This window comes from Callospermophilus lateralis, chromosome 7 (assembly GCF_048772815.1).
Source record: "Callospermophilus lateralis isolate mCalLat2 chromosome 7, mCalLat2.hap1, whole genome shotgun sequence".
Lineage (NCBI taxonomy): Eukaryota > Metazoa > Chordata > Mammalia > Rodentia > Sciuridae > Callospermophilus > Callospermophilus lateralis.
Genome location: NC_135311.1, coordinates 9,527,260 through 9,599,348, shown reverse-complemented (window position 1 = coordinate 9,599,348; position 72,089 = coordinate 9,527,260). Strand labels below are relative to the sequence as shown.

The window sequence follows — 72,089 nt, the reverse complement described above, 5'->3', positions numbered from 1 at the left end:
TTGATATTGGGAGCTTTAAAGATAGAAATTTATTTGGGGACATGATGGCAGGTCCCAGGAGTGGGACACTAGGAAAGGTACAACAGGAAAGGATGTAAAGCCACAACAGTGAAGTTATCAGCCACCAAAAACTAGGGTCTGACCTACCTGAGAGCTCCCCATCCTGCATACTGATTGTGCTCCTGAATTACCTCCCTGAGAGTTGAGAGAGCACGTATTCCTAACCTCCATCCATTAATAGTCAAGGATTGCCCTGTGAGGTATTACCTCCCTGACACTTGCAGTTCTGAAAACTCACAAATGCTATGTGGCTTCTCTCAGGTGTCCCAGTCACATTGCAAGAAAAGTCTTGTGGCAAAGGTGCAGAGGATATACAGTGCAGTGGAAGTTAGCATCTGTCACAATTGCTTCAGTAAGGATAGTACAGAGGTATCTGCTACTATCATGTTATATTGACAAATTATATATGTGTGTGTGTGTGTGTGTGTGTGTGTGTAATACATACAAAAATAAAATTAAAAATAAAAATAAAAGATAAGAAAATCAATCATTTTTTTTCCCTAAACCTCAAAATATTCCCCAGCCTTAGGTGAACTGTTTAGCTCTCTGCGCCACCTAGTGGTGAAATGTAAACATCCACAAGTGTCAGTAATCATTTAATGAGAAAGCTTGCTGTTTCACTCTGTTCTAAATTGAAATTCTGTTGCCTGCTGTAGAATGCTCACCTGCAGTGACAGCTGTTTATCTGTTAGGACCATTTTCTTAACCCACTACTCTAAGTTGAACAGGGAAACTCAATTTGGTACTTTTAAATAAACTATATTCCTGTGGGATGCTTTGAAGGTGAGACTGTGCTATAAATGGAGGATTTTATCTGCCTCTGGGCTATTTCCCACATATTTTGTTCTATGGTTGTGTTCAGCCTTATATAAGATTTGCAAACTACATTTGTAATCTAAACAAGCCTAATTTCTCCAGTCTTCTGGAGATCACAAACTCCAGACTAAAGTATCCATGACAAAATATACCAAACTAATTTCAATAAGCAAACTAATTCCATTATTTTAAAACCATGATTAAATAATTGCCATCTTTTCAAATTTTATGTATGCCTTATTAAAAGTATATCTAGTATCATAAATTATTTTACATAAAATACTTATACTTTTTATATAAATTATTTTTTATAAAAATTACACAGAAAAAACTGATTCATCAAATATTGAATAAAGGTTTTGTATGTTTTCTCTTGTAGCCTTTATTTCTATGAAACATAATTATAGTAGACTGAATTTTTTCTATATGTCATTATGTCCATCATAAAGTATATTCTGTGTTGAGATTTGCTGGTATTTGTATTTATTTAAATTTTTTGATAAAGCAAAAATGGTTTAACTCTTTGTTGCACTTCTGATCAGATACTCACTAATTGCACTTTATGTATTATAATATCACGAATTTGGCTCTCCAACAGACTTTGCAAACTGTGTACTAACTATGCAATCCGAACTGAGAAAGGGCACAGAACACAATTTAATGTTCTGTTTTGTACACTACTGAGCCACTTACAAATATATGTGTTATGTGGGAGAACAGCAATTTCCTGGCCTGTGTCTTGGGAATTTAAATACAAAAAAAAAAAAAAAAAAAAAAAAAAAACCCTCAGGGAGTTTTCCCAGCATCATACAAGCAAGCAAGTTACAGAGCTAAAAAAAAAAAAAAAAAAAAAAGAGCAGTCAGCCTAATTGCATCTCAGGTCTGAACAAGTGTTAGACATCCTGAGTTTCAGCTGAGCAGGGGTAATAGTCTATTTTAAAGTCATGTAGACCCATAAATGTACTCAAACTCAGGGTGTAGATCATCATGGCCACCACCATATCCTGAGTTGGGTACATTTTGTGGGGTAAAAAGTACAGAAAAACAATTTTTTTAAAGAAGACAGCTTTCTTTTCTGTTTCTCAGAAATGGGTCATGCAGATCCCTCTTCACAGGAGCAGTATCAGGAAAACTAGGATGGAGTCTAGAACAGCTAAGATGGAGTCCATACTTTTTGTTCACATAGCCACAGTGACTCCACTCCCACTATCCCAGGACTAGTAACTTATTTGATGCTTGCAGTTATCTCATTTCCTCATCATTTTACTACTGTATCTTTAAGCCTTGTGTCTACATGATCAAGCTAATACAATTGTTCACAACTCTATTGATTTAACCTTGTCTATATCTATATTAACCTATAGGAATAAATTTATCTAAACTATACTCGCATACTGACTTATCACCTTTCACTGTTGCATATCTTTTTCCTGTGGCTTAAATACTATGTCTTACACTTACATGATTTCATTACTATTACTTAGGCTTATTTCTGATGAACTTATCTATGAACTTATGTCTTACGGTATCTTATCTATGCTATCTTACCTTATTCCTATAATCTATAAACCATGTCTATGAATTATTGATTATATATAAGTTCACATTGCAACAATATGTACACTTATTACATTTCAGGCTTTAACTCTTTTTTGTCTTATTAATTATTAGTGATATCAGAACATTTAGTACACTGCTGAAAAGAAATGACAAACACAGATGCTCTTGCTTTGTTCCCAATCTTGGAAGCATAAAATGTCAACTTTCATATCACATTGGTTATAACTTTTTTGTTGTCCTTTCTCAAACTTGGGGACATTCTCTTTATTTCCTTATTTACTAAAAGTTCTTCTCATGAACAGATATTGAACATTTCAAATCTTTTATTTTTCTCGGTTGAGACAAACATAGGACTTGTGTCCTGTGGGTTTTTAATGTGACTAATTACACTTGTGACTTTTAGACATTAAGTCAATGTCCCTTCTCTGGGATAAACATCACATGCCAATGTAAAATACTTTTTTTACATTACTAGGTTATATTAAGTTTTGTTAAGGATTTCTGAATCTAAGCTCATTAGGAATTTAGTCTATAATTTTTGGGGTTATAATTTCAGTGGAAGGTATCCATGTTAGGAATAGCCTGACCTCATAAAGCAAATTGGGGACTGCTGCAATCTCAATATTTTTAAAAGATTTTATGTAAAATTGTTTATTTGTTTGGTTGGTTTGTTGGTTGGCTTTTGTCTCCTTTAAATTTTTGATAGATTTCACTAAGCTTTCTGAGCCAGGACATCACTTTAATGGGAGGGTTCTTAAAATATATGTAGTAGTGTTATCTTGACTTCATTTTATTTACTATGTAGTTAAAATATATTACTTTAGCAAATTACCAAGAAGCTATTCAGTTTCTTGTCTGTTTCAGTAAAGTTGTGTTCTGTAAGAAATTTTTCATTTAATCTGTGTTTTCAAATATATTGCCATGAAGATTTTCTCAGCTTTTTAATAATAGAATCTATGATAATATTTTTGCTTTTATTATTAATACTGGTTATTTGATGACTTTTTCCTGACCATTTTTGGGGGGTGGGGGGGTAGGGAGGTATTGGGAATTCAACCCAGGGTTGTTTCACCACTGAGCTACACACCCAGTCTTATTTATGTATTTGAGAGAGGGCCCCAGTGACTTGCCCAGTGTAATCCTTCTTGCTCAGGCTCCCCAGTAGCTGTGAATACAGTTGTGTGCCACTATGCCCAGCTTCTTGAATATTTTTGCTAGGGACATATCAATTTTATTAATCTTTTCAAGGGGATGTTTAATTTTCAAATATTCTGAGTATTTTCTAGACTTTTGTTATTGATTCCAAATTCATTTGCACTGTGATCAAAAACACACTCAGTGATCTTGGTTCTTCCATATTAAGTAAAACTTCTTTTATGGCCCAACATGTGGCCTGCCACAAAGAACGCTCTATGTGTGTTGAAAGAAAACAAATATACAGAATTTGACCAGTTATAACATTTAATAGGTGAATATTTGGTCATCTTAGTTGATATTATTGTTCAAATCCCCAACCTCACTGAATTTGTTTACTTATTCTGTCAATTGCTGAGAGAGGGTATGCTAAAAAACAAACAACAAAAAAAAAACAGTCTTCCAGGATGCTGGGGTTATGGCTCAGCGGTAGAGCGCTCTCCTCGCACGTGCAAGGTCCTGGGTTCGATCCTCAGACTACATAAAAATAAATTAGTAAATAAAATAAAGTTAAAAAAAGAAGTCTCTCAACCAAGATTTTGATTTAATTATTTCTCTCTTTGTTTCTACCAATTTTTTATTATGAATTTTTAAATTTTTTAACAAGCTCATTAACATTCAGGATTTTTATGTCTTCTGTATTATTTTATCACTACAAAATATTCCACTCATTTAATATTGCCATTCTTTCCAGTCTTTCAACTGAGTTTACAACTTGTATTCTCTTTTCCCCAAGGGACTTGCTTTAACATTTCATCATTTCTTTATGTACGGGGGATTGAACCCAGGACCTCACACATGTTACACTGGAATAATACCACTGAAGCTGTACTCCCAGACATTTTTTTTTGACAGGGTCTTGGTAAGTTGCTTAAGCTGCTCTTAAACTTACAAATCATCCTGCATAAACCTCCCAAGTAACTAGGTTTTATGGGCATCCTTTAGCTAGTAGTTCTACTGGCAACAAATCCCCTCGGCTTTCAGTCATCATAAAATATCTCTATTTCACTTTATTTTTAAAAGATATTTTGATGGGAGGAACAAAGATGGTGGGCCAGAAGGAGGCAAATCCAGATCTCACCTAGTCTGAATACTGCATCTCCTAGAGTGTTAGAGGTCTCCTATATAGCTGCTCTCTGCAGAGATCATCAGGGCTGTAACCCCATGCAGGGCTCTGGGCCTCAGCATTTGAGAAGGGCTCCAGACCCCTGGCTCCTGAAACCAAAAGCCCAAAGTTGTAGCCAACACAGGGCTAGGGAGAGCCTTAGCAGAATCCCCTATCAGCACCTCTGCAGAGCTCCCAGACTTTGCTCCACTCCTACACAGGTCACTCAGCTGCTACTTACCCCCAGCACCATGCCACCGACTCGCTCCCCCTACTTCACCAGTCACCCTGGTGCAGGAAGCAGCCGCTTCCATCTTGGATCCTTCTTCACCATAATTGGTAGAGGCAGCTCCCAGATCGGATCTTCATCTGGCAGGTACCACGTTTCCAACTATCCTCTCCCCAGTGGTGGTAGCCCAACACAGTAGCTGCCCAGCACAAAGAAGCTCTCAGTTGGACAGGTGTGCAGTGTGACCAGGCACCACCCATGGGAGTCCTGGTATGAGAGGTCTCTCAATTGAGAACCCCTAAGAAAGAGGGAGATGGGGCTCAAGTGTGGAGCCTAACAGGGAGACACTGGGAACTGGGAAATCTCCAGGAAAGATAGGGAGAGAGTAACCAGTGCTCAAGTAATACAAACAGTTCCAGAAAGAGACCCATGAGGAGCAGTCTCCCTGCAGGGACTGGCGGGTGCCACTCCCCATTTCCAGGTGCCCTGAACCAGGAACAGCCTTCCCTCCCTGGTTACCTCCACCATCCTGAGGGAAGAGACACCAGCTTACAACAGTCAACCTCACCTATTGGATGAGAAGAGAAGCAGGAAAGATACGAATCTCTAAAACTAACAAAAATCTTGGTTTCTCCCTTGGAGTATTTTTTGTTCTCTTTTTGTTCTACCTCTCTATCTTCCCACCCTCACATCTCCAACTTATATAAAACCAAGAACTTTGCATGAAATAGAATTTTGAGGGCTGAGTCATCTGAATAATATAATATAGAGGTGTTGTATATGCCCTTCTGTTTTCTTCTCTTTTTTTCTTCTTTTATTTTTCCTCCTTCAAATTTTACTATTTTAACATTCTGTATTTTTCTAAATACATATGTGTGCTGGAGAGTTAGGAGACGGGTATTTACCTTGGGTTGAATTAGAGGGGTTACAACTGTGAGTAAAGGGAGGGACTGTCACAGCAGCTACTGAAGCTCCTTTTGCTTTTGGAAACTCCTGCCTTCTCTCAGAGAGTGGTCACTCCATTGTGGTCCACTTTGAGAATAATGAAACTGAACTCAGTAAATCATGACAAGCTTGGCCATCTGTTAAGCTCCTGGGTGTGTGCACCAAGACCCTTGAATCCACACAAGTGGTTCTGCTTTTTGAGAACAACTTGTCCCTCTTTGTGGGGACATCTGTGGTGCCACTGGTGTAGAAGTCATGGTTATGTAGGAAACAAGAATCTAAGGATATTTGTTCTCTTCTGGTCTGTTATGGGCTCTCATCTGTTTTTTGGCCTTGGTTTCTGGAATTCCCTCTGGATGTTTGTCTCCTTTTTTGTTTGTTTGTATTTTTGTTACTTCTCTTGTTAAGACATGGGTAATACTGTGTTGATCCCCTTGGTCATCTCTTGGGAAAGACTTTCATGTCTATCTGCTTTAAAGTTTTCCATCTCTCAGCCATGATTTTGGAGATCTTCTCTGGTTTGTCTCTCTGTTTCATTCTTGTACAATTTTCCAGTTGGAGTCGTTCTGTCACATGGAAAGTAAGTTGAAGACAAAGGCCACTTATAAGTGTAAGTCTTTCTAAAATAATATTTTACATTAACCATCTGGCTTTGGAATACCTTTCTGAACTATCATACAATATTGCTGAGAGAGTTTGTCTGTCAAGGGTAAATTAAGTGGAAGAAATTAGTATGGGCAGGCCTGTCTGCTTTAAGTGTTCCCATTGTCAACCATGATTTCACTTATCCTCTCTTGTCTCTGTTTCTCTTATGTTACTTTCCATTTAAGACATGGGCCCTATTGCCTTGATCTGACATGTAGTTGCATGAGAAGAAAGATCTTGGCTGAATGGGCCACCAATGGTTATAAATCTGTCTAAGAGAAAGATGATTTACTGTAACACAATCTGAACTTTGAATGGTTTTTCTGTATTATCATACAATTTTTCAGGTGAAGTTGATCTGTCAGGGGTAAAGCCTAGGTAAGAGATTCCCTAGGTTACAGGCACTCATGCAGTTGCATGATAAGGAGTGTGTGAACAGCCAGAAACTAAGTTGAAAGTGAAAACAAGCACTGCCTATGGTGTGAAAGGATAGTAGGTCAGAAGAAGAAAGTTTTTAAAAAGATTTGAATATGGAGTTGAGCAGACAAAAGAGCAGGAAAATATCAGCAAGTGAAAGCCTAACCCAACACTTCTCACAGCCTCCACAGAAGCCTGGGCAGAGATGGAATTGCTGACCACAATTCATGGTGGTGGAATGAGAGCTCAGAACCAGGCAAGAAGGAGGTCTCTGTCTTGGATATCAGAGGAGGTTGGCATGGATGATTTGTAACTGCAGTCAGTGAGAGCTTAGATATATGTGGGATGGCTGTCTCTGTCCTAGGCACATCTAGGGAGGGGTCTATAATTAAAGAGTGATGAACATCTTTTACAGATCTAAATCCTGATAAAATATGACTGAGACTGAATAATATTTTCTTCCTTTTGATGTGGCTTACTGAAAATAATTGCAATGTGAACTTTGATCATATATATAACACCCTCATTTGAATTTTATATTTGTTATGCTATTATTTGACATTGTGTTCTCAGCTCATTTGACTGTATTTCTTCTACTGGTTGAAAGCACTACAAGCAATCATTCTATCTTTCTTTTGCTAGCTCCTCTTACCACCTCTTGCCTATTTATATTACCTGCTACTGCCTCAAATACCACCTGAATGTACTTTTTTCCTCCTTTACTTATGGTGTGTATTATTTTTTCTTTCTTTCTTCATTTCTCTCATTCTTTTTCTTTCTCTCTTCTTTTGCCCAATTTTTCTCACCTTGCCTTTTCAGACAATATAAAATCTTACAGCAATTTTACTATATTTAACAACTACATTTTCATCCTATTCCATAACTTTACTACAAGTTTATGCCAGCATTAGAAAAACTCTGGAGAATAGTATCAATCTCCCCCCTCATGTTAAATAGTATGTGGCACTGCTCTGAAGTGACTGAAGTAAGTAAGGCTCAGTGTCTTCTCTCCAAGTGAGCCAATACTGGGAATAGTGTTGAACCTTGATGCAAAGAAAAGATCACCAACTCCAATTGTAGATCAAATTAAAGCAAGATTGTATTTGTGTACACAAAGGGAGCTAATCAGCAGCTGTCTCTTCTAACACAGGGTAGAGACCAGCCCCCTAGCGCTGCAGGAACAAGGTTTTATAGCACAAAAAGTTGCAAAGGGGGGTGTCTTGAAAACTCACAGATAACAGGATTTTGACAAGCATAATACAAAGGCAGATAGTAGGTTAATGATCTACATGGCATCATATTTCAAGGTAGGCAGCAAATTCAGATGAAAACATCAGAGCTTATGAGGGGCCACTGAAGATTCAGAGAGGGTTGTTATCTGGTCAGGGAAAGCCAGGCATGGGTGAGTTCAAGGCACAGGCAATCATTCCAAACAAGTTTAGAAATCACAGTAATTTATTAAAACAGAAATTATCTTTTCATGACTTTGTGATAAGATGGCTCTGAATCCCCAGATGGAACTAGGCTGGGTTCCATAGTTTAAATATAAGGTGCCCCCTAAGAGCTTATGCAATTTAAGAAAGTTTATAGGGAAAATGATTGAGTTAAGAGAGTATTAATCTAGTCAGTATATTAATTAATTTGATCCCCAACTCAGGAAATTATGATTTTCTTTATTATTTGGATGCAGTTTAAACACTAACAATTTCCTGAATGGAATAGGCAGGGGAACTGAAAACACTTCACTGAAGAAGAAATATAATCGTCTTCAAATATATGAAAATATGTCCAATATCACTAGCAACTAAAGAAATGCAAATTAAAACTGCCCTGAGTTTATCTCACTCCAGTCAGAAAGGCGTTCATCAAGAACATAAGTAACAAATGTTGGCGAGGGTGTGGGGGGAAGGTACACTCATAAGTTGCTGGTGGGACTGCAAATTGCTGCAACCAATCTGTACAGCAGTATGAAGATTCCTCAGAAAACTGGAATGGAACCACCATTTGACCCAGTTTTCCTACCCCTCAGCACATACCCAAAGGACTTAAATCAGCATATGGCCACATTGATATTTATAGCAGCTCAATTCACAATGGTTAAATGATGGAATCAACCGGGTGCCCTTCAACGGATGAACGGATAAAAAAAATGTGGTATATACACACAAGGGAGTATTATTCAGCCATAAGAAGAATGAAACTATGACTTTTGCCAGTAAATGGACAAAACTGGAGACTCTCATGCTCAGAGAAATAAGCCAATGCCAAAACTCCAAAGGCTGAATGTTCTTTCTGATATGCTGATGTGGACTCACAATAGGCTGAGGGGGGCCAGGGTCTGCTGGGAGAGAGGTTCCCTGGATTGGATAGGGCAGAGTGGGGGAAGGGGTCAAGGAATGGGAAAGACAGTAAGATGAATTGGACATAGCTTTCCTATGTTCATATATGAATACACAACCAAGGAAACTGCACAACATTTACAAGCACAAAAATGAGAAGCTAACTCCATATGTGTGTATACTATGTTAAAATTCATTCTGCTATCATGTATAAGTAAAAAACAATAATGTAAACAAAGTAAACCAGTGACTTATTTATTCAAATGACAAGATGGAAATACAATTAAAAACTTGGTTCTGGGCTGGGGATGTGGCTCAAGCGGTAGCGCACTCATCTGGCATGCGTGCAGCCCAGGTTCCTCACCACCACATACAAACAAAGATGTTGTGTCCACCGAAAACTGAAAAATAAATATTAAAATATTCTCTCTCTCTCTCTCTCTCAAGAAAAAAATTTAAAAACTTCGTTCTAATAAATTTGACAACATAGATTAAATTTAAAAATTCTTAAGGAACATAATTCATGGAAAGTGATAGAATAAGCAAATGAACCTTGGATTGGCTGAATGATTGTTATCAAAATAATAAACTAGGAATAAATACTAAAATAAAGCAAAAGTAAATAAATACGATTTTTTAATCTCCCAGTAAAGAAAAATACTACCCTAGTAGATTTACTAAAGTCTGTCAAACATTTAAAGAAGAAAAATGCTAATTATACATAAAATATTTGAGGAAACAGAAGGCAGCTGCTCCCAATGTATTTTATGTCTCTATGACAGCATAGTCCTAATACTGAAAGCTTACAAGGAAATTATAAGAAAAAAACTACAGACACAATAATTATAGGTAAGAGAAACTGGAGGAAATTAGGATTGTTTAGATCACAAATGCATTGTGTAGATCTTATTTGCAGGCTGACAATAACTATGAGACAAAATATGGGAAGTAGCCCAGAGGCAGATAAAATAGTCCGTTTAGAGGACAGTCCTACACCGCTATAGTTTACTTAAAAGTACCAAATTGAGTTTGTCTGTTCTTCTTTAAGTGGGGGGTTAAGATAAGGATTACAACAGATGTATGGCTGTAACTGCAGGTGAGTGCTCTACATCAGGCACTAAAATTTCAATTTGGAACTGAGTTTAACAGCAAATTTTCCCTTTAAACACCTGTTGATTATTGTGACTCATATGATTCACCACTAGGTGGCAAGGGGAGATAAACAGTTAAACTAAGGCTGTGGAGTACTGAGGCTTTTAGGGAAAAAGAAAATATTAAATTTTTCTTTTTTATGTGGATATATATATGTATATGTATATATATGTGTGTGTATGTACATTTTCTATATATATAGTCAGTATAACACATATATTGTGTATATATGTACACTATTATATATTACATTGTCAATATAACATGATGGTAGCGGACACCTCTTGTACCATCACTCCTGAAGCTGCACTTCAGAGGCTCACGCAGCTACATTGCACATCCTCTGCACTTTAGCCCCAAGACTTCTCCAGATATGCTTGGAACACCTGAGCGAAGATACTTAGGATCTCTGAGTGCTCACCAATGCAAGTTTGGGGGAGGTAACAACCCAGGTGATAATCCTTGACCATTAATGGATGGGAAATCCTGTATAAGTGCTCCTGCAATGTCCCTTAGGTGAATAATTCAGAGGCACAATCAGAAGCTCCCACAAGATCAGATGACAAGGCTGTTAACACCAGGGATTGGCTTTCTCTTCTTTAGGGGGCTTTACCTTTCCTAGTACATGGTATCATGCCCCCAATAAAGTTCTACCTATGAAACTCCTTATGTCACTACAGATTATTTTGATTTTGTCTTCCTCCTGTTTTATGGTCTGGTGTATGTAAGAAACACAAGCATAATCTATGACCCTTATAAAGAATATTTTCAGCCCTCAAAAGTCTCCCTCTTGGCTGCCCTTTCCAGTCAATACACTTTTAAAGGCAACCCATATTCTGATCTCTACCATATTAGATTAATCTGGATTCTATTTTTGAACTTCACATTACTGGAGTCTTCATGGCAAGTACTATTTTCTGTCTTCCTTTTTTCATTGAACATTATTTCTGTGATTTTTTTAAATCCATTTTTCAGTATTGCAATAGTTTGATATTTGCCATTCCTGTGTAGCATTTCATTGTGTGACTGTACAATGTATCCATTCTACTGTAGATGGACATTTGAATTGTCATCAGATTTTAGTTATTTTAAATAGTGCTTGTTTGGACATTTTTAGACAAGTCTTTTTTTTTTTTTTTTCGGTCAGTGTTGGGTTTGAACCCAGAGTCTCGTGCCTCACTAAGTTGCCCAGGCTGGCCGTTCACTTGTGATCCTGCTGCTTCAGAACCAACCCACCTGGTTTGTACATGTCTTTATGAATATAAATACTCATAGCTCTTGGGATACACACAGAAATGAGATTTCTGGGTCAGAAGTTACACTTATTTTCTGATTTATTAATTTATGAGTTTTTACATTTTATTTTTATTGTTTATTAACACATATGAATTGTACATATTAATGGGGTTTAGTGTGATATTTCCACAGTGCACAAGCCTGTGAAGATTCCCTATCCACCCTCCCCTACACATACACATCCTTCCCAACTTCTTTTAATCACTCTTCTATATTAAACTTGAATTTTTTATGCTTTCACTTACGAGAGGGAATATACAATTTTGGGTTTTCAGTGTCTGGGTTTATTTCACTTAACATAATGTCACCCAGTTTCATCCATTTTGCTACAGATCACAAGATTTTCTTTAAGGCTCAATATTCCAATATGCATATAGTTCACATTTTTTAAATCCAATCATCTGTTGATGGGCACAAAGGCCAGTTCCACATCTTAAATATTTCCAATAGTGCTGCATAAAATGGACATGTGGGTATCTCTTTGGTGTGCTGATGTGATTGCCTTAGGGCGGACACACAGATGTGGGACAGCTGTTTTGTGATACAGCTATTTTTAGGTTTTGAGGAACTTCCATAGAGACTATTCTCAATAACATATGTAGTAATTTCATTTCCTATCAACAGTGTAAGAATGTTCCTTTTTCTTTATAACTTTCCTGCATTAGTTGTTTTTTGTTTTGCTATTAGATATTCTATGAATAATGAAATGGCATCTCATTGTAGTTTTGATTTTGCATTTACCTGATGGCTAGTGATGTTGAGTATTTTTTTATATTTGTCAGCCATTTGTATCTCTTGTTTTGCTTTTTGATAACTGTTTTTCAATTAATTTACCCATCTTAGTACTTCTTTAATTTTTTGAGTTCTTATATAATTTAGATATTGACCTTCTGTGAGATAAATACTTGGCAAACACCTTCTTCCATTCTGTTGACTGTTTCCTTTGATGTGAGGAAGGTTTCGGTTTCCGTTGACATTCTCATTTGTCAACTTTTGTTTTTGTTTCTTGTGCTTTGGGGGTTTTTGCTAGAAAAAACATTAGTGGTCCAATGTCTTCAAGTGTTTCTCTTCTGTTTCCTTCTGTTTGTTCGAGATTTTTACATCTTACATTTAAGTCCTTGATCCATTTTGAGTTGTCTTATATAGGGTGAGAGGTAAGGGTCAAGCTGTGTCCTCTGCATGAGGATATCCAGCTTTCTAACTATTTTTATTTATGCTGGTGTCCTTTCTCAAATATATTCTTCTGAGGCCTTTGTTGAGAATCTGTGGGGTGTGTACCTGAGTTGGTTCATTGGTTCATTTATGGGATATATATTCTGTTACACTGGACTGGGTGTCTGCTTTATGTCGATTCTATGCTATTTTGATAGTTTGTCCTGAAATTAGGTATTATGATGCTAACAGATTTGTTCTTTTTGTTCAAGACTGCATTTGTTCAAGACTACATTGGTCTTTTGTGCTTCCATATGAACATAAGAACTTTTTTTATACTTTTGTAGAAAAAAATTAGAATTTTAAAGGGGAACGAATTGAATCCATACTTTGCCTACCATGGGAATTTTAATGATATAAACTTTTCTTTTTCATATTCATTTTTTAGTCTTAGGTGGACACAATATCTTTATTTTATTTCTATGTGGTGCTGAGGATCGAACTCGGTGCCTCATGCATTCTAGGTGAGCTCTCTACTACTAAGCCACAACTCCAACCCTGATATTAACTTTTCTAATCCATGATCATTCTGTCTGTGAATGTGTGTGTGTGTGTGTGTGTGTGTGTGTGTGTGTGTGTAATTTCTTTCAAAAGTGCCTTGCAATGTTCGTTGTAGAGGTCTTTCACTTCTTTGGTTTAGTTTATCCTTTGGGATTTCGCTTTGTTCATGATGTGGGATTTGTTGTTGTTGTTTGGTAGCTAGAATGAATAGAATTGATTTCCTGATTTCTTTTTCAGCCAGTTTATTATAGGAGTTTATGAAAGCTATCAGGTTTTGCATGTTATTTTTTTCTGCTATTTACTGAACTTGTTATCATTTCTAATAATCTTTAGACTTTTCCATAGAGAATCATATCATCTAATAGTAAGGATAATTTGACTTCTTGTTTTCCTATTTGTATGCCTTTTATATCTTTTTTCTCTTGTATAGTTACTCTGGCAGAAAATTTTAATATTATGCTGAATAATGACAGTGATAACAGCCAGTCCTGACATTTTTCTGATTAAAAAGCAAATGCTTTTAGCATTTCCCATCCAGTGTGATGTTAGCTGTGGGGTTGACATATATGTATATATACATATATATGTATGTATACATATATGTATATATACAAAATTTTTTATGTTGAGGTTTGATCATTTTATTCTATAGCTAATTTGTTCAGGGCTTTTATAATAAAGAAATGTTGAATTTTTATCAAATTCTTTCTCTGCAGCTATTGAGAATACCATATTGTTTTTGCCTTTAATTCTATTGATGTGATCTGTTTTCTTGAGAATTTTTACATTTAAAAATAAATAAATAAAATAATTTTTACTCCTATGCCTACTATAGCTGTTTTCTGTTTTTGTTCTTGTTATGTTCTTGGCTGGTATTTGTAGCAGGGCAATGTTGGCTCTGTAGAATGAGTTTGGAAGAGTACCCTCTCTCTTAGTTTTTGGAATATCTTGAGAAAAACTGGTGTTTAGATCTTCAAAAGTTGGGCAAAATGCACCAATAGAGCCATTTTTTCCTGTGCTTTTATTTTTTGAAAGACATTTATTACTACTCAACTTTACTACTAGTTATGGGTAAATTCAATTTTTTTATGACCTCAAGTTTTAATTTTGGTAGTTCACACCTGTGCAGAAAAAATGTCCATTTCCTCTGTGGTTTCCAATTTGTTAGCCTACCGGATCTCATAATGAACCGAAGGATTCTTTGTATTTCTTTGGCATAAACTATAACATTTTCTGTTTCATTTCTAATTTTATTTATGTGTGTCTTATTTCTTTTTCTTGGTTAGTCTACCTAACTATTCACTTTTGTTTGTGTTTTCAAAAAAAACACACTCTGACTTTTCTTATTGGTTTTCAATCTCTGTTTCATTTATTTTGAAATGCTCTTTGAGATTTCTTTCCTTCCGATTTGGGGCTTAGTTTGTTCTTGCCTTTCTAGATCCTTGAGATACATTGTTAGGTTGGTTATTTTCAATTTCTCTTGTGTTTTGATGTAAACACTGCTTGACAGCTGACTGCATAACAGACTCCCTGAAGGATGAGACCAGTGTCTGGCCTGATTTCATGCTGGACGCAGGTGCATTTGGGCCTGTTGGTCTGCTGGCTGTGTTTTGGCACCTCTGTACAAGGCTACCTGATCCCTAGGTTAGATGGTGCCAAATGAGTTAGGAAGCCTAGGACTTCGACTTCTGCTTAGCTTAGATTCCACATAGCCAGGATTATATTGTTATACTCACCTTTATAAACTTATGATGAAATGATGAGAAAATTAAAATAAAAATAAAAAAAATAAAACTAAGTTTCCTAGCCCGTAGGTAAGGACACAAACTATAGCAGTGAGTACAGTTTCAAAGTGTTGCCGGATGAGAGAAGCTTAGATCATAGGGCAGAGGGGATGTGTAATGGGGCTGTCCAGATTGTTGGAGGTCTGTGAGTTCTGAGGGAATAGCCTACAGAGTCATCTTTAATGGCAATGAGGACCAGTGGAAATCTCCAACTACTTCTTTTTCTAAGAAGTCTGCTGTGGCCCATCCAGATGGGAAAGATTTCCATAGAACTTACAGACCCCAGCTTACATTTATGTGTAGATAGATACATCTATAGATGATAGATTAGATAGATAGATGGATAGATAGATTAGACTCGTTATTTTCTTCATGCATTCTATAGACCTATGCTTATGCCAATGCAACTGATCTTGCTCACTTTAGATTTATAATGAATCTTGATAACAATCAGAGTTCCCTTTCCATATTGTATTTTTCAAGTATCTTGGGTATTGCTGGTCCTTTCCTGGCTCATAATTATTTTTAGAATTAGCTTGTCAATTTCCATGGGAATGCCTGCTGGATTTGATTTAATATTTCACGGTTCGGTCTTTGAATTTGATAGGACTGGCATATTGAGTTTCATATTTACTTTCTTTTCAGTAACCCGTGTGGTTTTCTTGTGACATCACTAAAAGAAAACAGAAATATTTTAGAAGCTCAAGGGAGAGTCCTGGCATTCATATCCTTTCTTGTGGGCAAACATTTTTTTTATCTTGGACACTAGGCATGAAACCATTCTAGGCACAAAAAACCTATAGGGGGTTACAGGAAAACAAGTGACAATGAAGGTCAGAAATTTCCCAAGTACATATGGAGGCAAGCAAAACCTTCTCAGCAATATCAATATATGTAACAGCTTGAATAAGTACATAGGAAATGCCGAGGACTCTCTGTATGTCATCCTAAAAGTCCAGGAATAGGACAAAACATGACCAGTTAGACCTGTTTCAGATAAGAACAGAAAATAGAAGTACAAGAGAGACCCAAACTGAAACTTTTCTTTCTTCCAGTGGTGTTGTTTCTGCTACTTTTCAAATTATTTTTATCATAAAATATAAAAAAGATAAGGTATAAAACAAATACATAAAATTAATAGAACAAATATACTTAACAAAGTTGGTTGGTGTCTTGAAATCAAGTCAAGAACAGGACACTGTAGTGCTGTGTTTGCTATGGTTTGTCCTCTAAAGTTTCAGTGCTGGATTCTTGGTCCCCAATGTAAAGGTCCTGAGAGGTAGTGGAACTGCAAGGGGTGAGGCTAGGTGAGAGGTGATTAGATCCTTGGGACACACTGTAGTTTGGATGTTGAATGTCCCCAGAGGCTCATGTGTTAAATGTTTCATTCCCAGGATAGAGTTATGGGGAGGTGGTGGGACCTCTAGGAGGTAAAGTCCTCAGGTGACTGAGAGCTTGCCCTTGAAGAGGATTGTAGGACCTGTGCCTGTTTCTCATTTTTTTTCTTCCCTCCTCTTTACTCCCTGGGTTGTGATGCAAGGAGTTTTGCATTTCTTTGTTCTCCCACCATGATGTGCAGCTTTGCCATAGATCCAAAGTGATAGGGTCACCTGATGGTGAACTGGAACCTCTAAGACTGTGAGTCAAATAAACTTTTTTTTTTCTGTAAAAGTTAATTATCTCAGATATTTCATGATAGTGATGGAAAACTGGCTAACAGAGGACACAACCCTCTATGAGTCATTTTCCTACTGAGGACTTAGAAGATGGTAGTACCTGAACTCTGAAGCTACTGCATGTGGTTTTCAGTATGTATAATCAATCACAAACCTGTCTGATATTTTCATAAATTTCTGAATTAAAACCACTTGATCACTAGGGCTGTAGATCAGTGGTAGAGCACTTGCATATCATGTATAAGGCACTGTGTTTGATTTTCTGCACCACATATAAATAAAATAAATATCCATCTGAAATTAAAATATTTAAAAAAACACTTAAGATATTCTCATGGGTATGTGTTCTCCCTGCTTTTGCCATACCTGAATATTTTAGCCAAAACTCTATTGCTCACAGTGAACAGAGACATGAAAAGAGTGCAAATTAAATAAAAATATATTTTATTAAACTCATTCATTTCTCTGTACTTTCTCTCATGTTTTAAAACTGGCCTTATGTGCTCTTTGGAGTACGAATTTCTATTGATTAAATGTATGTTGAAGAAATAACAAATATATAAAAAGTAGCTTTGTTTTAAATTTTTTGCTTACATTCTGAATTTCCTATACCTCTTGAGTTTGCTTCTTCACTGTGAAAAATGAAGAATATTTTTCATAAGCATTAATTTTACTTTGCTACTTTTGGCTTTCCTAAATCCAAAGATCCATGTTCTGGAGGCAAACAAAACCTCCAGAATATTCTCTATCACAATTCCTCTTCCCATTACATGTTCTGTCTCCTTATTGAACTCCTGTTGCAGTTATATTGGATTCATACTAATCTTCACATCTTTCAACTTCTTTGTCATTTTCAAAGCTCTTTTTCTCTGTGTTGTTCTGGAGAAACCTCAAACTTCCAATTTAAAATATTTTACAATCAAATTCTCTTGACGATGTTTAATCCATCTTTGGATTTTAAATTATAGTGTTATAGACAGCATATCTGTTGCTCTGACCAAAGGACATGACAAGAACAGGGTAGAGAAAAAAGTTTTGTTTGAGGCTCACAGTTTCAGAGGCCTCAATCCACAGATGGCCAACCCCATTGCTCTGTGCCTGAGAGGGGGAAGGACATCAAGACAGAAGGTGGGAAAGAGAAAACCAGCTCATCAGGTGGCCCCCATGGAGCAGAGAGAAATTTTTACTCACCAGAGACAAAATATATGCCCCAAAGGCTTGCCCCCCAATTACCCACCTACCCAACAGGTGACACCCACTTAATCCCAATCATGGATTGATTAATGCACTGATCAAGTTAAGGGTTTTATAAGTCAATCATATAACCCCTTGCATCTTGCATTGGCTCACAGGTGAACTTTTGGGGGACACCTCATATCTAAATCATAACATACAGCAATAAAATTATAACTAAGGTTGAGTTTGCTTTAAACACATGCCTGGTATTTTTTTTAAATGATGTCCCTTTCTTTACTTGTATTATTTCTCTTTATATCTTTAAGCTTTTCAAATATAATGCCCCCTGTGTGACTTTTTAAGGGAAATAAACTACTTGTTTGCCTGACAGCTTCCATGTAGTAGATTATTTCAGTTTCTCTCCTCCAAATGTGGACTGTGGCCTGGTGTAAGAAAGGTTTTCTGTGTGGGTATTCTTCCCAACTTGTTTGAGGGGCTCCCATTGATCAACTTTGTTTTAAATTCTCTCTGCTATCATGGAGGTGTTACCAATTTGGAGTCACATTTTATTTTAATTTATTATACATTTTATTCCAGGATCATGCAAGTAGACATTTGTGAACTTTAAACTCAGATCAGTGATTCATAATATTCAGAATGAGAAAAGCAAAACAAAGTCAGCAAACATTTAATAGAAAAGCTTTCTTCCTTATATAATTAGGTTGATCTTTTTCTATTTTATTCTGTCACAGAAGTTAGGGTTTAGAAGAATCTCCAATTTTTTTCTTTTTTATTGTTTTGTTGTTGTTGTTATATATAACAACACAATTCAGTTTGGCATAATTATAAAAGCATGGAAAATAATTTTATATAATTCAACCCCCAGTACTTCTTCTTTACCTCCCTCCCTCTCTTACTCTTTTCCTTACTGATACTCTACTGATCTTTCTGCTAATTTGTTATAGTTTTTTTTTTAGAATTAATGCCTTCTGGATACACATAAAGGTAAAATTCACTGTGGTATATTCATATATGTATATAGGAAATTAGGTCAGATGGCTTCCACTATTCTGCCCTTGTCTTGTTCCTCATCTCTCCCATTCAATGCCCTTCCTCGATGCCACTAATCTTTTTTTCTGTTTTGGTAGACCTTCCTTTTTTTTGCTAGCTTGCACATTTGAGAGAAAACATTTGACCTTTCACTTACTTTCTGGGGCTGACTTATTTCATTTAGCATTATGATCTTCATCTATTCACTGACAAAGGCCATAGTTTTATTCTGATTTATGTCTGAGTAATATTGCATTGTGTGTGTGTGTATATACCACATTTTCTTTACCCATTCATCTGTTGACAGGCACCTAATTTGGTTTCATAACTTAGCTATTGTGAGTTGTGCTGCTATAAACATTGATGTGGCTGCATCACTATAGGATGTTGATTATTGATCTTTTGGATATATACCAAAAGTAGAATAGCAGAGTCATATGGTGTTTCCATTACTAGTTTTTGAAGAAACTATATACTGCATTTCAAAGTGGGTTAAGCTAATTTGCAGTCCCCATAACCAGGCCTACATTTACTATTATTTGCATTTTTTATGATTGCCATTCTGACTGGAATGAGATGAAATTTTAGTGTAGTTTTGATTTACATTCCCTTTATTGATAAAGATGCTGAGCATTTTTTTTCTGTATTTATTGGCATTTGTATTCCAAGGAAACTCCATTCTAACTCTTATCTTATTGACGCAGTCCTGACCCCTTATCTTTGGAAACAAGGGACCACAGAAGCCAAACCCCTGGGAACCAAGGCACAGCAATATCTTGTTTGCACAGGTATTAGATCCTATGTCTAGTTTAATGTTTCTTCATTGCTGTACTCCCAAGGGGGCTTCGTTAACTTTATTGTAAATGTAGCTCTGTATTTAAGAAGAGTTTAAAATGTTATTTTACATTTCTGGGTATTTTTAACAATATATCTTTTTAAGGTATGCAGGGTGCAATCTTGGCAAAAACAGAATACATAACTGTGTCTTCTATATGTACACAGAGAATTCCAGCGATTGGTAATAAATTAATGTTCTAGGTTTGGAAAATGGGTCAGGAAGGAAGGACTGAGGTTAGACAGAATGGAAAGACGGGAGGATCAGAACAGAGAGGAGACTCTTGGGGCTGAGATAAAAGTTAAGTGAAGAATGATAACAAGACATGGGAGACTGAGAAAGTAGGGAGAAGCCTCGTGGTGAGAAAGAACATGAATGGGAAAATATGGGAACACAGCAATTGGCAAAGATGTCAGAGCCATAAGGTGAACTAGGTAATACTCAGTTCTTTCTAGTCTTTGCACATAAAGGACACTGGAGTCTGAGTGACAACATGCTCTTTGCCATCCCATGCAGGTGTTCCATGAAAGAGATCAGCATGGCTCTCATCTGAAGCTCCTTTACTACAAGAAATTTTCTGTTAGAGGCAAAAAACAAACAGACCATATACAGGGGAGTCAGAAAGGCAAGAGAAGAACTAAAATTATTTCCTCTAACATTAGGAACAAGATACGTCTGTCCAATCTAACAATAGCTATTCCATATAGTCCTCAAAACACTACCTAGAGCCATCAGGCAAATTAAAGAAATTTTAAAAATACAAATAGGCCAATTATTGATTTGGTTATTTAGGGTTTTGTTATTGTTGTTGTTAATTTTTTTTTTTTTTAGTTCATCATCTATCCTTGAGATTAATCCTCTGTCCATGGTGCTGGTGGTAAAGGTTTTGTCACATCCTGTAGGTTCTCTGTTCATGTTCTTCATTGTTTCCTTTGTTGTGAAGAAATTTTTTAGTTTAATACCATCCCATTTATTGATTCTAGATTTTACTTCTTCTGCTTTAGAAATCTTATTGAGAAAGTCGGTTCCTGAGCTGACTTGGTGAAGAGTTGGGCCTACTTTTCTTCTACTAGGCACAGAGTTCCTGATCTAATGACTAAGTCCTTGATCTACTTTGAGTTGAGATGTTTTGCAGGGTGAGAGATAGGCATCTAATTTCATTTTGGTACATATACATTTCCAATTTAATAAATGGCCTAAGGAAGTGAACAGTCACTTTATAGAAGAAGAAATATGAGTGGTCAACAAATATATGAAAAAGTGTTTAACATCTCTAGCAATTGGAGAAATACAAATCAAAACTACACTGAGATTTCATCTCACCCCAGTCAAAATGGCAATTATCAAGAATACAAGCAATGTTAAGTGTTGTTGAGGATGTGGGGAAAGACATTCATTCATACATTGATGATGGGACTGCAAATTGTTGCAACCACTCTGGAAAGCAATATAGAAATTCCTCAGAAAACTTGGAATGGCACCACCATTTGACCCCGCTATTCCACCTCTTGATTTATACCTAAAGGATTTAAAATCAGCCTACTACATTGGTCTAGCCACATCAATGTTTATAGCAGCTCAATTCACAATAGCTAAACTATGGAACTAACCTGGAATATTGCTTGGCCCTAAAAATGGATGAAATTAAGGCATTTGCTGGTAAAGGGATGGAACCAGAGAATATCATACTAAATGAAATAAGCCAGTCCCCAAAGACCAAAGGCAGAATGTTCTCTCTGATATGTGGATGCTAACACACAAAAAGGGAGGGGAAGATAAGAAGTTCATTAGACTAGGAAAAAAGAGGTATGAAGGGAGGGGCATGGGGATGAAAGTAATTAAATTATGGAATCAACTCAGATGACTATCAATAGATGAATCTATTAAGAAATTGTTGGGGGCTGGGGATGTGGCTCAAGCGGTAACACACTCACCTAGCATGCGCGGGGCGCTGGGTTTGATCCTCAGCACCACATAAAAATAAAATAAAGATGTTGTGTCCACCAAAAACTACAAAACAAACATTTTAAAATCTTTCTTTCTTTCTTTCTCTCTCTCTCTCTCTCTCTCTCTCTCTCTCTCTCTCTCTCTTTAAAAAAAAATTGTGATATGCAGTGGTATACCACGGTATACAGTTGAGTTCTCATCAGCCATAAAGAAGATGAAATTATGGCATTTGCTGGTAAATGAATGGAAATGCTAAGTAACACAGACCAGACTCAGAATCTCAGAGATATCAAATGGTTTATATCACATGTGTAGGCTAGGAAAAAATAAAAGAAGGAGGAGTGAAGGATATATTATCATAAAAATAAAAGGAAGATCAGTATTGTAGAAGAAGGAGAGTGAGGCAGAGTGGAGGGATGAAAAGGGGAGGCAATATTGAATGAATTTTTAAACATTATGTACATATATAAATGCCACAGAAAATTTCACTTTTATGTATAAGTAAAAAAGAGCCAATCAAAAGTAAATAAATAGATGAGTGAGAGGACGTTTAGCAGAGGAATGATAATAGAGGGATGGGGGAAGAAATATGAGTGGAAATTTTCCCAATTAGTAGATGACACTACTTTATACAATAACAGGAATGATAATAGAGGGAGGGAAGACAGGGTGAATAAAGGGGCATTGTGAGTTGATATTGAATTCCATGCATGTCAGGATGAACCCAACTACTGTGCATAACTATAATGTTCTAATAAAAATAGAGGGGAGACACATTTTCACTATGTGCATTCATAAATTCATCACAATTCATTGCAGTTTACATATGCATTTAATTCCTCAATTAAAAAGTAAATAATTAAATATAAAGAAAACCAGTAGAGGAAGGAGGAGAGGACCGAAGCAGGAAAAATAGTACTGGGGAATGAAATGAGGAAAAACATGTAATGTGCACTTAGGAATACATCAAAATGAACTTCACTACATGTACAACTACAATGCATGAAGATAAAAAAGAAATGAGTTTCTTATAGGCAGGATATAGTTGGGTCTTCATGTCCAATCCATTTTTCCTTCTATGTCTTTATTGAAATATTTAATCCATGAGTATTCAAGGTGATTAGTGATATGTCAGCATTTGCCCAGGAGAGACAACTCTTGTTACCTGATGTCCATTGCCCTCCTTGGGAGAAGAAGTAAGGACACTATAATTTGTAATTTGTTCTGGTTAAGTCTTATTCTTAAGCAAGTGACTTGCTCTGAGATTTGGGGGGTTGGATCATGTAAGGGTTCTTGCCTTTCTCCAAGCTGCCTGGGACTTCTTTTAGATGAGGAGCAGGATGTGGCCCTTGGTTTTAACCCTAAGGGCCACAGGAATTTCTGCCCTTTCGCCACCAAGCTGAGGAATTTTGTGTGTGGAAAATAAGGGAGAAGGATCTTACTGAGACTTAACAACCTTTCCACGTTGCAGTTGCTGCCATACCTCATGACTGCCTCATAAGAGAGTATTTGATGAAATCCCAGACTCCCATCTCTCAGGGGACCCTGCTCAGGTGTATGTACAAGAACCTAAAGACTGATTTGATTTCTCCCTGTATCAGTCAGTGCCAGACTTTCTATATGCTCAAACAAGGTTTTAGGGATGAGTTACCAGTTATAGCAGAATTCATCTTACTTGCTTGGAGAGCGTTTGGTGCTAGGAACTGTTTGCTGAATTAAGTTATGAATTTTAAAGTAATTGAAGTTAGTCATAAATATCTTGATTCACACGGCTATTAGGGGTCATTAGTCAATCCCCCTTAGTCAAGATTTCTGTATTTGCTAATTTGTCTGCTTCCTGAAATTCATTGGCCAACCCCAAATGATGTGTAACTGCTATTTCAGTCAATCACAGATATGTGCAGAGTGGTGCAAAACTTGAGTGACATGAAGGACATATCCCCAGGAAAACCAAAAGAGCTGATGTTCTGCCTTCTTATTTCACCCATCACTATGGGACAAGGATCCCTTTTGCCATCTATTTGGTAACACATTTTCTCTACTTTTTTGTGGTTTGTTACCATTTTTGTCAATTAAAATGACACCAAAATATTGCTGAAGAGCCCCCTAATGTTCTTAAACTTCAGAAGATATGATGTGCCTTACAGTGGAAATACGTGTGTTACATAAGCTTTGTGTAGTGCTGTTGACTATGAGTTCAATGCTAATGAACAACAATAAAAAGGGGAAATTTTCCCAATTAATGGATGACACTACTTTGTACAATAACAGCTATAATGCTATGATAAAGTTGTGAAAAATCAGTAAAATTTACAGTCTGTTGAGAAGACAACATATTGTTTAAAGTATGATATTCACCATTTTAGCAAGGTTGAAAGTCAAAGAAATTTATGATCACACATTCAGGTACAGGAATTATTAAATTCTTCTCAGGTGTTGTTTTAGTATAAAGAAATACTGCACATAATGAATTATTTATAAATATATGCTAAATAATATTTTTCAATAAAATAAAGTATTGTATTCAATGGTTAACAAAAATGTTGCAAACAGAAGATCGCATGAAACCTACTTCCCCAGAAAGCATGGTTGATTTTTTTACTAATGCAGTATTTGTGGCAACTCATAAAACATAACTGTGCTAAATAAATGAAAATTTAACTTTATATATGTTACTAATAGACCCTACATCAATCCTGCAGAATAACATTCTAACTCTCCTTTTATTATCCCTTTCATCTCAGTGACACATGTACAATATTTCAGGTACCAGCTTCATCGGTGCCTCTCAAGTTTTTAAGGCACCAGTTAATTTCCTTCTGATTTTCCTAAAACACAAATTATAATTCAGTAAGTCTGAGATTAGACCTCAGAGTGTACATTTCTACCAAGCTCCATTGTGACAATCCTGCTGCTTGACCCTAACCACATCAAATGTCACCTGCACCCTGCCCCATTTTTTAGTTTAGAATCTTTGGAACAACAATTTCACTCTAATAGTTCTCTATATTTGAATTACAAAAGAAGTAAGGGACAAAATTGTGTTTTTTCTCAGAGGCTCAGAGAAGAAACTGTAGAACCAGGAAAGCATGAAGTCTTTTGAACAACTGATAAGACTTTTAAGAAGAACATTAAAATTTTCAACTACAACAGACATATCTTTTAAAAGGCTATACATTTGGCATCAAATCAACACAGATTTTTTTTACTGATAACACGTTATATTCTGGACAGACTCTTCGTCATAGATGCAATATTAAAAAGACAAGTACTTTGCTTTCAAGTCTCTAAAATTTAAAGGAGGAAGGAACATCATAGAGGCCAAGTACTGAGGACTACAGTTAGTAAAGTACAATTGAAATATGGGGGATCTCAACTGTTAAGGTCTGTAAACAAGTCAGATTGGCACCTGTTATTTTGCCAGAGAAATGTTAGAGTCTGTAAACAAGTCTGGATGGCACCTGGCCAAATGCCAGAGGGAGTGGTTTGTAAAGTAACAAAAGCAAGACATTAAGTGTGGAGATTCCTTATTGGTTGACTGCTGTATCTATTTTATGCTAATTAGATAAGTTGTGTAAAATGTATAAATATCACTCAGATCCTACAATAAAGGGCTTCCACTCCTGCTGTATCAACGTACACAAGTCATTCGTCACCCCCCCACCCCCCACTCCCACCCCGGTTATTCTGCTGCAGCCGGCCTGCGGCACTCAGCTGCTTCCCACTGTGAATCACGAAAGCACTCTTGGAGGAAGTGACACCTGAAACGAGCCTGATGATCTATTAATATCTAACCAGGTGTAGCTTGCTAGGACCATATTTGTTCTGAAAATTTAAATTTTAAAGTCCCAGAACCGATCGGCTTTTCAAGATGGCTGCGAAAGGAGTGCAGCACCCCCGAGTACTGCGTCACTGAGCAGGAAAAAGACAAGGTAGAATGGATAAAAGCTAGCTTGTTAGGAATTTCCAGCAAAATTGGGGCGCTCCGAAACCTAGAGGAAGGATTTCCATTGCATAAGGACCTGCTACTGGAGCTCAAACGCGAGAGATTTGTCCGCATGGAGGGTCACACTGCGTATGCAACAAATCGCCCCGCGGCCAGAGTCTGCGGCGCTCGCTGGGAAACGACGGTAAGATAACAATGCAAAGATACAGCGCTACGGATTCTGCAGGCTCCCGCCAGCTGTGCAAACACTGTACTCAGAGCTGAATTCTGGGCCTGAGACGGGGAAGGAAGCCATCCAATTCGGTTCTCCACATCGGTCAGACCACAGAGGAAGCCAGCGGCCACCATCTTGGAGAGCTGACGTCATCATCTCTGTTTTGTTTTTTTTTTGACTGATAACAGCTCTTTCAGCTATAGATCAGCGGGGAAAACTTAAGGGCCCCTCCCAGCTCTCCTGTGAGCGCAATAGCCAGACCGAGGGCGGCACGGGAGCCGGCGGGAGCCGCGGCTGCGGCGAGGGAGCCGGCAGCAGCCCGGGCAGCGGCACGGGAGCCGGTGGGAGCTGCGGCGGCGCTGGCGCAGGAGCCGGCGGGAACCGCGCAACGCAGGACTCCCAGCTACCGCTCCCACCAGTGCTGACAACTGAGGTCTCTTGCACCGACTCGCCTCGGCGTGGGACTCACGGCTACCGCTCCCACCAGTGCTGACAACTGAGGTCTCTTGCATCAGATACGGGGGCGTGGCTACCAGAAGGTAAGCAAATTTGCTGGGGGTTCTCAGCCCCAAGCTCTACAAACTTAGGGCCTGAGGGAGGCAAACAAGGAGAGTGTGCCCAGGCACTAATGAAACAGCTGCTCCACGCGTGTGCAAGGTAGGCGGAACTGTGACCACCGACAAAACAGGCCCAGTGGACTGCCAGACACATCGCTCCGGTTGGGGGAGGGGCAGAGCCGCTGGGCGCCTGCAAGTTACGCAGACCTGCGAATCACCAGCAGATCAGGCCCAGCAACCACGGAGCAGCAGAGCCACCCCTGGGCCTGCAAGCTAGGTCCACTTGCCAGCCACCGGCAGGTCAGGCCCAACAAACTGCGGAGGGGCACAGCTGCCCCACGAGCCTGCTAGGTAGGCAGAACCCTCACCACCGACAGAACAGGCCCAGAGGCCGGCCAGACACATCGCCCCGCCCCGGTTGGGGGAGGGGCAGAGCTGCCGGGCGCCTGCAAGTTAGGCAGACCTGCGAATCACCAGCTGATCAGACCCAGCAACCGCGGAGCGGCAGAGCCACCCCCGGGCCTGCAAGGTAGGGGCACTTGCCACCCACCAGCAGGTCAGGCCCAACAGACTGTGGAGGGGCACAGCTGCCCCACGAGCCTGCTAGGTAGGCAGAACCCTGACCACCGACAGAACAGGCCCAGAGGCCGGCCAGACACATCGCCCCGCCCCGGTTGGGGGAGGGGCAGAGCCGCCGGGCGCCTGCAAGTTAGGCAGACCTGCGAATCACCAGCTGATCAGACCCAGCAACCGCGGAGCGGCAGAGCCACCCCTGGGCCTGCAAGGTAGACGCACTTGCCACACACCGGCAGGTCAGGCCCAACAAACTGCGGAGGGGCACAGCTGCCCCACGAGCCTGCTAGGTAGGCAGAACCCTGACCACCGACAGAACAGGCCCAGAGGCCGGCCAGACACATCGCCCCGCCCCGGTTGGGGGAGGGGCAGAGCCACCAGGCGCCTGCAAGGTAGGCAAACCTGCGTCTCACCAGCATATCAGGACCAGCAACCCGCGGAGCGGCAGAGCCACCCCCGGGCCTGCAAGGTAGGTACACTTGCCACCCACCGGCAGGTTAGGCCCAGCAACTCTCGGAGGGACACAGCTGCTCCACGCACGTGCAAGGTAGGCGGAACCGTGACCACCAACAAAACAGGCCCAGGGGACCGCCAGACACATCGCTCCGGTTGGGGAAGGGGCAGAGCCGCCAGGCGCCTGCAAGGTAGGCGGACCCGCGACCCACCAGCAGAACAGGCACAGCAATCCACAGAGCGGCAGAGCCACCCCCCGAGCCTACAAGGTAGGCAGACCTGCGATCCACCGGCAGGTCAGGCCCAAAAACCTGCGGAGGGGCACAGCTGCCCCACGTGCCTGCTAGGTAGGCTGATCCGTGACCACCAACAGAACAGGCCCAGCGGCCGGCCAGACACATCGCCCCGCCCCGATTGGGGGAGGGGCAGAGCCGCCGGGTGCCTGCAAGTTAGGCAGACCTGCAACTCACCAGCAGATCAGGCCCAGTGACCCGCGGAGCGGCAGAGTCACCCCCGCGCCTGCAAGGTAGGTGCACTTGCCACCCACCAGCAGGTCAGGCCCGGCAACTCTCGGAGGGACACAGCTGCTCCACGCACATGCAAGGTAGGCGGAACCGTGACCACTGACAAAACAGGCCCAGTGGCCCGCCAGATACATCGCCCCGGTTGGGGGAGGGGCAGAGCCGCCACCAGCGCCTTTTAGGTAGACAGACCTGCAACCGACAGACAGAACAGGCCTGGTGGCCAGCGGAGGGGCAAAGCCGCTGCTCACGCCTGCAAGGTAGGCGGACCTGTGACCACCGAAAGAACAGGCCCATCGAAAGTACAGGCACAGCGGCCTCCCGGCGTGGTAGGCACATTGCCTCAATTGGAGGAGGGGCAGAACCACCGCCAAAGCCTGCAAGGGAGACTTTGCAGCTATACAAGAGCAATATAAATATATAGGGGGAAAAATCAATAACACAACAGTTTCACCAAGCAGAAAGAAACGCGATCAATATGAAAAGACAAGGAAAGAAAGGACCACAAGCAATGCAGGTCAACTCAACTTTAGAAGAGGTAATATCTGCAGCAGATGGAATGTCAGATAAAGAATTCAGGATATACATGGTTCAGATGATCTGGAGTCTCAAGGAAGACATTAGACAGCAAAATCAGACAATGAAAGACCACTTCGACCACTTTGACAATCAATTACATAAACAAATCCAAGAAGCTAAAGATCAATTATACAGGGAGATAGAGGTTATAAAAAACAAACAAACAGAAATCCTGGAAATGCAGGAAACAATAAACCAACTTAAAAACTCAATTGAGAATACTACCAGCAGAGTAGAACACTTAGAAGATAGAACATCAGACAATGAAGACAAAGTATTTCAACTGGAGAAGAACATAGACAGCTCAGCAAAGCTGTTAAGAAACCATGAGCAGAACATTCAAGAAATATGGGATAACATAAAGAGACCAAACTTAAGAGTCATTGGGATACAGGAAGGTACTGAGGTCCAAACCAAAGGAATGGGCAATCTATTCAACGAGATAATACGAGAAAACTTCCCAGACTTGAAGAATGAGACAGAATCCCAAATCCTAGAAGCCTACAGGACGCCGAATGTGCAAAATCATAAGAGATCCACACCTAGACACATTATAATGAAAATGCCCAACATACAGAATAAGGAGAGAATTTTAAAAGCTACAAGAGAAAGGAAGCAGATTACATTTAGGGGTAAACCAATCAGGATAACAGCTGATCTTTCAACACAGACTCTGAAAGCTAGAAGATCCTGGAATAACATATTTCAAACACTGAAAGAAAATGGGTTCCAACCAAGAATTGTGTATCCCGCGAAATTAAGCTTCAGGATGGAAGATGAATTTAAAACCTTCCATGATAAACAAAAGTTAAAAGAATTTGCAGCTAGAAAACCATCTCTTCAAAACATCCTCGGCAAAATATTACAGGAAGAGGAAATGGAAAATATCAATGAAAACCAACAGCGGGAGGTAGTACAGTAAAGGGGGTGGGGAATAATCAAAGAGGAAAACAAACCATGTTTAGTAACATAAATAAACAAATATGGCTGGAAGAACAACCCATATCTCAATAATAACCCTAAATGTTAATGGCTTAAACTCACCAATTAAGAGACACAGGCTAGTAGAATGGATCACAAAACAAGACCCAACAATATGCTGCCTTCAGGAGACGCATTTGATAGGAAAAGATATACATAGACTGAAGGTGAAAGGTTAAGAAAAATCATATCACTCATATGGACTTCGGAAACAAGCAGGAGTGTCCATACTCATATCAAATAAAATAGATTTCAAGCCAAAGTTAATCAAAAGGGATGAAGAGGGACACTACATACTTCTCAAGGGAACCATACACCAACAAGACATAACAATCATAAATATATATGCCCCAAACAATGGTGCAGCTATGTTCATCAAACAAACTCTTCTCAAGTTCAAGAGTCTAATAGACCACCATACAATAATCATGGGAGACTTCAACACACCTCTCTCACCACTGGACAGATCTTCCAAACAAAAGTTGAATAAGGAAACTATAGAGCTCAATAACACAATTAATAACCTAGACTTAACTGACATATATAGAATATACCACCCAACATCAAGCAGTTACACTTTTTTCTCAGCAGCACATGGATCTTTCTCAAAAATAGATCATATATTATGTCACAGGGCAACTCTTAGACAATATAAAGGAGTAGAGATAATACCATGCATCTTATCTGACCATAATGGAATGAAATTGAAAATCAATGATAAAAGAAGTAAGGAAAAATCATGCATCACTTGGAGAATGAACAATAGGTTACTGAATGATCAATGGGTTATAGAAGACATCAAGGAGGAAATTAAAAAATTCTTAGAGATAAATGAAAACACAGACACAACATATCGGAATCTATGGGACACATTGAAAGCAGTTCTAAGAGGAAAATTTATTGCTTGGAGTTTATTCCTTAAAAAAAGAAAAAACCAACAAATAAATGATCTAATACTTCAACTCAAAATCCTAGAAAAAGAAGAGCAAAACAACAGCAAAAGAAGTAGAAGACAAGAAATAATTAAAATCAGAGCTGAAATTAATGAAATCGAAACGAAAGAAACAATTGAAAAAATTGACAAAACTAAAAGTTGGTTCTTTGAAAAAATAAATAAAATCGACAGACCCTTAGCCACGCTAACGAAGAGAAGAAGAGAGAGAACTCAAATTACCAGCATACGGGATGAAAAAGGCAATATCACAACAGACACTTCAGAAATACAGAAGATTATCAGAAACTATTTTGAATCCTTATACTCCAATAAAATAGAAGATAGTGAAGGCATCGATAAATTTCTTAAGTCATATGATTTGCCCAGATTGAGTCAGGAGGATATTGACAACCTAAACAGACCAATATCAATTGAGGAAATAGAAGATACCATCAAAAGACTACCAACTAAGAAAAGCCCAGGACCGGATGGGTATACAGCAGAGTTTTACAAAACCTTTAAAGAGGAACTAATACCAATACTTTTCAAGCTATTTCAGGAAATAGAAAAAGAGGGAGAACTTCCAAATTCATTCTATGAGGCCAACATCACCCTGATTCCTAAACCAGACAAAGACACTTCAAAGAAAGAAAACTACAGACCAATATCTCTAATGAACCTAGATGCAAAAATCCTCAATAAACTTCTGGCGAACCGGATACAAAAACATATCAAAAATATTGTGCACCATGATCAGGTAGGATTTATCCCTGGGATGCAAGGCTGGTTCAATATACAGAAATCAATAAATGTTATTCACCACATCAATAGGCTTAAAAATAAGAACCATATGATCATCTCGATAGATGCGGAAAAAGCATTCGACAAAGTACAGCATCCCTTTATGTTCAAAACTCTAGAAAAAATAGGGATAACAGGAACATACCTCAATATTGTAAAAGCAATCTATGCTAAGCCTCAGGCTAGCATCATTCTGAATGGAGAAAAACTGAAGGCATTCCCTCTAAAATCTGGAACAAGACAGGGATGCCCTCTCTCACCACTTCTGTTCAACATAGTTCTCGAATCACTGGCCAGAGCAATTAGACAGATGAAAGAAATTAAAGGCATAAAAATAGGAAAAGAAGAACTCAAATTATCACTATTTGCAGATGACATGATTCTATACCTAGCAGACCCAAAAGGGTCTACAAAGAAACTATTAGAGCTAATAAATGAATTCAGCAAAGTGGCAGGCTATAAAATCAACACGCATAAATCAAAGGCATTCCTGTATATCAGCGACAAATCCTCTGAAATGGAAATGAGGACAACCACCCCATTCACAATATCCTCAAAAAAAATAAAATACTTGGGAATCAACCTAACAAAAGAGGTGAAAGACTTATACAATGAAAACTACAGAACCCTAAAGAGAGAAATAGAAGAAGATCTTAGAAGATGGAAAAATATACCCTGTTCATGGATAGATAGAAGTAACATCATCAAAATGGCAATATTACCAAAAGTTCTCTATAGGTTTAATGCAATGCCAATCAAAATCCCAACGGCATTTCTTGTAGAAATAGAGAAAGCAATCATGAAATTCATATGGAAAAATAAAAGACCCAGAATAGCAAAAACAATGCTAAGCAGGAAGTGTGAATCAGGCGGTATAGCTATACCAGACTTCAAACTATACTACAGAGCAATAGTAACAAAAACAGCATGGTACTGGTACCAAAACAGGCGGGTGGACCAATGGTACAGAATAGAGGACACAGAAACCAATCCACAAAACTACAACTATCTTATATTCGATAAAGGGGCTAAAAGCATGCAATGGAAGAAGGATAGCATCTTCAACAAAGGGTGTTGGGAAAACTGGAAATCCATTTGCAACAAAATGAAACTGAATCCCTTTCTCTCGCCATGCACAAAAGTTAACTCAAAGTGGATCAAGGAACTTGATATCAAATCAGAGACATGGCGTCTGATAGAAGAAAAAGTTGGCTATGATCTACATACTGTGGGGTCGGGCTCCAAATTCCTCAATAGGACACCCATAGCACAACAGTTAATAACTAGAATCAACAAATGGGACTTACTCAAACTAAAAAGTTTTTTCTCAGCAAAAGAAACAATAAGAGAGGTAAATAGGGAGCCTACGTCCTGGGAACAAATCTTTACTCCTCACACTTCAGACAGAGCCCTAATATCCAGAATATACAAAGAACTTAAAAAATTAGACAATGAGATAACGAATAACCCAATCAACAAATGGGCCAAGGACCTGAACAGAAATTTCTCAGAGGAGGACGTACAATCAATCAACAAGTATATGAAAAAATGCTCACCATCCCTAGCAGTCAGAGAAATGCAAATCAAAACCACCCTAAGATACCATCTCACTCCAGTAAGATTGGCAGCCATTAGGAAGTCAAACAACAACAAGTGCTGGCGAGGATGTGGGGAAAAGGGTACTCTTGTACATTGCTGGTGGGACTGCAAATTGGTGCGGCCAATTTGGAAAGCAGTATGGAGATTTCTTGGAAAGCTCGGAATGGAACCACCATTTGATCCAGCTATTCCACTACTCGGTCTATTCCCTAAAGACCTAAAAAGAGCACACTATAGGGACACTGCTACATCCATGTTCATAGCAGCACAATTCACAATAGCAAGACTGTGGAACCAACCTAGATGCCCTTCAATAGACGAATGGATAAAAAAAATGTGGCATTTATATACAATGGAGTATTACTCTGCATTAAGAAATGACAAAATCATAGAATTTGGAGGGAAATGGATGGCATTAGAGCAGATTATGCTAAGTGAAGCTAGCCAATCCCTTAAAAACAAATGCCAAATGTCTTCTTTGATATAAGGAGAGTAGCTAAGAACAGAGTAGGGACAAAGAGCATGAGAAGAAGATTAACATTAAACAGGGATGAGAGGTGGAAGGGAAAGGGAGAGAGAAGGGAAATTGCATGTAAATGGAAGGAGACCCTCAGGGGTATACAAAATTACATACAAGAGGAAGTGAGGGGAAAGTAGGAAAAATATAAGGGGGAGAAATGAATTACAGTAGAGGGGGTAGAGAGAGAAGAGGGGAGGGGAGGGGGGAGGGGGGGATAGTAGAGGATAGGAAAGGCAGCAGAATACAACAGACACCAAAATGGCAATATGTAAATCAATGGTTGTGCAACTGAAGTGATCCTGCAATCTGTATATGGGGTAAAAATGGGAGTGCATATCCCACTTGAATCAAAGTGTGAAATATGATATATCAAGAACTATGTAATGTTTTGAACAACCAACAATAGAAATTAATTAAAAAAAAATAAATGCATGTTAGTTTGGAAAAAAAAAAAAAGTCCCAGAACCCAGATCAGACTATAAACCTTGCTTGATTAAACTGAGCATATGTTGTCAAATGATCATGAAGCAGAAATAAATTGCAAAGGTTTTACAAGGAGAATTGAAGAAATGTCATTGCCATGCGGTATTCATGTGAGATGAGCACCTGGGCAGCTGGGTCCCCACTTCAAAGCAAGAGCAGCGCAAGGAACTTCACAGTGTGTCCAAAGTGAACCAAATGAGAACAAGGCAAATAACTTCATAAGATGGAGGTGAGAACTGAGGAAAACCAAGGAAGGCTGTTAGGAGGAAAAGAAAAAGTAAGAGAGAGTTTAAGAAGATAAGACCTTTGGGGAGGAGGAAATAACTGTAAGATGGATACAAAGAACTTATCAGTGCTTCCCAAATCAAAATGCAAGACCTGTCAGAAGAGCCAGAGTCACTATCACTGCCAAGAAAATCAAGGAAATTGTGATCTTCTGTGGATTCAAGCAGGCACCAATAAGGTTATTTCAAATCCATTTCCCATTTTACTTTTTTGCCTTATCTACTCTGTTTTATTGTGTTAACCTGGGCTTCTTTGGTTTTTCTACTTTGCCAAACTTTCTATTTTTTCTCATATACGTCTTCAGAGATGAACTCGTCATGTAGCCCACAACATCCTCCTGCATCTACTCACCCCTCATTTTTAACTCTTGCATTCCTTGGATTAACATATTTGTCTTCTTTTGGGGGCCTGGAATCCCTAAAATCCCAAACCATTGAGCTGGCCCTCATGCTTTACTAGAGGACAACCCCCCTCCATCTCCAGCTTGGTCCCAGCTCTTACCACCCCCCGTAGAGGACGAGGTCCTGCCCTCCTAGGCTGCTGTGCTTCACCCTGCAGGTCACGACCCACCAGACACCTCCCCAGTTGCCACATCCAGGGTTGCTAGGAGATACCATGTCCCATCGGCATTGGGCAGGAAGTCACCTCTCTGAGTGCCCTGCTGCTCCTGCTCACCTCGCATCCACATCACCCACACAGGTTTGGGTAGAATCCACACAGGAAGCATATAGTCATGCCCAGGACTGGAACCACTGGACAGCCAGGCCTCAGGCCTTACTATAAAAACAGGAAAGTTATGCAGACCAGGACTCCTCTAAGTACTTGGTGGCTCAGCTCCCTGCATCAGCTTAAATACACACACCTTTTCCACTTCTGAAAATGTCACTCATTATCTTCTTCTCCCTCTTATGTGCTCCTTATCCTCAGATTTAAATGGAAGGGCATGATTTCAGAATAGAAAATTCTCAGAGAGAGGATCGAGTAGTGGCCTTGTAGCTGGAGATAAAACTTCCCTGCATCAAGAAGACTCAGGTGAAATGTGGGCAGGGGTCAGTGAGGATCACATGTGCCCTGTTGATGATGGCTTGAATTGAAGGGTCTGCAGAGATTCTGGATCCTACTTCCAAATGCTGGAGATGGTGAGATGGTAGGCATGATTTATTCTTGAAGCTCAGGAAATTGCCGCAGTCTGGCTGGGCACAATTCAGGAGCCACTTGTCAAAAGAAACAAACTTTATTTTTAGAACCACACACGCCAAACAAAACAGCTCCTCAGGAAAAAATCCTCAGAGCCCAACTGCCACCACCAGCTTCCCACATGCCTCTCTCACAACCACAAGCCTCTCCACCTCCCCCAATCCTCCTACTCTTGAGGCCGATTGGCTGGGTCACGTGGGTGGAGCCAAAAAAGTCCCCCAATGAGCAGTTCCGTGGCCTGAAAGGGCAGGGAAACAGCCCAATGAGCATCACGGCAAAGGAGCCAATCAGCTAGAGGTTGCTGGGGCCGCTGTGAGCCAATCATCAGCTGGCAGTCTGAAAGTTTGCTGGGGCCCCTTCGGCTGTGGCTCTCAACAGGAAATGGGATCCTTTAATAGCTACCTGAAGAAAGCTTATAGAGTTCTCCTCAGAGTGCAGCTCAGAACCCCCGACCATCTGCATCTCAAAGGAATCTGGGAAGAGAAATAATAAATTAGAGGAAAAGGGAAAAAATGAAATGAGTGGAAGGAGAAGAAAATAAGAGCAGAAGGGAAGATTTTGCAGGTTCAGGAAATTAAACCAAGTGTGGTTTGATCAGAGGCTTACAGAAAGGGCAATTGGTAGAAGTTGGAAGTAAAAACATAAAAAAGAAAAGAACATGTAGAAGAGGAAAATGTGCAAAGGTGATAGGAATGGTATGAAAAGTGTCAGTTAGTAGTTAGCAATGAGCATTAGGATGCCTACCAAGGTCACAGGTTTACTTTAAGTTACTCTAAAGTGTTCTTTAAGTTTCTGCCAAGACAGATAAGTGAATAATTTGTAACAGATAACCTAGAGTAAAACACTGGTTCACAAACCTTGATGATTAACCAAAAAAAGTAAAAGGAGATAAAGGTGGGTAATACAAGTTGTTGTTGTTTTTACATGCCAGATTATCTTATCCTTTTCCTAGGGTAACATTTGTTGTGTAAATTAAATGCACTGATAAGCTCACCAAAAAACAAAAAAAAAATTCCAGTTCCAATTTCACTGGACATCCAGGAAAAGGAAACCAACCACACTCTGCTAGAAGTCTATTAAAAATATGAGGAAGGCTGTGTGGACCAAAAGGATCCTGGGAGTGGCTATCAGTCTTATCTCAACCAATATTTTGCTTAAGGAGAAGGTAATCTGTACCAGGAAGAAAAAAATACTCTCTTAGAGAGAGGCCTTAAGAAGGATCCAGCCTCTTCTGGATAAAACATGGATGGAGCCATGTGTGGTGGCACACACCTGTAATCCCAGCAGCTCAGGAGGCTGAGGCAGAGAATCATGAGTTCAAAGCCCGTCTCAGTAAAAGTGAGTCACTAAGCAACAGAAAAAGACCCTTTTTCACCTCCTGGACCACTGAAATGAAGAAATCTATACTTCAGACCTGGCACCTGTGGCTATAAGAAATGACTCTCTCTCTCAGGGCTAAAAATGAATTATGACTTCAGACAGGGCTCAGCTGCAGTTTAGCCTTTACCTCGCCTCTTTAAAAGCCCACTATTCCCTTCGGCAGTTAAAATCACAGCCTCTGGGACAGGAATCCTTTTTCTATTCTCCTTTGCTATCAAAATAAATAAAACTTCCTTTTACTCAAAACCTTGTACTTGTTATTGTATCAGCATTGACACAAGGACTGAGTTTTTGGTTTCAGATTAAATATAATGGTCATTATGATTGTGTACACAGGGAAGGCTGAAAAGATTGAATGACAGAGAAGAGCCCTCTTTAAAGAGACCACCAAGAAGATGAGGGTACCTGATTGGAGACCAGGGTAAAGGGTGGCCATAGGATACCTCTGAGGAAAGATAATACAGCACAACCCTTCAGTCAATGGGAGACATTGGCTGCATATGTAGCATAAGACTGAAGTGTTTGAAGAATCAGGGTTTTGTTTATAGCACTTTCCCAAGTGTGAGAATTGCTGTTTTATGCCAAAATAGAGTGGAATACGATCCAGAACAAAGAGTAGGCTGTTTCTTGAAGAAACAAAATGTCACTGAGATGCCCTCCCATCCCGTCTCCCTTACTACTCCCCATTGAGGAAACTGAACTCACACTCAGATGATCACATCTGATAAAGTGTAACTGGGAAAATCTATCCAGCTCCCCCAGATCCTTATTGCTGAAGTTGCCCCTGACCAGGGATACAGGAAAATGATGGTGCCAGGGCCACTGTTCCATATGTGAGTCTGCAGGTCACCCAACCAGCCAGAGCCCAGATGTCATACCTGGGAATAATTGTAAAAGGCAGAAATGTGGGAGACAGGGTAGGAGACAGGCTCTTCAAATAACAGAGAGAATGGGGAGAAATGAGACAGTGGGAAGAAGAGACTTGAGAAAGATAGAATCCAGAGTAGGGAGGCAGAGATCTGTGGAAAAAGAGAGCCAGAGTCATCTTAGCAGACATTAGCTTGCCAGAGGGTCCCAGACTTTATCAACAACCTCCAGAAGCACACAGAGGCTTTGAGTCAGGGACACTCAGAATGGTACATGGCATGGCATGGCACTCTTAGGTCCAGGAATATTCTGGGGAAACAGCCCACACACACCCCAGTGCACACACAATTGAACCCAGAGTTACTACTAATTTCATTCTCAGCACCTGGGAAGAGAGCAGTTAAAAAGAGAAGAAGAAACAGCATGGCACTTGAAGATGTTTTTTCTGTCTCTCATAAAAGTTGTTTTTTGTTTCTGTTCTAAACAAACCTACCCAACAGAAAAAAACTTAGCCCACAGAACCACTCTTCTGGCTTCCTCCTCGAACTAATAGACAAACCTCCCCTGTTTACTACCAAAAAAAGGGTTCCCTCCCAATATCCTGCTCCTCCTACTCAGTTTCCCATTTCCTCTCTGGTTCGACTTCCTCCTCAGTCTTCAAACTTCTCTTGCTGACACTAACTACTTCCATCCTGTCCATATTCCCCAATCCTAACTGATATAGAAAAAAAATTTGTGGCATTGAAAAGTCACTTAGCCCTAAAGACAATTTTTTTTACTTTCCTTTTTTTAATAAATTTGAAGATCTGTATCACTACAGTATACTGATTTTAGATTTTTTGGCAAATACCAAAGAGTGAAATAACTGGATCATAGGCTGATTCCCCATTTCCAGTTACAGAGGAATCTCCATGTTGCTTTCAAGAATGGTTGTACTAATTTGGAGTCCCTACAAAGTAAAATGTACTTTCTCCCCAAATTCTCAACAGCATTTATTCTTATTTTTATTATTGGTAACAGTGATTCACTCACTAGAGCAAAAAGAAATCTTAGTGGAGTTTTCATTTTCATTTCCCTGATTGCTAGTGATGTTGAACACATGTTATTATATCTGTTGGAGATGTAGTTGTTTCTTCTTATTAGAAATATTTAGGTAGCATTTATTCCATTTATTGATTATTTGTTTGGCTTTGTTTGGTGTCGCTTTGCTTTGTATGTTTGGTGTTAAGATTTTTGTGTTCCTTGTATTCTGGATGTAACCACCTGTCGCAGGAGGAGCTGGCAACAACTTTCTCCCTTTCTGTGGGCCCTGTCTGCACGCTTTTAATCATTTCCTTTCCTGTGCAGAAACTTTTTAATTTGGTGCCATCCTATTTCCTCATTCTTGACTTGTCTTCTTGAGTTACAGGGGACTTGTTTGAAAAGATAGTGTCTGCATCAATGTCCTGGAGTATTTACCCTATGTTTTCATCTACCCATTGTAAGGTTTCTCCTCTAATTCCCAAGTCTTGAACCCATTTTTTTTGACATTTGTGCAGGATGAGAGAAAGACATAGTTTCATTCTTCTACATATGAATATCAGTTTCCCCAACACCATTTGTCAAAAGGCTATGTTTTCTCCCACACATATTATTGGCACTTTTGTCATGTAGCAGATGTCTACAAGGATATGGGTTTGTCTCTGTGTCTTCCACTCTATCCACTGGTCTTTACGTCTGTTGTGATGTCCACACCATGCTCTTTTTATTACTAAAGCTCTATAGTCTCATTTGAAAACAGGTATTGTGGTGCCTCCTGCATCCCTCTTCTTGCTCAGGATTGCTTTGGCTGTTCTGGGTTTCTTAGTCTTCCAAATTTAAGAATTTTTTCTAGTTATGTAAAGAACATCATTGGTATTTTGATAAAAATTTCATTGAATATATATATATATATATTGGTTTTTGCAGTATGGCCATTTTGACAATATGTATTCTGGATATCCAAGAACATTTATGTTCTTTCCATCTTTTAAAGTTGTCTTCAATTACTTTTTCTCCCTAAATTTGTTCTTATCTGTTTTAAGTTGGTGGCAGGGTCCCCTCAATTTCTTTTCCTTGGTAGATGAGTTATTAAGTCCTTCTCTTCTCAAGGCAGTGATTGGGGTTAGGCCTGACAACACATAAAATGAGGCACTTTTCCTGATCATTTCTATGTAGACTAATGGTCAGTCTACAAACTGTCCCACCTGCTTTCTTCCACGCTGGAGAAAACTGTTCATTTTCCTTTGAATGTCTCCCAAATTTGAGCTTCAATACGGTCCAGAAAACCCATCTCTCATCACCTGTCTTTGCCAAATTTATTTCTGGCTCCCTTTGGCAATGTGCTACGGTCCCAGTGTGCCCAGTGCTTGAGACCCCTGGAGGATTCAGACTTAAGGGTATTCCTGCTTTCCTCCCTGCCACTATAAATTCCTGATTATGAAAAGAGAAGAAAATGTGTATTTGTTTACCCATTTTGCCTATTTTCTTCTGCCCTGCAGACTAAAGGAACTTCCAGAGGGTAAGGGGAACATTTACTGGTTGTCTAACGCCCTTTTCCCAGAGTTTTAGGAAGGGTTTGGTTAAAAGAGAATGCCTCCCTCTTGCAGCTTTTTTAAAATCCATTGAGTAGATAGGAGCACAGGAACAGTAATGGGGAGATTCTGAACTGGCTGGTGGAGACTAACCAGGCAAACCAAGGGAACCTGGGTCTTTTTTTACTAATGATCCCAGTCTTCCTTTCAGCTCTGCAGTCTGAGTTGCTAGTGTCTGATCCAGGAGGCAAGGGAAGCACCTGGAGGAATGGGTGCAGGAGAGGGGTGTGGGAGAGTGTTGTATGGCCCATACAGAGGTGAGTTGTTATTGACCCTTTCCCCCAGTGCCAGTCCCTCCACATACCCCAGAGGGCACTTGGGAGTGGGGTCAGGAGAAGGAACCTTTGGTATTCACCCAAGAGCAGCCCAGGCCAGAATTCCTCAGTTGCTCCTGTTCTATCACCACATCTCCACACATCCAAGGTAGACTGGGACTAGACACTGTGTACATCTGCAATCGCTCTCCAGGCCTGGACTGAAAAGTAGAAAGTGGCTTCGGTAGGACCCAACATGTCTGCCCCACACAGAACAGGTGATTGGGAACCACTGAGGCCAGGAGTCTTGAACTATGGTGGCTGCACTGACTGTTTTTAAGTAGCTGACGGGTGCCCACTATCATCCTCCAAAAAAAAAGAGATAGAAAGATGCACATGTGAGGAGCGTGGAGAGGAGCTTACCTCAGTGTAGATCTTGGTGGGACAATCCAAATATGATACCTCTGGTTATCAGTGATAAGTTCTGCCCCCTCACATGTCGAAGTGTACACGAGGCAAGCATATACAGCAGGGTTTATTTAAAAGGGGTAACACAGACTTCTCCCAGGAGGGGAAGGGGGCCGTTGCTGGTATCCTGATATATCAAAAAGTGAGGGTGTTTTGCATTTTTCTATGTCTTTTTTGTTCTCCTGCTCTTCCCTTTATCTCTCTCCTTCCTGCTTAGGTGACTAAGCCAAGGAGATACTTAGGTGGGATGGCCAAAAGGCAAGAGCACATGGACAGGAGAAGGGCCAGGTGGAGCAGCCCAGGACACATTAACAACTTTTATAACTCCATGCAGTGGGGGACAATCCCTGGGACAGGTTACCTTCGCAACAGGTTGGAGCAGGGGCAGGTTATCTTTAAGAGTGGAGGAAGGGCTCTGAAGATATTTTAATCCCTCAGGGGGCAGTCTCCAACATCCCGGACTCACTCAAATTGGCCTCCTTGATCCAACCTGACTTGAGGTACTTATCTACATCGACTGCCTAATTCTGGCTTCCTTAGAACCCCATTCTCATGGGTGGGCATGAGGGTGGGGTTCACTTAGGTAATTTTACATGCATACATAAGAAAATTATTTTAGATTTATTCCAGTGTCTTTCCTAATCTTAAATCTTCTCCCTTCTTTTTATTCTCTTTGTTAATCTGCTGAACTTCTCTTCGTCTTCTCCTCATTTTTATTGCATATCAGCAAAGATATTTGACCTTTGGTTTGGGGGGATTGGCTTATTTCATTTAGTGTGATATTCTCCAGATCCATCCATCTACTGGCAAATGACATAAAGTTATTCTCCTCTATGGCTGAGTAAATATTCCATTGTGTATATATGCTGCATCTTCTTTATCTACTCATCTCTTCATAGGCAACTAGATTGGTTTAATAGCTTAGTTATGTGAGTTGTGCTGCTATAAAAATTAGGGTCACTGTGTCACTGTAATATGCTGATTTTAAATCATTTGGGTATATGCTAAAGGGTGGGATAGCTGGGTCAAATGTTTTTTGCACAATTTCCTTTACCAGTATGAAGTAACCTCCTTTATCTCTTACAAATAATTTTGGCTGGAAGTCTATATTGTTGAATATGAGAGTAGCTCATCCTTTTTGCTTTTGGTCTCCATTTGCATGATACATATTTTTTCAGCCTTTAACTTTCAGCCTGTGGGTATTTTGCCTGTATGATGAGGCTTTTATAAACAATAGATAGTGGGGTCTTGTTTTTCTAATCCATTCTACAAATCTATGTCTTTTCATTAGAAAATTTGGACCAAGTACAATCAGTGTTATTATGGAGAAATGATTATTATTTCCTAACATTTTGATTTATTTCTAACATTGAATTGAGATGAGATTTTCTTTTAATTGGCTAATCTTCCAATGAGATTCATCCATGAGCTAGTTCTGATATTTATTTTCCCTTCTTCTGAATGTAATGTTTAATTAATTACTGTTTCAATCAGTTTCTTCATCAGTGTAACCAAAAGACCTGCTGAGAACAACTTATAGGTAGAAATTATTATTTATGATCAGAGAAATTATTATTTCTGTCCACAGTCAGCTGACTCCATAACTCTGGACCCAAAGTGAGGTGGAACATCAATGTAAAAAGACCTGGTAAAGGAAGTAGTTCAGGACCTGGCAACCATGAAGCAAAGTTCTAGTTACCAAGGAAAAAATATAAAGACACACAACCCCAGTCCTACTTACTGCAGTCAAACCCTACCTTCCTGCAGTTTGTGCCAAATTAATTCATATCAGTGGGTTAATCCACTGATGTCACTATGCCTCTCATAATCTAATCATTTCACCTCTGAAAATTCTTGCATTGTCTGACACATAAGCTGGGGACACCTCAGATCTAAACCATAACAAGTATGTTTTGCTGTGCTGGCTAGTGGTTATGAATTCTTTAGTTTCTGGTTATCATGGAAGGTTTTTATTTCCTTTTCAATTCTGAGAGTTATTGTGACTGGATATAGCAATCTTGGTTTGTACCCATTGTTTTTCAGGACTTGATGTATATTATTCCAAGTCCTTCAGACTTTTAAAGTCTGAGCTCAGAACAGCAGAAAATCTAAATGATTGACCTCAAGTGTGACCTGCCATTTTTCTCTTATTGCTTTTAAAAGTCTATCCTTTGCTAACACACAAGGGGGGTGGGTAGGAAAGAACAGAAGTACTTTGAATTAGACAGAGTTCCCTTTGAGGGAAGGGAGGGGGGATGAGACTAGGAAAGACAGTAGAATGAATTGGACATTACTTTCCTATATTCATATATGAATATATGACCAGTGTAACTCCACATTGTATACAACCACAAGAATGGGAAGATATGCTCCAAGTATGTGTAATATACTGTCATGTTTAAATTTAAAAAATCAAAAATTTTAAAAGGCCACTAAAATTTTTAAAAAATAAAAAAGATGATGTAGTTATGAGCTAAAGATAAATTAGCTTTAGATGTTCTGCTTACATAAACACAATGTCTGTGACAAGTGAGTGACAGGTCTGTTTCTTTTGTTTTTGAATGATGTTGAATATAAATGGTGAGTGATAATATTTTAGTGCTTTTACTCATCTTAAGGGGAAAGCATTTAGTCTTTTACCACAAAGTAGGATGTTTGGGTTTGCTATCAACACCATTTATCAGGTTGTGACAATTTATTGATATTTCTTGTTTGCTAAGGGATATTTTGTTTTGGTTTGGTTTTGCTTCTGTTTTGTTTTTAATCACAAATGTGTGTTAAATATTATCAATTACACTTAATGCAGTAATTCATGTAAAAAAAACTCTATCCTTGTTCTGTATAATAGACATTTTTCTAATAATGTGTCTTGAAGAGTGTCTTTTTGATCTTGCCTACATGGGATGCTAAATGTATCTTGTATTTGGATTTCCATCTCATTCCTAAGGTTTGGAGATTTTTCTGATATCATTTCATGGAAAATTTTGTGTATTTCTTTGGTTTATATCTCAGTGCTGCCTTCTACATCAATCTTAATGTAATCTAAGATTTCTTCAATATTCTGATCCTGATCTCTTGACTACTTTTCTTTATTGTCGATTTTATTTGCATGATTATATACTATGTATTCAAGACCTAAAAAATGTTTTCAGTATGGTCTAATATATTGTTGACTTCTTCCAACAATTTTTAGTTGATTTATTGAGTCTTTTATTTCTAGGATTTCTGTTTGGTTCTTTTTCAGAACTTTTATCTCCTCATTGAAATGTTCTTTGTTTCCTATGTTTTGTCTCAGTTCATTCATTACATCCTATTTTGGTTCACTCAACATTTCAACTATGAACTTTGTAATTTTTTTTATCCAATATTTCCTCCACTGTGCTGTCAATGAGACCAGCTGTTAAAGTGTTGTGGGCTGTTTGGAGAGACTTGTTACCTTGCTTTTTCCTATTGTTTGTACTTCTTCCAATCTTTTGAGATGTTTATCTCTTTTATTTTTATACAGGGACTATTTAGCTAGCGTTTTTCTCTTAACTTCCTCAGGCTGGGTGAACATCTGTTTATTAATATTCTCACTCAAATGAAGAACACATTTCCTATGAAAGTCAAAAAAAGTGATGCTGTCTTCAGGTTTCACTTCTCTCTACAGGATGGGCATCTTTGTGTGGTCTTTGCAATACCATGTTTTTCACCCTTTTGTGCTATTTGTTTATGACTGTGCCAATTAAAATGACTTCAAAGATATCTAAAATGCTACTAATTATCCTTAAACTGAAAAGGCTGTAATGTGTATTACAGAGGAAGAAAGTATTTCAGATAAGCTTTGCTACAGTTATAATGGGTTGCCTGAGAATTACAGGTTGATGAATGAACAACACAATACACTGGAAAAAGAAAGATGAAATTTGATTATTAGTAGGTAAATCTACTATGTTAAATAACATCTATAATGCTATGATAAAACTTTGACAAAAACTAAATTTGGAGTTTCTTGAGATGACAAAAGATTTTTTTCACGTATGGTAGCCAGCATTGTAGGAAGGTTGAAAGCCAAGGAAACTTATTATTACATCAGTCAGGATCAGGAAATTGTTAAACAGTCCTCCAATAATCATTCAATTTATTACCTGTAAATATATATTAAATAAGATTTTTAAACAAAATACACAAAACAGGCTACATATTCATCAATTAACACAAATACTGTGAACAGAAACTCAAAGTAACCTATCCCTCTATTTAACCTAGAAGCCTGGCTCAGTACTCACTAACGCAATGTTTGCAGCAGCAACTGTGGAGAACATAACTGCTGAGAATGTGCATTGCTCACTAGGACCTACTTCAATCCTCAAGAGCAGCACTGTGACTCCTCATTTTTTATTTCCTCTTCAGTAATGCCCTTGTGCCATATTTTAGGTATCATCACCATGAGGTTCCTCTCAATCTTTAATGCACCTGTGAATCTTCTAATGGTTTTGTTAAAATAAAAATTATAATTCAGTAAGTCTGAGATCAGGAACCACAATCTACATTTCTACCAAGCCCCAATGTAACGAATCTGTGGCTTGACCATAAACCACACTGAATATGGAGGACCTTCATCCTTCCATGCTCTGTTAGTTTAGAGAATAAATGGAAACAAAAGTTTCATTCTAATGGTTTCCTAATTGAATAATAAAAGTGGTTACAGGCAAAATTGTGTGTCGCAGGAGGGTAATATTGTGACGTATGCAGTCGGGGGGAAGAAATAAGGAATATCCATGCACTTCTGCCCCTGTCCAATGCTTTATTCACTCAAATTACTCAATATACTTTCACTTTATAGGGTCTTAATCAAGAAGATGACAATCTTTAATGCTAGGCACCACAATAGACATGATCCATTCACAGCAAACAATTCTAGATTAATTCTAAGTGCTGCAAAACACACTTAATCATGACAGGCTAATGACAGACATTCCCTCTGCATGCTAAGTTCAGAAGTCTCAAGCCTTAGGCTTTAGTCCAGCAGATGCACACTCACTCAGACCACGGTGATCATGTCCAGAACCAAGGCAGGCGTTTCCTGGTGTGCAGTGAACAACTGGTTGAAGAGAGGGTCATATGGAGAAGTTGCAGCTCTCACCAAGGTCCAGACGAGGTGGTAGAATTTGAGAGCAGTGAGGATCATGCAGAGGATCAGGAAACAATGACAAGTGATGGGATGTCAGGTCCTCATCAGGCTCTCCAGCATCTTGTTTCAGCTGGCTGAATCCCTGCTCATCAGCTCTATTATTTATACTAAATTTGGGGACTTTTGACCCCCTTTCAATCCTTATCAGCTACCACTGGATTTCTCAGTGACATCATTTGCCCTGGGGTCAGAAACATCTGGTCTGGCGGTCTCCTCCCTGATCCTCTCCCCTTTCCCTCTTATCAGGGGAGGACAGCCTGCCAGGGCTTCACTCTGTTATCAGGGTGGGGGAAGTGACTTGTCTGAGGCCACACTGGAGGGCTCTGTGGGTGTGCTGGGGAGACTGCAGGTTTCAAACTGGGGTTTTTAAAATGGAGTTGCTTAGGCTCAGGCCTCAGGCCATCCTCACACTGTGTTTCTTCTCAGAGGCTCTGAGAAAAAACTGTAGAACTAGGAAGCATAAACTCTCCTCCAAGCAAGATTTTTAACAAGTCAAGCATCAAATGTCTGAACTATAACACAAATGTCAGGACGGCAGAGATAATTTTTAAAAGGCAGAAAATTTTTTAAAAAATATTGAAAAAGTATAAAACTTACATAAATTCAACACAGGTTTTGATTGAGAACACACTACTTGAAGGCCAGATACTTCACCAGGGATACAGATACTTAAAAAGCATGTGCTTTGCTCTCAATCTTTTAAAAACTGAAAATTAAAAACGAATCTACACAACTGCCACGCATGCAAGACAGTGAGGAGTACACTTGAAATGTGAGGAAGCACAGATGGAGGAGACAGTGCTTCCCACTGTGAATCAAGGAAGGACCTCTGGAGGGTGTGACCTCTAAGATGCATCTGGTGATCCATTACATCTAAAGAAGTGGAGCTTGCTGGGATCCTCTTCAATTCAGAGTTAAAGTCCCAGATGCCAGGTCAGAACAACAAATCCTGCAAGATTACATTGAGCAGATATTGGTAACTGATCATGAACCAGATAAATTACAAAGGCTTCACAAGGACAGTTGAAGTGATGTCATCACCTCGTGGTGTCCAGGTGTAGGCTGGGCACCTGGGTAGCTGGGTCCTCACTTCAAAGGGACAGCACTGCAGGGAGCTTCACGGTGGGTCCTACGTGAACCAAATGAGAACAGAGAAATAACAGACCTTCAGAAGGTGGAGGCGAGAATAGAGGAGAAAGTGGGAGTGGATTTGGGAGGAGTGGGAAAGTGAGTAAAGAGAAAAAGAAGAAGGGAAGACCATGGGGAGGAGGGATGAACAGAAGAGATGGATACAAAACTCACCAGCGCTTCCTAACCCAAAATCCAAGACCTGTCAGAAGAGCCAGGGCCACTATCACAGCCAAGAGGATCCAGCCCAGGGCACTAGGAGGAGCTGCAGATTCAAGGGGACACCGGGACGTTGTTGCAAGTGCATCCCCCGTTTTACCCCATGTTTGACTCCCTATTGGCCCTGTTCAACTGCACTATTTTGAGTTTCTTCCTCACCAATCATTCTTCCTAGTTTTATCTCATCCCTTTTAAGAGATGAATCCTTCATTCATTCTACATATTTCTGCATTTACAGATCTTTAATTTTAATTCTTCTATTCCTTGGATTAAAATATTTGTCTTCTTTTGAGACTGGAATTCTTAAAAATGCCAAATTGTATATCTGGACTCATGCTCTGATAGGGGACCTCCCACTAACCCCAGCTGGGTCCCACTCTTACCACCCCAGTGGAGGACGAGGTCCTGCCCTCCTAGGCTGCTGTGCTTCACCCTGCAGGCCAGGCCAGCCACCTCCCCAGCTGCCACATCCAGGGTTGCTTGGAGATACCACGTGCCATCAGCATTGGGCAGGAAGTCACCTCTCTGAGTGCCCAGCTGCTCCTGCTCACCTCGCATCCACATCACCCACACGGGCTTTGGGTAGAAGCCAGACACGTGGCACACCAGCAGCAGATGGCCAGGCCCAGGGCTGGGGCCACTGGACAGCCAGGCCTCAGGCTTCACTGCAAAGGACAGAAAACACATCCAGACACAGACTGTAACATACACTGAGAGTCTCAGAACTCCACATGAGACTACAGAGACACATGGTTCCAACTTCTGGAAATGTCACTCAATATCCTCTTTTTATCCTGAATTTGACTTTAAAATAGAAGAGTTCTTTGAGATGGGCTACCAGACTGACCTTGTCGCTGAAGATGAGCCTTCCCTGCCTCAAGAAGACCCAAGGTGAAACGTGGGCAGGCGTCACTGAGGAGCATGTGTAATAAATGTGTTTGCTCTTGGTTCAAATTGAACAGTTCACAGACTTTCTGGGCCTCTCTTCCACCCTTCGGAGATGGTAAACATGTTTCATTCTGGAAACTCATGAAGTCATATCCTTGGATAGCTACCTGCAGGAAGCCTACCCAGGCCATCCCAGCGTGCAGTTCACAGCCTGCTGCCACCTGTAGATTAAAGGGATCTGGGGAAAAAGAGTCATGAATTAGAGGAGAAAAAGGAGGAAATGGAATGAGTGGAAGCAAAGGACAATAAAAGCAGAAGGGAATTTGGGGAGTTTAGAAGAATGGACCCAAGTGTGGTTTGAGCGGAGGTTCACAGAAGGGGAACTGGTAGGAGCTGGAGGTGGAGGAAGAGATGATAATATGAGGAAGGGAGGGGGTTGTTCAAAGGTGATAGGGAAGGTGTGGGGAGATAAAGGACTTAATGTGAGAGAGCAGAGACTCTAACTAACCAGGGTGAATGTATCCATGGTCACCATGACAGTTTACACAGGAATGAGAGCAGAGATTAAATGAGAGAGAAAAATCACACTTTAAAAAGTCAACCAATAAGTGAGGAAGCTGGGGGTACCTCCTCCATGACCATGGAAAAGGGAGGCCACAGGATGCCTCTGAGGAGAGATGATAACACAGAGCCCTGCGGGCAAGCTCTCAAGCTCAGTTCATAAAATTTTGGAGAATCGGGTTCTGGTTTATAGCAGGTGTCCAGGGTGTGACTGCAGCTTTATGCTGAAGAGTTGGAGTAAGATTCAGATCACAGAGAAGGCTGTTTCCCAGAATAACGAAAAGTCCACTGAGACTCCCCACCCCTCCTCCCATTCTCCTCCCCAGTAAGGGAACTGAGCTCACCTGCAGACGTCAAGTGATCAGTGTCACGTTCCTTAACTCTAATGAGGATCTGGAAAGCCCTTTGCACATCCATCACCTGCTCATTACTGATGTTGCCCCTGGACCAGGGATACAGGAAAATGATGGTACCAGACCTTCTGTTCCAGCTGTGAATCTGCAGCTCCCCCAACCAGCCGGAGCCCAGATGTGCCCAGGAATGGTTGTGAAAGGATGACATCCACATGATATGATAGGAGACAGGCTCCTCAAACCCTGTAGCAAAAGAATAGATAGAATAGGAAGAAATCAAACACTGGGAGGGAGAGACGTGGGAAAGAAAGGTGCCAGAGTGGGAAGACTCAGAATCAGGAAAAGTGGAGAGCCACCGTTCCCTTAGCTGACGTCTGCTGGCCCCCAGGGTCCCATGCTGTATCAACAGCTTCCATGACAGCAGGAAGAGGGCTTGAGTAAGAATATGCAGAATGGGGCCAGCTTGGCACTCGTTCTCTCCAGGTGTGTTCAGGGGAAACAACCATAAACACACACACACACACACACACACACACACACACACACTTGCACCCGACAGATCTCTTACCACAAATCTTACCAAATTCACTGTCACCTCCTGGGAAGACAGCAGCAAACAAGGGGAGTAGCAGGAACAGCATGGCCCTAGCAGATGCTACTTCTTTCTCTTAGAAAAGTCGTCCTTTGGTTTCTGTTGTAAACCAACCTACCCCACAGACCTCTCTTCTGACTTCCTTATTCAACCAACAAACTTCTCCTTCCTGGAGCAAAGACAATCTGCTGCTTCCTAAAACCCTGAGTTTTCCATTTTCCATTTCCCCTGCTCTTCTGACTCTCTGCCCAGTCTTCCAACTTCTCTCATGGTCCCGGACTTCCACCCTGTTCATCTGCCCCTATTTCAAGTGCTGTGGAACAAGTCTTATGTGACACTGAAAGTTACATTACCACTACGGACACATCTTTCATTGCTGGGTATTGAACCCAGGTTCTTAACCAGAGAGCTCTGATGTTGCAAGTACTTTATTCTGTACTTAGAAATCAAAGTATTTTATATGACATTATACATTTATTATTTTTCCCTGGCACAATTTGTTATTCCAGTTCAGTCTCTTTCCTACAGAGCATAATTATTTTCCAACATTTTTGTGCATTGTGTTCTTTCTTTGGAATCTTAACTAATGATTGTTGGGTTAATAATATTCCTGTATTAATTATTTTCTTCATGAGTATCAAATTCACTTTAATGCTCTTAACACATTTATTGGTTCTTTTTAGTTATACATGACAGTAAAATCCATTTTGATATAATTATATAAGCATTAAATATACCTTATTTTAATTCAGATCCCAGTCTTGTGGATGTACACAATGGTGAGATTCACTGTGGCATATTCATATATATATACATAGGAAAATTATATCAGGTTCATTCCACTCTTTCCTTTTCCTATCCCCCCTCCCATTCATGCTTCTTCTATTTAACTATTCAATCCATTTGATTTTTTTATCCTACTTTTTTCCTTTCCCCCACATTTTAATATATTAATGTATCATCCTTCTCTATCTATGGTCTTCTAAAGTGTGTTACTTTTGTGTAAAACTTGAATTGTAACAAAAAAGAAGAAAATGATGCTTCGTGCATAATGCATTTAATTTAGCATGCTCTTAAAGACAGTCCCACATCACTCTATGTCTAGCCCATGTCTGGCCTCTACACAGGACCCCATAATGTGCATCTACCACATTTCACTAAAGTGGTAACATGTTTACCACAGGGTAAACATATCAGGTATGCTTCTAGAACCTCGTGACCATTAAATTGTTGTGACAAACATCATTGTATGTTCCCTCTTGGAACTGAGGGGACATTATGTTCAGAAGTGGGATTTCAAGCACAACATGCACATACTTAGATAAGACACTGCCACAAGCTCTCCCTAATCACTTCACCACATCAATGCAGGAGGAGTCCAACTATTGCCCATTCCTGCATACACTGGGTTTCTCTGGATTTCTGATTTTCCCAAGTTGGTAATGCAAAATAACACTTTCTTTTAATTTTCACTTCTCTAATGACTAGTGCATCTGAGTATCATTTATATACTTTCATCTTTAGGGGTTTTCATCTGTGAATGAGCTATTCACATACTTTGTTTATTTTGTAAAGTTTTTAATATTTATTTTTTAGATGTACATGGACACAATACAATGCCTTTATTTTTATGTGGTGCTGAAGATCGAACCTGGGTCCTGCCTGTGTGAGGCGAGCACTGTACCGTTGAGCCACAACCCCAGCCCTATTTTGTAAATTTTTAATCTTCTTCTTAATGCTTGTGCAAAATTATCTTTTCATCCCTGAAAACACTGACAGAATATCTCATGCCTTAATATAACTGAAGAAAAGAATAAGGAACCTTTTCAAAATCACTCACTTCCCCAGGAGCAGAACCACCACTTTTGTTCCTGGTCAGTGGTTTGACAAAAATTCATGAAATGTCCCAGAGAGGGACCAATCCACATGCCATAGTTAAAACCAAGGCAGTATAAAAGTTGAAAAAGATAGGGACTTGTATTTTTAAAAATAAAATAAAAGAGAGATGTTTTAAGAAATAGTCAACTTCAGGAAGAAGTGGGAGGAAGAAGGAAATAAAAGAATATTGTGACCAAAATTAGAGATCAGCCTAGTCCCCTGACATCTGTGTGTATCTTTCAGGACGATTTCAGTCTCCAACAAGAGGACACCCAACTTGATGAACTGAAGAATACCCAAGGAAGCATATTGGCCAATAGGACTGAGAAATCCAGGGTCATGCAGGATTGGTTACAGTGGAGAAGGACTTTCTGTGAGTTTGTTTCCTCTAACTTCTGGTCTGTTTCTTCTAGATTTGTTTCTCACCTGCTGAAAAATGACTTGGGGAAATTCTACCCAGCATGATAACATCCAAAACAAGAAAGAGCATCTCTTTCCCCCACCATCAAACATAAAAATCAGGCTGCACATAAACTGAGCCAGCCACCTTAGGACAGGTTCATACACTGCCTCCCCCCTTCGAGCAAATGTAAATGTGTCTCTGGTGTTTGTCTTGATTTATAGATTACCTGTTCTCTTTAGCCTGTCATACTGGGACCTCATGATTGCTTTGTGCTGATCATCAACTGAAACCCCATTGCTGCCATGCAAACGTGAGACAGTGGACTGAAAGGTACATGGTTAGTAGCCAATCATGTCCAATCCAATTAAAAAGACTTCAGCTGTCCCAGCGTTTATTCTCCCCCTCCCATGTTTTTACCTTTTCCTCTTCTCTCATCACAACTTCTTTTTCCAATATTGTCCTGTACTTTAGAACTACTTTCAATTCTCAGGGAATCTATTCTTCATACAACTAGTAAGAGATGCGTAATGAAGGAAGGAAGGACAAGGGATGCTTCAATTAATGTTTCTGGAGGAAATCCACAGGGAATTTTCTTAGCTGTGCTGTCCCCTGTTCCTGGTCTCTCTATATATTCCCTTGGCCCTGGGTTCCATTTTCTCAGCTTCCTAAATGAAATAAGACTAAGTCCGGTTCCCCAAGTTCATCTCAACTAATTCTTCCAAGAAGGTAAGAAAGAAAGAAACAATGAAAATAATAAACTGCACAATCAAATTGGGTAAGCAAAATTTTCAAGCTCAGAACACAGTGATGATTTGTTTTCCTTCCATTACTTTAAACTCAATATGCACCTGCTGCTTAGTGAATGTACAGTAGGTGCCTAAGAACTGTTTGTTGAATCAATTTATGATTTTTAAAGTATTGAAGTCTGGTCATGGAGGTCTTGACTCACTGCCAGTTGAGGTCATTAGTACATCCCTATTAGTCAGGACTTCTGAATTACTCTACCTGTGGATATTTGTAACCCTGAAGTAAGTACTCAGAGCGCTTTTGTGGTCATTCATGGATATGTACAGAGTGGTACAAAATGGGAGTCAAATGAAGAACACATTCCCTATGAAAGTCCAAAAAACTTGATGCTCTGTCTTCAGATTTCACTTCTGAAATCTGGATGAGCATTCTTTGTGTGGTCTACCCAGTGCTATGTTTTTCACACTTTTGTGCTTTTTGTTACTGATTTTGCCAAGTAAAATGATACCAAACACATCTCTAAAATGCTACCTAATTTCTTAAACTGAAAAGGCTCTGATGTGTATTACAGAGGAAGTATGTGTTTTAGATAAGCCTTGTCAGTGTTATAATGCTGTTGCCTGAGAGTTCTATGTTAATGAATAAACAAGGCAATACACAGGAAAATGGAATATGAAATTTGATGATTACTAGGTGAAGCTAGTTTGTAAAGTAACCTCTATAATGCTACGATAAAGCTATAACAAAAACTAAAATTGGGGTTTCTTGAAATGACAATAGATTATTTTACATATGGTAGACATTATTGTAAGAAGTTTGAAAGCCAAGGAAATTTATTATAACATTAATCAGGGTCAGGAAATTGTTAAACACCTCTCAAATAATCATGCAATTTACAGTAATAAAGATATATTAAGTAAGATTTTGAAACAAAATACACAAAAACAAGGTTATGTATTCATTAGTTAACAAAAATATTGTGAACAGAAACTCAAAGGAACCTAACCCTCTATTTACCCTAGGAGCATGGCTCAGTGGTCACTAAGGAAGTATTTGCAGCTGTAACTGTAGAGAACATAACTGCTGAGAATGCACCTTACTCACCTGCACCTACTTCAGCCCTGAAGAGCAGCATTTTGACTCCTCACTTTTTATTCTCTCTTCAGTGATGCCCTTGGGCCATATTTCAGGTATCACCACCACGAGGTGCCTCTCAACCTTCAATGCATCGATCCGTCTTCTGATGATTCTGTTAAAATTAAATTATAATTCAGGCCACAGAGTCTACATTTCTACCAAACTCCATTGTAATAAATCTGCTGTTTGACCATAAACCACACAGGATATGGAAGACCTTCATCCTTCCCTGATCTTTCAGTTTAGAGCACTTGGAACAACAGTTTCACACTAATACTTCCCTAAATGAATAACAGAATTAGTAAGAGGCAACATTGTATTTATTCTCAGAGGCTCAGAGAAAAACTGTAGAATTAGGAAAACATAAAATCTCTTGGCCAAGCAAGACTTGAAGTCGGGCATGAAATGTTTCAACTACAACTCAGGTGGCACAAAGGCAGAGAATTTAAAAAGAAAAAAAAACTGCAAACATTACATAAATTCAACACAGATTTTTATTGAGAACATGTTCCATGCAGGCCAGACACTTCACCAGGGCTACAGATACTTCAAAAGCACGTGCTTTGCTCTCAATGTTCTAAAAACTGAAAGAAAGAAACACAGCTACACAACTGCCACAGAAGTAGACAGTGAGGGGTACAGTTGACAGGCGGGGATACACAGATGGAGGGGAGATGGCTTCCCACTGTGGTTCAAGGAAGGACCCCTGGAGGATGTGACACCTGGAATTCTTCTGATGGTCCACTATATCTAACCTAGTAGAGGTTGCTAGGTTCCTATTCCATTCACAGGTAAAGTCCCAGCCCAGGTCTGAACACACATCCTGCAAGATTGCATTGAGCAGATATTGGTAACTGATCATGAACCAGATAAATTACAAAGGTTTCACAAGGACAGTTGGAGTGATGTCATCACCTCGTGGTGTCCAGGTGTAGACTGGGCACCTGGGTAGCTGGGCCCTCACTTCAAAGGTACAGCGTTACAGGGAGCTTCACAGTGGGTTCTACATGAACCAAATGAGAACAGAGAAATAACAGATCTTCAAGAGGTGGAGGCGAGAACTGAGGAGAAAATGGAAATGGGGTGAGAGGAGAAGGAAAGTGAGGAAAAAGTCAAAAAAGAAGGGAAGAGCATTGGGGAGGAGGGACGAACAGGACAGATGGATACAAAGAACTCACCAGCGTTTCCTAAACCAAAATCCAAGACCTGTCAGAAGAGCCAGGGCCACTATCACTGCCAAGAGGATCCAGCCCAGGGCACTAGGAGGTGCTGCAGATTCAAGTGGACACCAGGAGGTTGTTTCCGATCCATTCCCCATTTTACCCCTCGCACTCCCTGTTTGCTGTATTAACTATTTTCTTTGAGTTTCTACTGCACCAATCATTCCTCCTATTTTATTCTTATCCCTTTCCAGAGAGGAATCCTTCTTCCATCCTACATCTTTCTGCATCTACAGATCCCTCATATTTAATTCTTCCATTCCTTGGATTAAAATATTTGTCTTCTTTTGAGTCTAAAATCCCTAATCTCCCAAATTTTTGCTGGCCCTCAAGCTCTGCTATAGCAGACTGCCTCCCCCCATCTCCAGCCTGGGTCCCACTCTTACCACCCCAGTGGAGGACGAGGTCCTGCCCTCCTAGGCTGCTGTGCTTCACCCTGCAGGCCAGGCCAGCCGCCTCCCCAGCTGCCACATCCAGGGTTGCTCGGAGATACCACGTCTCATCACCATTGGGCAGGATGTCACCTCTCTGAGTGCCCTGCTGCTCCTGCTCACGATGCATCCACATCACCCACACGGGCTTTGGGTAGAAGCCAGACACATGCCACACCAGCCACAGATGGCCAGGCCCAGGACTGGGGCCACTGGACAGCCAGGCCTCAGGCTTCACTGCAAAGGACAGAAAACACATCCAGACACAGACTCTAACATACACTGAGAGGCTCAGAACTCCACATGAGACTACATGGATATATACTTCCCCCTTCTGGAAATGTCACTTGATATCCTCTTTTTATCCTGAATTTGACTTTAAAATAGAAAAATTCTTGGAGACTGGGTACAAGACTGACCTCGTTGCTAGAGATGAGCCTTCCCTGCATCTAGAAGACCCAAGGTGAAACGTGGGCAGGCGTCACTGAGGAGCCTATGTACCCTCTCTGTGCTGCCTTGTCTGAGATTGAGCAGTTCACAGACTTTCTGGGCCTCTCTTCCACCCTCTGGAGATGGTGACCATGCTTCATTGTGGAAGCTCATGAAGTCATGTCCTTGGATAGCTACCTGCAGGAAGCCCAGGAAGCCCTTTCCCAGCGTGCAGTTCACAGCCTGCTGCCACCTGTAGGTTAAAGAGATCTGGGGAAGGAGAGTCATGAATCAGAGGAGAAAAGGGAGAAAATGGGATGAGATGGAAGCAAAGGACAGCAGAAGCAGAAGGGAGTTTGGGGAGTTTAGGGGAAGGACCCCAGTGTGGTTTGAGCTGAGGTTCACAGAAAGGGGAACTGGTAGGAGCCGGAGGTGGAGGAAGAGATGATAATATGAGGAAGGGAGGGGACTGTTCAAAGGTGATAGTGATGGTGGAGGGGGGGGACTTAATGGTTTCTATGACAGTTTAGACAGGGAAGACTGAAGAGATTAAATGGGAGAGAAAATCATGCTGTAAAGAGTCCACCAAAGAGTGAGGAAGCAGAAGGCACCTGATTGAAGGCCTGGGTAAGGGGGGCCACAGCATTTCTCTGAGGGGAGATGATAACACACAGCCTGCAGGCAATGACAGAGCAGTTCCTAAGTGGCAAAAACTAATGCTTTTGAAGAATTGGGTTCTGGTTTATAGCACGTGCCCAGGGTGTGGTTTCAGTTTTATGCTGAAGAGAGTGGAGTAAGATTCAGATCACAGAGAAGGTGCTTACTAGAGGAATAAAAGTTCACTGAGACGCCCCACCTCCCCTCCCTTTCTTCTCCCTGTCAAGAGAACTGAGCTCACATTTAAACAATAATTTATCACTATAAAATTCCTGAGGTCTGGTGAAGTCTATCTGGAAAAAACCTTTCCAGATCCACCAACTCCTTGTGACTGAAGTTGCCCCTGGACCAGGGAAACAGGTAAATGAAGGTGTCAGAGCTGCTGTTCCAGCTGTGAGTCTGCAGCTCCCCCAACCAGCCTGAGCCCACATGTACCCAGGAATGGTTGTAAAAGGATGACGTCTGCATGAGATGATAGGAGACAGGCTCCTCAAACCCTGTGGCAAAAGAATAGATAGAATGAAATGTTTCATTCAGAAATGAAACATTGGGAGGGAGAGACTTGGGAAGGTCAGTTCCAGAATCTGGAAAAGTGGAGAGCCACCGTTACCTTAGCTGACGTCTGCCGGCCCCCAGGGTCCCATGCTCTACCAACATCCTCCATGAGAGCACAGAGGGCTTGAGTAAGAACATGCAGAATGGGGCCAGCTTAGCACTCGTTCTCTCCAGGTGTGTGCAGGGGAAACTACCATCACCACACACACACACACACATACACACACCCATCTGGTCAGTTGCCCCGGTTCTTACCACTGTCACCTCCTGGGAAGAGAGCAGCGAGCAAAGGGGAGTAGCAGAAGCAGCATGGCCCTTGAAGATGCTACTTCTTTCTCTCAGAGAAGTCGTCCTTTGGTTTCTGTTCTAAACAAACCTACCCCACAGACCTCTCTTCTGACTTCCTTATTCAACCAACAGACAGACCTCTCCTGCCTGAAAATCTGCTTCCACCCCAAACCCTGACCACCTGCTCAGTTTCCCATTTCCCCTGCTCTTCTGAGTGTCTGCCCAGTCTTCCAGCTTCTCTCATTGTTATGAAATTCCTTCCTGGTCATCTTCCCCTATTTCAACTGCTATGGGACAAGTCTTTTGTGGCCCTGAACAGTCACCTGACCACTAGGGGCATATTTTTCAGTCCTTGTGGATGGAACCCAAGGTCTTAAGTGTTTTCTGTCATTTTGTCCTGTTGACATTTTGAATTATCCCCCCACATGCTCTCTTCTCTACCCCATGCCCCACTCTACTATATTCATATCTCTGACGTCACCGGTTACTTTACTTACTTTTTCAGAATCTCCTGTGGTTGTCCTCCACAACAGGATAAACAATCACCAACTCTCCATTGTTCTTAGATTGGCCAGTAGCCATCACGGAAACCACAGGGACATGGGCACATATACAGAAAGATTTCCTCTGAGTTTCATTGATATATTTTCACTCAACAGTCACTTAGCACCTGCCAAGAACAAAGCATCTTGCTAAACTAACGAGTATCCGTTGGTCGACATGCAATTGTTTATTAAAGGATCTTTCAGTCTACGTAGGGAGAAAAATGCACCAAGAACTATAAACCTTGGTGTGCTGGGTTCAAAGAGTAGAGTCTAGATTTAAAAAAAAAAAAAAAATCCTGCTTGAAAAGTATAATGTGGCTATCTTTAAAAAATGTATGTCCAAACCGTATTTTTACTTCAATGATGGGTTTGGGGTATTAGTTCTAATATTTTTATCCTATGTCCTCACCTAACAGAGTGACTGGAAAATGGTAGGTATTTAGTAAATATTTGCTCAATGTTTAAATTGCTTGAATCCATGCATACAATTATTATATTTAGTTATGAAGGAGATCTTTAACATAAAACTTTTAAGGAAATTGCAAAGGATACTTATAACCCTACATGATGAAATGAGTATCCTACTTAATTGGACTTAGGATAAAGCATGTTACTAAGCATGAACTTTATGTACAGGGTTCTGCTAAACTTCCTACTGCTGCTCATAATAAGAAACTAGCCAGAATTTGTAAAACATTAATAAAGTATTCTGAAATCTTTTACCCAGAATTCCCTTCTCATTGGTCCTACTTAGATGCTCCATAGTTATCTTGTCTTAAGACACTTGCTCCTGGACAGGGTTCCCTTCTTCTTTTATAGTGGTTGTGTTTGTTTGTTTGTATTTTTGGGGGTCCGGAAAGGGGGGCAGCAGGGGATGGGGGTGCAGTTACCAGGGATTGAACTCAGAGGTACTTGACTACTGAGCCACATCCCAGCCCTACTTTGTATTTTTTTATTTACAGAGAGAGTCTCATTGAGTTGCTTATCACCTCACTTTTTGCTGAGGCTGGCTTTGAACTACCAATCCTCCTGTCTCAGCCTCCCAAGTTGCTGGGATTACAAGTGTGTCCTACCATGCCCAGCTTTTATAGTGTTTTTAAATATTTAAGCTCTTAAATATGTGTAAATATCACCTTATAAATATGTTTGAGTATTCATTCACTGTCTTGATTTCTAAGAAAACAAACGATCTCATACAAATTTAGAAAAGAAAGAAATTTTTGAAAAGATAAGGGTACAGAAAGCTGGAAAGAATTCTACTCCCACACTTGCAATTTTTAAAGGCTAAATAACCCAAATCACAACTTGTCTTGATTGGAGGAGACTTGAAGTATCCAGGCAACGTATGAACAACCCCCAAATCCAAGAAAAAAAACAGACTCCTCCAAGGAAGGATGGGAGGAAAACCTTATGTACTTGGAACAGTTGACAAATGCTATACAAGTCAGTTAAAAGAATCCGCTAAAATTGGTAACAAATTACCAAAGGCCAAGATGGTTTTGCAGAAGGCCATCATTCACAGACACAGGGAGAGTTCACACCAGTCTCCAGACTGTTTTCCACAGCCCCAAGCAAGAGCCCCTGAGAGTCTGGAATCTGAGATGACCTCAGATACATAATCTCATGACGCAATTGTGAGGAAGGACAGCAGCTGACTACATGGAAAGGTAGGAAATCCCAACAAGGTCTTTTCGCTTTATTTTCTACCCACAAAGAAAGCCTTAACCTGACAGGGAGAGGCCAGAAATCCCTGCAGCCCTCACAGTACAGGGGAAACCCCACTACACCTCAGGGAAAAAAAAAAGTGGAAAGAGACAAGATAACATCCTGCTCCTAGACAAACAGAGGGAGCCAGGCTGCTAGGAAAAAGTCAGGAGCAATTCTATGTCCCAAACCCAAAATATAAAAAAAAAAAAAAGTCACCTGCTTAGCAATGAGATGAAACCAAAGACCGTGCCCTTAATTCCTCTCCCCAGCAGCATAGCAAACAGCCAGTAGCAAGATTTCTCCTACAGTAACACCGATGACATTCTTCACCCAATTACGAAAAGCAATCCTTCAATTAATTTAGAAAAATAGCAGACCCAGAGTAGCCAAAGCAATTCCAAGCTGTAACAGTAGTGCTGGAGGAGTCACAGTATCCAACCTCAAGTTAAACCACCGAGCTAGAGTAACAATAACTGCAGGATACTGACATGGAAAACAGACACATAGACCAATGGAACGGAACACAAAACAGAGACAAATCTGAACAGATGTAATCGTCTGATCTTTAACAAAAATATATGTCCGAGAAAAGTCTTTTTTTTTTTTCTTTTTTGGACAAATGGAGTTGTGAAAGCTAGAAATGCCTATGTAGAAGAAGAAAACTAGATCCCTCTCTCTCACACTGCACAAAAGTCAACTCAAAATGGATCAAAGACTAGGACTTAGACTAGAAACTTGACAACTCCTAGGGGAAAACTTAGGCTCAGCCCTCTAACATTCAGAAGCAGGCAATGACTTCCTCGGTAGAACTTCTAAGTCTCAGGAAATAATACCAAGAATTAATATATGAGATGGCATCAAATTAAAAGTTTCTTCATGACAAAAGAAACAAGACCATGAAGCAAGAACCTACAGAATGGGAAAAGATTCTTTGCCATCTACTTCTCCAAGAGAAGACTAATACCCCAAACATACAAAGAACTCAAAAACCTTATACACACACAGACACACACACACACACACAAAAAAAAATCAATTAACCCAATCAAAAAAATCAGTAAAAGAATTAAACAAGCCAAGTGTGGTGGTGCATGCCTGTAATCCCAGCAAGCTCAGGAGGCTGAGGCAGAAGATCGCAAGTTCAAATCCAGCCTCAGCAAAAGCAAGGTGCAAATCAACCCAGTGAGACCCTGTTTCTAAATAAAATACAAAATAGGGATGGGGATGTGGCTCAGTGGTTGAGTGCCCCTGAGTTCAATCCCTGGTACCCCCCACCAAAAAAAGGAACTAAATGGATATTTCTCAAAAGAAGAAATAAAAATGGCTGACAATTACATGAAAAAATTATTTGACATCTTTAGCAATCAGAAAATGCAAATCAAAACACTAAGATTTCACCTCATTCAATTAGAATGGCAACCAACAAGAATACAAATAATAATGAATGCAGGAGAAGATGGGGGGGGGTGAAAACGTGATACAGCCACATCAGTGTTTACAGCAGCCCAATTCACAATAGCCAAGCTATGGGACCAAACTATGTACCTATCAGCAGATGAATGGATAAAGAAAATGTGGTAAATACACACAATAGACTATTACTCAACCTTAAAGGAGAATTCAGTCACAGATAATTTAGTTATCTGTGATCACCAGCTTGAACTTTATAGGAATTTTATTGAATTTGTGTTTCATAAGAGAAGTTCAGTGAAACTTGCATGGGAGCTCATAGGAGCCTCCCCAGCTATAGAGGTTCCTCCTCCCACAGCCTCACCTGCAAGCTCAGCCCTCCTCCACCTGCTCCCCACAGTCTGGGGCCTTGGCAACTCCATACTCTGCCTCTCCACCTCCATCCTGCCACCACTGCCAGGTCTCATTGCAGGGACAGGGCAGGCCCCTTCTGTCATCAGCCTCTGCCACTGTCTCATACCTTGCAGGCACAAAGGGACAATGGGACATGCACCAACAGTGTGTGGGCAGAAGACAGGAGCAGTTCTCCCATCCAGGGTATGAACCGAGTTGTTTTGTAAGTGGCCAGAGTAAGCCTCTTGCCCACTCTTGTTCCAGTGTCAGATGCATGTGCATTTATTTGGTTGCAATTTCTCAGTGGTCACCCATGTTCCAAGTATTGGGGTGACCACTTTGAGAAGGGGAGATTAACTTTACCTCTCATTCCTGCAGAGGTAAAGGTCATTTGAGCAGCTAGGGCAGGTGGCACTAGGCAGCCAGTGAGCAGTTTGCACGTAGTCATGGAATGGGGCCCCCTGGTGCTCAAGAGTGCCTGCAACCAACCTGTGAGCATCCCTGTGCCCAAGGGACACAACATCAGCAAATCAGATAAAAACACACAGACATAACCTTCTATAGAAATAAGAAGTTTTGTATTTTGGTAGCTTTAAAAGCACTCCCCGCCCCTTTGAACACAAAACTGCTCTGCTCTGAATCTTTATGTCTTCCCCAAATTCATGTGATGAGACTAGGGGGCAGGGCCTTTGGAAGGTGATTAGGCCATGCTGTCTCAGCCCTCAGAAATGAGATTAGTGCCTTAAAAAAGGGACCCCAGGGAGGCCCCATTACACTTCCATCATGAGAAGACATCTTCTGAAGGTGCCTTTTATGAACCAAAATGCAGATCCCACTAGAAACCAAATCTACTTTGGACTTCCCCATCTCCAGAAGTGTGAAAAATCAATTTATGGCATTTATAAACCTCCCAGTCTGTGGCATTCTGTGGTAGTAGCCTCAAGGGCTGACAAGGCTCCACCCACATTTTCATTTATCCCTGAATTTCACAAAATTTTTGATGGCTGCTCTTAAGAGTGGGGTGTGGAAAGCAAGAAGAGGACAGTTGGTTTGGGGTGGGAAAGAGAGGAAAGAAAATTAACTAAATAAGGAATGAAGATCTGGAACCAAGAGGTTGTGAGCTGATAAGAGACAGAGGAGGAGGAGGAGGAGGGGGAGGAGGAGGAGGAGAAGGAAGAGGGATGTTTTAGTCAGCTTTGTTGCCTCTGTGACCAAAGGACCTGACAAGAACAATTGGAAGGAGGAAGAGTTTACTTGGGGGCTCACTGTTTCAGAGCTCTTGGTCCATAAGTGGCCAACTCCCCTCCTTGGGGCCCAAGTTGAGGCAGAACATGGGTCATTGATGGTTATGGGCTCCCTCATCACAGGAAAAGACGAGGAAAGGTCAGGGTGGGTAAGACACATGCTGATTAGAACTCAGCCAGCGGGTGTCCCAGCTCTCCTAGGGACATCCAGGATTCTTCCCTTTGTCACAAGACCTTCCCTGAGGATCCCTCGTCTTGAATCCTTGTTGCTCAGGCTTCAGACATGCTTGTGTGGCTGCCTAACTCTTGTTCCCCTGCACACCACCCTAACTCCTGGATTCCTCCTTCCCAGCCAGCTTTTCCCAGAACACAGATGGAGGCCACCTGCCCACACGAGCTCACTGTGCCCCCTGACTTCCCACCTCGCCAACACCAACCTCAGTCTCCCTCCCTGGGAAACCCACGCCGACCTGACTTCTGGCCTATTCTGGGCTCCTCATTTTCCCTCTCAGACTTCCTCAGGTTTTTCTCCTGCCTTTGTGGCTCCCTGCAGATGGCCTGCGTGTTCTTTCCTCTCAGTAAATTCCTTGCAGGAAAAGGAGCTTCAGACTGAGCATCAAGGTCATCTCCTGCACGGGACACCTGCACTGAATTAGGATGTCAACACTCTGGCCTCCGTGTCACTGTGTATAGGGTAACTGGAAAGAACTGAACACTGGCTAGTATCACTTATGGCTCTGAGGCTCTTTGTCACCTTCTGTGGTCCTGTCTCCTCCCACCCATGTGTCCTCTTCCCCACCCTGCTCCTCCCTCCTCCCTTCTCACCCCACCATGTTTTCACTGTCAGTCTTCACTTACCTTGATCTCAGCTCCCAGGGCCTCATCTCTGTTCTCTGACTCTGTTCATTCAGTCTACACTCGATCCTTCCTCCTCGAAGCCCTTTCCAATCCTAGAACATGAATGTGTCCCATGGCCCTTGGAATCCTCTGTGTCACTATAGAAGACACAGTCCCCCAATCGTTTCTGTCAAGGTGGCCCACAACTTAGCTTTAAAAGACCTGCCAGGAGAAAACACCCAGAAAGGTGAGGTTTTCTTTTAAACTCTTGAAGACAGAGCTGCATTCACAATGAAATAAGAGAAGTCTTCTTGGGGTAAAAAAAAAAAAAAAAAGGTAAAGAAAAAATATAATCTGACACCAGTTTACAAATATCGTTAGGTCCAGGTTCCCTAGCTTTGGGCTACTGTGGTCTCTTAGATCAGAAGAAAAGATGCAGGCAAAGAAGGTCGGAGTTGGGATGCAGGCTTCTTCATACCCTCCCTTCTGTGGCAGAATGAACTAGAAAAACATCCACCCAATTAGCCAGGGAAAGAAGCCGGTGGAGCTACTCACTAAATCTTGGCTGCTTTTGCTTTTGCTTTTGCTTTTCTCATTCTGAGAATTACAAATCACTGGTCTGAGTTTTGAGTTGACAAATATCTACTTGCATGACCCTGGAATAAAATGCGTACAATAAAAAGTGATTGCAAATTTTGAATACCTCTGTGACACCTGGTAAAATTTAAAGCAAAGTTGATCGAGAGATCCCCCTCAAACAAGCCATGAAGGCCATCCATGCAAAAGCCTTTCTCAGCTGCAGCACATACAATCTTTTAAAAGCATGACTTCTTTCTAGGGGAGGGAGGTAGAAGAATCGTCTAACCTTGGCTTTTGAGTTTGTGATCTTGTCTTAACTTTTGTGTTGGCTGTTAGTGAAACATGCCGATATGTGTTTTCAAGAATTTTTGTTTAAGGACGTGTTATATGAAAGGTTACAAAATGAAGATTTGAATATGTACGCAAGATAGCACACAGTGTACAAGTGATTATTAACCTTGTGGTTTTATAAATTTGTATGAACTTGAGTATCTGTTGCCTATGACTGTACATGTGCAAATAAATGTGGCTTAGATTTGTGCGACTGCTTAAGGAAAAAAAAAAATAGAGATCCCAGAAATAAACCCACACATCTACACTCAACTGAATCTCACAAAGGCTGATAAAACATATATTGGAGAAATAACAGTCTCTTCAATTAATCATGCTGGGAAAAACAGATATCCACATACAGAAGACAAAAACTAGACCCCTATCTCTGATCCTGTACAAAACTCAACTCAAAGTGGATAAAAGGCTTAAATGTAAGATTTGAAATTTCAAATTAGTAGAGGAAACAGAGAAAATAGCTCAAGATATTGGCACGGACGATGTTTTTTCTGAACAAAACCCAAAAAATCACAGGAAACAAAAACAAAAAATGACAAATGAAATAACATCAAACTGAAAAGCTCTGCACAGCAAAGGAAGCAATTAACAAGGTGAAGAGACGATGTACAGAATGGGAGAAAATGCTTGTCACCTAGGTACCTCACAGAGGGTTAAGACCAAGAGTACATATGGAACTCCAAAAAGGAGCTTAATAACAAAAACGTAATACATTTAAAATGGACAAATGATCTGGAAAGGCATTTCTCAAATAAAGAAATACAAATGACCAATAAATACATGAAGAAATAATATAATTAGCCATCAGGGAAATGCAAGTCAAAACTAAATGAGATATCATCTCACCCCATTTACGACGACGGGTTGAGTGTAGTGGCACATTCCTTAATACCAGCTACTCAGGAGGCTGAGACATGAGGATTCCAAGTTCAAGGCCAACCTGGGCAACTTAGGGAGGCCCTGTCTCAAAATGAAAAATAAAAAGGACTGGGGATATAGCTCAGTGGTAAAATTCCTCTGGATTCAATCCCCAGTACCAATAAGGAAATAAATAACCTACCGGTGCTGGTGAGAAAAAGAAACTGCTATACATTGCTGTCGAGAATGTAAATTAGTACAGTCACCATGGAGAACAGTATCAGTATGGAGGCTCCCCAAGCAAATTCAAAATAGAGCTACGATATGATTCAGCTACTCCACTTCTGGGTGTTTATCCAAAGGAAAGCAAATCATCATGCCAAAGAGAGACCTTGACACTCATGTTTAGGCAACACTTTTCACAAGAGCTAAGATATGAAATTGACCTAAGTGCCCATCAACAGATAAATGGATTTTTAAAACATGGCATATATACACAATGGAAATTATTAGCCCATAAAGAAAATCCTGCCATTTGCAGCAAAATGGATGGGACTGAAGGATATTATATCAAATGAAACAAGTCCAGAAACTGAAAGACAAGGAGTGCATATTCCCTCTCATATGTGAAAGCTAAAACAATTCAACCTGAATACTGAATAGTGATTAATCAAAGTTTGGAAGGGGCACAGAGGGGAAGATGATAAAAGGAAAATTAGATTAGATCCATGCATGCTATATGTATAGATGTAGAAATATCACAACAAACCCCACTAATGTGTACAGTTATTATGTTAATAAGTAAGAATAAAATTTGAAATTTAATAAGGAGAAATTCTTAAAAAAATACAAACAACCTCTGACCCAGCAATCCCATTTCTATGTATATTCCCTAGAGAAACAAGTGCTTATGTTCATAAAGACATGCACAAATCAGGTGTGGTGGCACTACTTGGGAGGGTGAGGCAGTAGTATCACAAATTTGTGGCCACCCCAAGCAACTTAGCAAGACCCTAACTCAAAATAAAATTTAAAAAGGGTTGGGGGTGTGGTTCAGGAGTAGAGTGCCCCTGGATTGAATTTCCAATACCACTGAGAAAAAAAAAAAACATGTACAAAAAATGCTTAAAGTAGCATTATTCAAAACAGCTAAAATCTGGCAACAATTAAATGTCCATTTATAGTAGAATGGGTAAACTGCTGTGTATTCACATGACTTAATACTACACAGCAATGAAAGTGTTGAACTACTGTTACATGCACAAACATGATAAATATCACAGAAATAATGTTCAACAACAAAAAAAAAGGCAGACATAAAATAGTACTTACCATTAAGATTCTGGTAATATGAAGTTCAAAAACAGAATTAAAACTAATATAATGTGGTAGAGATCAGAATGTTGATTGCCTTTAAAAGGTCACTGATTGGAAAGGGCATCCATGAGGGAGACTTCTTGGTGCTGAAATATTTTTTATAAGAGTAGTGGGTCATGTTTGGGTTTCTTCCACAATGGAGATTCTAAAACAGAAAGGAAGGTCTATATCAGCATTGGGAGCTTTCAAGGTAGAAATTTATTGGGGGGCATGATACCAGGTACCAGGAGTGGGGCACTAGGACGGCTAAAACAGGAAAGGATGGAAAGCCAAAGCAGTGATGTTAACAGTCTTGTCACCTCCATGAAAAACTGGGATCCGACTCAATGGAAGCTTCCGATCCTCCATGCAGACTGTGCCTCTGAATTCTCTGCCTGAGAGATAAGAAGAGCACATATTCGTGACCTCCCATCCATTAACAGACCAGGTATTGCCTGCCCGACACTTGCAGTTCTGGGCGTTCACAAATGCTCAGTGGCTTCTCTCAAGTGTCCCTATCACATTGCTAGAAAAGTCTTGGAGCAAAGGTGCAGAGAGAGCGTGGGCAATGCAGCTGAAGTGAGCCTGTCACATTCAGTGGGGATGGTACAGAGGTGTCTGCCACTATCATGTTATGTTGATGAATTATGTGTGTGTGTGTGTGTAGCACAAAAATAAATAAATATTTAAAAGTAAAAAATAGAAACATCAATTTTTTTTTCTTTCTTTTCTTTTTTTTTCCTAAGAAAGCTTCAATACTCCACAGTCTTACAGCCTTGGTTTAACTGTTTAGCACTCGCGCCACCTTGTGGTGCAATATAAACATCCACAAGCTTCAGCAGGTGTTCGAAGAGAAAATGGTCTATTTCCCTCTGTTCCAAACTGACATTCTGCTGCCTGCTGTAGAATGTTCACCTGCAGTGACAGCTGTTTGTCTGTTAGGACCATTTTCTTAACCCCCTACTTTAAGATGAACAGGAAAACTCAATGTGGTACTTTTAAGTAAACTGTATTGGTGTGGGGAGCTTTGTAGGTGAGAAAACTGTGCTTAAATGGAGGATTTTATCTGCCTCTGGGATATTTTTCCTGTATTTTCTCCCACAGTTACGTCAGCCTTAAATAAGATTTGCAGACTGGTTTGTAATCTAAACAAGCCTAATTCCTCCAGTCTTCTGGGGTCACTGTGTTCTTAAATCTCCAGACTAAAAGTATCTATGACAAGGGGCTGGGGTTGTAGTTCAATGGCAGAGCGTTTGCCTAGTACATGTGAGGCACTGGGTTCAATCCTCACCATCACATAAAAATAAACAAATAAGATGAAAGTATTCTGTCCATCTACAACTACAAAAAAAAAAAATTTAAGTATCTATGACAAAATATACCAAATGAATTCCATTAATCAAACTAATTCTATTATTTTAAAACCACAATTGAATAATTTCTACCTTTCCAAATTGTATTTATGCTATATTAAAAGTATATTCATTGTGATAAATTATGTTATATAAGACTTTTACATATAAATTATTTTTATACAAAAAGTACACAGTAAAAAAACTGATGCATCAAATATTGATTATAAAGGTTTTGTGCATTTTCTTCTGTAGCCATTATTTCTATGAAATGTAATTTTATTAGATTGAATTGCTCCTAGAAGTCATTTTATCCACTCTAACATGTATTCTGTATTGGTTTCTGCCAGGATTCATATTTATTTAAGATTTTAGATAAAGCAAAAATGGTTTCTTAACTAATTGTTGCACTTTTCATCAGACACTCTCTAATTGCCTTTTGTCCTGAATTGGATTATAACATTGCTAATTTGCTTCTCCAACAGACTTTGCAAACTGTGTACTAACTAGGCCCTCTGGACTGAGAAAGGGCACAGAACACAATTAAATAGTCTCTGTTTTATACACTACTGAGCCACTTGCAAACATAGATAGGATTATTGCTTTTCAGACTTAATGTTTTTAATTCCTTCTTAATAATATGGAAACATACAGTGCAATGCTGAATAGAAATGATGAACACAGACGTTCTTGCTTTCCTCTGAATCTTAGAAGCATAAAATGTCAACATTCATATCACATTATAGTTTTTGTTGTTCTTTATCAAACTGAGGACATTTCCTTCAATTCCTAATTTACTGAGAGTTCTTCTCATAAACAGATATTGATTGTTTCAACTCTTTTATTTCTGTTGAGATGAACATATGATTATTCCCCTATGATCTGTCAAGATGATTAATTATGCTGTTTGATTTTTAAATATTAAGCCTATGTTCCTGTTCTGGGATAAACTTCACATGCCCATGATAAAATACGCTTTTATACATTACGAGATTTTGTTAAGTTTTGTTAAGAATTTTTGTATCTAAATTTATGAGGAATATTGGGCTGTAATTTTTGTTATAATTTTATTGTAAGTTATTGATATTAGGAATAGCTGACCTCATAAAGTAAATTGGGGACAGCTGCCATCTCCGTTTTTACAAAGGTTTTATGTAATACTGTATTTTTTTTCTCCTTTAAATGTTGTTAGAATTCACTGAGCTAGGACATTTCTTTAGTGGGAGGATTTTTAAAAATATATGTAGTAGTTGTATTTATTTACTTATTCGATTTACTATATATTTGATATTTATTGTTTTAATAGCAAATTACCAATGAGCTATTCAGATGTTCACTTTCTTCTTGCCTCAGTTTCAGTAAAGTTGTGTTCTTTTAAGTATTTTTTTCATTTAATTTATATTTTCAATTATATTACCATGATATTTTCATTGTATTCCCAGCTTATCCTTTTAATAATAGATTGTAGTAATACCTTTTCTTTTATTATTAATACTGGTTATTTGATTTTTTTTTCTTTTTCTTTTTTTTTTTTTAAGGTACTGGAAATTCAACACAGGGTTGCTTTCCCACTGAGTTACATTCCCAGTCTTTTTTCTTTTTTACTTATTCATTCATTCATTCATTCATTCATTCATTTTTTTTTAAGACAGAGTCTCACTAAGTTGCCTAGGCTGGCCTAGAATTTGTAATCCTCCCACCTCAGCCTCTCCAGTGTCTGTGAATACAGTTGTGTGCCACTTTATCCAGCTTCTTGACCATTCTTGCTAGGGAGACATCAATTTTATTAATCTTATCAAGGTGCTGTTTAATTTTCAAATATTCTGAGTACTTTCTGGATGTCTTATTGTTAGTGCTTTCAAATTTATTTCCCTTGTGATCAGAAAACATACTCAGTAATATCAATCCTTCCATATTAATTGAAATTTGTTTTACAACCCAACATGTGTCCTACTACAAAGAATCTTCTATATGTGTTGGAAGAAAACATGGCTACTAAAGACCAATAACGGGGAGGAGGGGGGGGATAGAAGTTCATTGTATTAGACAAACAGAAGGAAGGGGAGGGAGGGGTGGGAATAGAAAAGACAGTAGAATGAATTGGACATGACTTTCCTATGTTCATATACGAATATATGACCTCTGTAATTCCACATCATGTAAAGCCATAAGAATGGATCCTAATTAGAATAAGTTATACTCCACATATGTATAATACATCAAAATACATTCTAAGTTCATGTATACCTAAAAAACAAATAAAGAAAGGAAACATACATTCAGAATTTGGTCAGGTATAAAGTCAAACAGGTGTATGTTGGGTCATGTTGGTTGCTATTACTGTTCAAATCTTCTTGAGTCTCACTGATTTTATTTGCTTATTCCATCAATTGCTGAGAGAAGGTAGGCTGTAAAAAAAACTCCAACCACTATTTTGATTTAATTATTTCTCCCTTTGTTTCTATTGCTCTCTTCATTATGAATTTTAAAATTTTTATTTTTAGGTTCATTAACATTGAGGATTTTTAGGTCTTCTATATGAATTGTTTTATCACTCTGAAGAATTCTACTCATTGAATAGTGTCAATTCTTTCCAGTCCCCCTTGTATATTTGAGTTTACAACTTGTATTCTCTTTACCCTGAAGGACTGCCTTGAACATTTCTTTGTTTCTTTTTGTACTGAGGATTGAACCCAGGGCCTTGCACGTGCTAGACAAGCATGCTACCAATGAAGTGTACGCCTAGGGTCTTGGTAAGTTGCACTGGCTGGCCTTAAACTTGCAGATCATCCTGCCTCAGCCTCCCAAGTAGCTAAGGTTATGGGCATCCTTTAGCATTTTTCAGTAGGTCTACTGGCAATAAATCCTCTCAGCTTTCATTAAGCATAAAACATCACTTTATTTTAAAAATATTTTTAAAATTTTTTTTAGTTGTAGTTGGACACGATACCTTTATTTTATTTATTTATTTTTATGTGGTGCTGAGGAACGAACCCAGTGTCTGGCATGTGCTAGGTGAGTGCTCTACCGCTGAGCCCCAGCCCCAGCCCTAAAAGATATTTTGATGGATGTATAATTCTAATAGGTGAGCTGCTTTTGTTTGTTGGGTTTCCACATTTTATTTATTCCATTACATGCTAGTTTACATTTCTGCAGAAAAGCCAACTGCAAGTCTTCTCATTGTTCCCACGTATGTGCCCTGTGCTGCTTCTAGGGTTTTTTCTTTATCTTTGGTTTTCAGCAGTTTGACCTTTGACACCTTGTGATATAGTTTTCTTTGTATTTATTCTGCTTTGAATTCACTGGAATTTGGGGGCCTTTGGGGTGGCTGGGGGGAGTTGTTTGCTTGTTGTTTGTTTAGTGTGTAGTGCTGGGAGAACCTCGGGCCCGTGCAGGCTAGGCAAGGGCTCCACTCTACTGAGCTACCTCCCATCCCTCACTAGGATTTTTGAATTGATACTTTTCATGGACTTGGGGGAAAAAATAGTCATTGCTTCAAAATTAGACATTATTTCAAAAAAATATCGTTTCTGCTTGGGCACAGTGGCACACACCTGTAATCCCATCAACTCCGGAGGTCCAGGAGGCTGTGGCAGGAGGATCATGAGTTCAAAGTCAATTTCAGCAACTTAGCAAGA

At 39.9% G+C, this 72,089-nt stretch overlaps 1 protein-coding gene and 1 pseudogene across 3 annotated transcripts; both read right to left on the bottom strand.

Annotated features, from left to right (window-relative positions):
• Positions 1-45,401: 45,401 nt before the first annotated feature.
• On the bottom strand, positions 45,402-54,284 carry LOC143403971 (T-cell surface glycoprotein CD1a-like). 2 transcript variants are annotated; one of them, XM_076862323.1, is made up of 7 exons: positions 54,210-54,284; positions 49,477-49,728; positions 48,531-48,809; positions 48,067-48,348; positions 47,639-47,729; positions 47,378-47,465; positions 45,402-47,285 (listed from the first exon to the last, which is right to left on the bottom strand). In XM_076862323.1, exons 1-6 carry the CDS (start codon positions 54,238-54,240, stop codon positions 47,423-47,425), a joined length of 978 nt encoding a protein of 325 aa, XP_076718438.1. In that variant the 5' UTR covers positions 54,241-54,284; the 3' UTR covers positions 45,402-47,285; positions 47,378-47,422. The 2 variants fall into 2 exon arrangements, with proteins under 2 accessions (XP_076718438.1, XP_076718437.1); XM_076862322.1 differs by lacking the exon at positions 54,210-54,284 and adding an exon at positions 50,066-50,300.
• Positions 54,285-55,220: 936 nt separating this feature from the next.
• LOC143403534 (T-cell surface glycoprotein CD1a-like) lies at positions 55,221-61,927 on the bottom strand (annotated as a pseudogene). Its single transcript, XR_013091874.1, has 6 exons — positions 61,849-61,927; positions 57,221-57,476; positions 56,313-56,592; positions 55,849-56,130; positions 55,421-55,511; positions 55,221-55,303 (listed from the first exon to the last, which is right to left on the bottom strand). The product of XR_013091874.1 is annotated as a T-cell surface glycoprotein CD1a-like (transcript).
• Between the last annotated feature and the right edge of the window lie 10,162 nt (positions 61,928-72,089).

Coding starts and splice junctions, on each gene's coding strand:
- LOC143403971 (XM_076862322.1), bottom strand. CDS start 50,126: ATGCTGTTCCTGCTACTCCCCTTGTTTGCTGCTGTCTTCCCAGGAGGT. Junction 48,349..48,530: donor GGCTCATCTTCAGCGACAAG/GTCAGTCTGGTA, acceptor TGTCCTTTGCAG/TGAAGCCTGAGGCCTGGCTG. Junction 47,730..48,066: donor CCTCGTCCTCCACTGGGGTG/GTAAGAGTGGGA, acceptor TTGAATCTGCAG/CTCCTCCTAGTGCCCTGGGC.